The sequence below is a fragment of the Solanum verrucosum genome, unplaced genomic scaffold (genome assembly GCF_900185275.1).
Source record: "Solanum verrucosum unplaced genomic scaffold, falcon-dt-bn FXZP01000115.1, whole genome shotgun sequence".
In the NCBI taxonomy this organism is placed as follows: Eukaryota; Viridiplantae; Streptophyta; class Magnoliopsida; order Solanales; family Solanaceae; genus Solanum; species Solanum verrucosum.
Window position 1 is genome coordinate 1799720 of NW_026020680.1, and position 72089 is coordinate 1871808.

The 72089-nt window shown below is 33.3% G+C and overlaps 1 protein-coding gene and 2 pseudogenes across 1 annotated transcript; 1 reads left to right on the top strand and 2 right to left on the bottom strand.

Annotated features, from left to right (window-relative positions):
• Positions 1 to 18022: 18022 nt before the first annotated feature.
• On the bottom strand, positions 18023 to 40125 carry LOC125812261 (putative disease resistance RPP13-like protein 1). The gene is made up of 3 exons (XM_049491779.1): positions 40074 to 40125; positions 37726 to 39568; positions 18023 to 18398 (listed from the first exon to the last, which is right to left on the bottom strand). Exons 1-3 carry the CDS (start codon positions 40123 to 40125, stop codon positions 18023 to 18025), a joined length of 2271 nt encoding a protein of 756 aa, XP_049347736.1.
• Positions 21114 to 24909, bottom strand: LOC125812147 (putative disease resistance RPP13-like protein 1; annotated as a pseudogene).
• Positions 40126 to 61185: 21060 nt separating the features above from the next.
• On the top strand, positions 61186 to 61982 carry LOC125812263 (uncharacterized; annotated as a pseudogene).
• The last annotated feature ends 10107 nt before the right edge of the window (positions 61983 to 72089 follow it).

The following is a 72089-nucleotide window of genomic DNA, read 5'->3' on the forward strand; positions in this document are numbered from 1 at the left end:
TTATGAAGCTCTTTATGGGAGAAGATCCAAATCTCCTATTTGATGGTTTAAAGTTGGTGAAACAGGGTTGATAGGACCAAATTTAGTTCATCAGGCTATGGAGAAAGTGAAAGTGATTCTAGAGAGGTTGAAAACAACGCAGAGTCGTCAGAAATCGTACATTGATGTTAGGAGAAGGGAGTTAGAGTTTGAAGTAGATGATTGGGTATACTTGAAAGTTTCACCCATGAAGGGTGTTATGAGATTTGGTAAGAAGGGGAATCTTAGTCCCCGGTATATTGGACCTTATCGAATAGCCAAAAGGATTGGCAAAGTAGCTTATGAGTTGGAGCTACTACAAGAGTTAACATCGGTTCCTTCGGTATTTCACGTCTCCATGTTGAGGACGTGCATGGACGATCCTTTATTGATCATACCAACTGAAGATATTAGCATCAAGGATAGCTTATCTTATGAGGAGATTCATGTTCAGATTCTAGATCGCCAAGTTCGCAAGTTGAGGACTAAGGAAGAAGCATCAGTCAAAGTCCTTTGGAGGAACCAATTTGTTGAGGAAGCAACTTGGGAAGCTGAGGAGGATATGAATAGGAGATATCCACATCTCTTCGAATTCGGAGAAGTTCCAAATTAAGGTACTTATCCTTTTCTTGGCTTTTATTTATAAGATTAGCATGTTGTAATTGCATTGCTTGTTGGGTGTTTGAGCTGATTGTTAATGTTACACCCTTAGTCTACTGAGAGTAAACTCATTCTAGGACGAATGTTCCCAAGGATAAGATATTGTAACACCCTGTAACTAGAAAGAACTAGAAAGGAATTAAAAAGAGGAAATAGTCATTTTTGGAAAGAATATAAAAATCTGGAAATTTGTTAAGTGTGCTAAAGTTGAATTTTTGGTCAACTTCAAACAACCATAACTTCTAGCTCAGGATGATTTATGTGTGTTTCCAGATATTATAGGAAAGATCTTGGAATAATCTTTCCAACGCTGCTGAGTTTGCACAATTCCGAGTTCGTATGAGTGAGTTATGCCCATTGGAAGTTGGGCTATTCAAATAAGGAAATGTCCAACCCGGATTTTTAAAGGGTGTTTTGGTCTTTTCCGTACCCTATTATTTTAATTCGTTTTAGTGGATTAATTAAGGGTCAAAACTGAATTGGTTCAGTTTGTGCAAATTGGAAAACGAGTTAAGGTTTTGAGAGAAGAGAAAAGAAGAGGAAAAGGAGCAAGAATCGTCAAGATCTTCAAAAATCACTTGTGGATTTCGTCAAGGGGTGATCCCTACGAGGTATGTGAGTTCACACAGCGCTGGGTTCGTTCACCCTCACGCCAAACATGTTTTATTCAGTGTAATTTCATCCTAAAAAGATTGAGAATTTGATGTTCTTGATGTGTGTTCTTTGCTTGCTTTCGTTCTTGAATTTGGGATGAGATTGAGGAGTTCTTGAGAGTTTAAGATCGATTATTAGAGTTGTTTTGAGTTAGATTCTTGTGTATATGTTGTGGGCACCTGAATCTAAAGAGATACGGAGAAAAAGAATCGAATGTAGGCGAATTGGGGCTGGAAAACGAAGAAACAAATTAGTCGGGTAAATCTGGACACTGGCTCCGCGTCGCGGACCTGCTCCCCAGATTTGGGAAAAATCATTTCGCGTCGCAGAGCGGTCACGGACCGTTCTACCTCAAAAAGTATTTTTGTGACCAAAATTTAAATACATCTCCATGTCGCAGATCAACTTTCAGACAGTGAGCTCTTGATATTTTCTCATGTTTAGCTATCTAAAAACACTTCTAAACATCATGAGATCTTTCATATCACAAATCTCAATCCTTGAAATCCATAATTCAATTCAAGGAAAGTTAAGAGTCAAGTCAATGAAGTTAAGAGTCAAGTCAAGAGAAGTTAAGAGCCAAGTTAAGAGAAGTTCCTAGAGTCTCCCAAAAGTCTTTTACAAATGATTTAACTTTGTTTCAAGACTTGAGTTTTGAGTTCAGTAAAGAGTAAAGTTGAAGTTTATTTCTTCAAAAGTATATGGGGACTATGTACTCCCAAAGAGTTTAAAATGTTTTCACATTTAAACAAGGAAACTTTGATTTCCAAAGAGCCTTTGAGCTAGTTTTCAGAAAAGAGTAAATGCTTTCACAATTAAACAAGAAGGGAAACTGAGATTTCCAATATAGCATTTGAGCTAAGTTCTGAGCAATTATCTCAAACCACAGAAAGAAGTTATGTTTTTAAAACATAAAGATCTAGTATATTTTGGGAGTAGTATTGAACATCGATATGAGAGAGAGTTCAGAGAACTCCGAGCTGCCATAAACCATGTAGCCATCATGGGTAGAAAATGGTCATACTTTTTAGATGATTCCTTTAGTGCTTTTTAGCATAGACTAGTGGATCCACTTAGTAGTTCAGGTTCTATACCCTAGGCAAGGTATAGGACGGCCCTGACAGCATGAGGCAAAACACTGTATCATCACAATAGCTCTTACATGATGGTTGTCGGTTAGAGAAACTCCCACAGAAGAAATTGTATTTTTATATACACAGTTATTTGTATTTCTACATACATTTCAGAGCTATATGTATATTTGCATACACACAGAGTTGACATCATGTTGTAAACAACTTCTCTTTATATTGCACTTGTTTTTAAACTGCTTTATATTGAAATAAGTTTAGTTATGTTGAGTTGAGTTGAGACATGTAAGTTCTTCTATTCCTTTCAAGCTTATGTCTTGTTTTAGAATTCCCTTCGCATACTCGTACATTCAATGTATAGATGTCATTTGGTCTGCATCTTACTATGATGCAGACTCAGGTAACCAAGATCAGCATCCAGCGCCTCGTTGATCAGGTTGAGCACTCAGAGTCAGTTGGTGAGCCTCCTTGCATTCCAAAGGACTCTTTTATCTTTTGCTTTCTAGTTTTCAGCTGTTAGGATGATTGGGGGTCCTGTCCCAACATCCCTCTTTGTTTTAGAGGCTTCATAGACAGTTAGTAGTTAGTTGTCTTTACATTATCATTTCATATGTTAAGACTTGGGTTGCCATTTTGGCCAAGTTGAATGTTTGACTTTTTAAGCATTCTCAGTATTTTATTACTCAAGTGAGTATAGTGTTTTTGATCATTATAAGTATGCATAGAGTCTTCTGCTGAGTAAGTAAGCCAGGTCAAGGGTTCACTTGGGACCAACAATGGTTCTCGAGTGCCAATCTTGCCCAGGATATAGGCTCGGGGCGTGACAGGAAGAGAGGATAACAAAACAGGAAGTGAGATGAGAGGGACGACAAAATGGAATGGGGAAGCGACATGAATGAGCATATGAAAGGGCAAGATAGACAAAATAAAAGGTCATTTTCTATAAAGTTTTACCAATTTACTCTCTAACAATTTCTTTTTGGTTAGAATTGGCAAATATATGATATAATTGCCACCTAATGGACACATTCACTTTGACTTCAATTTTCTTACTTCACATGATTCATTTACTCTATCCCTCGGGTACCATCATCTTTCATTTATTTATTTAAAAGTGTTCATTGTTGTTTTATTAGATTTAGAAGCTACAATGTCTTAAAGTGCAGTAAATTAGGTACATCAATTACTGACTTTTTTACTAGGTAAAATAAAATACAAAACAAAGTATATGATCTTTAGCATCAATTGTTGATACACTTTTTCCAATAATTTGCAAGAACGACAGAATAATAATTTATGGGCACTGAAAAACAAATATGTACAAAAAGTTGAAGAGTTGATGGTCCCTGTGAAAGCTGTGACACCACTAGAATTGACTGATAGACGGTAAAATTTTAATGTTCTTTCACCCCCTTGATTAATCTTCTTTTCTTTCTTTCTTTTGAAGTTGTTTAATTTGTGTCAACATTTCATGTCTTTTTCTTTATTGATGGTTTGGTATGGTGTATAGTTTGCAGATGCTTGAATGAATAAACTTTGTTTTTTAATTTTTCAGATCACATCTTTTATTAGAACAAACACATAACTTGAATTAGTTAATACTCGCAATTGGTCACTTATATAAGTGAATAGTTTCCAACAATGCTTTGCCTATATTGAGAATAATAGACTAATTATGTTTATGTTGGGCCCGTGCTAAGCACGGGCCATGCCCCTCTAGTATATATATATAACTAAAAACAAATAGTCAGCTAACGATTGAATCATTCATGAACAAATCAAAGTAGCAAGAAATGTATATTTCAATAGTCAACTTCAAATATTAATTTTCAAGAGGGATCAAAACATATTTTTATCAATGTACGTTATGTAAAAGGAACTTGTCTTCGTCCTTGTTTTTCTTGAGAAATAGCTGGAGGCACAATGTTCTTGACAAGGATAAATATAGTCTTTTAGTTAGCACAATAAGTGTTCTATGGCGAGACAACTCCTCGCAGAAATTCCAGATCATTGAAGAGGAATTAAAAATTCCTATCAAGTATGTCCCTCAAGAGAATAAAGAGAGAACCTTCCTCTACTGGAGAAAATAAAAAAGAGAATCTCAAATTGGAAAAGAAAAGTGTTGTCCTCCGGAGGTCGACTAAGGCTTATTCTACTGGTTGGCTTACCTTGTATTTCTAGAGTAAATACCGCAGTGAGGAATAGCGGTTCCTCTGTTTGTTTGGTAGACACATCATTCCTTAATATACTTTTAAATTTTTAAGTATTTTATACTTTGATTTTGTCCTCATTTTATTTTTCATTTACATCGAAAAATCGATTGGAAAACACTGAACTAAACTGAATCGAAGTAGAAAAAACTGAACCGAACCGAATTAGTTTGGTTTGATATACGGTGCACACTTTTCTAAAATCAAAAATCGAAAACCAAACCGAAGTTTGATAAAACGAAACCAAAGAACCGAACGGCCACCGCTAGTGCTAACCAAATCATTTGATATAATGATCTTTATTAATATTTTAAAAATAGTTTAAGTTCGGAAAAATTTCCACAAAAAATATATTTTAAGAGTTTAAAATTATGAAACAAAAGACACCCACAAAAACTTACCTAACATCTTAATCCTCTATCTTTTTTTTATAATTGACATTGTTTTTTTACTCTAGTTGTTTTAACCTCTTTTTTTTTTGTTGTCAATACTTTATTCCTCTTCAATTTTTGTCCAACATAGTTTTCAGCCTTAACGTTTGGTAGAATGAATAAGAATAATGTTAAATAAAGTGTATTAGTAATGCTTATATTAGCAATGCATAAATTATACTATATAAATAATTTATTATGCATTATTTAATTTGATGCATTAAAAATAGTATGCATCGCATAAAAAAAAGTTATTTATAAAGATATATACTCTCCACTGTTATTGGTGGAAAAGATGTAAATTTTTTTTTGAGGATCATTTAAGTCTTTAATCATACTAACACATACATTTCAAGTGTGCTTTTTTTTTTCGAGCCAAGCATCTTATCGAAAATAATTTTTTTATTTTGCCTAAATAGGGATAAGATTAATGTACGTCTTATTTTCCCAAACTTTATTTATGAAATTACACTAGATATACTATTATTATATAATATTCATAAATATATGAATATAAAATTTGTATATACTTATCCTGTTTGTATATTCGCAAGGGCAAGCAAGAATACAATTTGTGGCCTCCATTTATATATACTTACTCTATTTGTAAATTGCAAGCAAAATTTACAAACCGCAGCCTATAGTAAACATGAATATAGCTATGAAGCACGATTACCAAATCCAAAATTATAGATGTAGCATTATTATATCTACTATCTTTGTTATTTCTGAAATTTTCTCTTTTTAATTTATACAAGATTTATTATTTTGTAGAATGACATAGTAATGCTTTAAATTTTATTTAATTTTCAAGTTTTTTTTGTTTCATATATTTAGGTGTCCCTTGTCTACTAGCCACTAGGAGTCTAGGAGGCTCCGGACTTTGCAACGTAACCGGTTGGAGATTTTTAGAGATAATTAATTGTCAATAAATATATTTTTTTGGAGGCAATTAACATTTTTTGTAAATGTTTTTAAAGTTTATAGCGATATTGAATCTAGTGACAATAACTAATGTTGACACTCTTTATTAATGTGTATATTTATTGCCACTAATAATTATTTTTATTATACTGATATGTGAAGACTGGAGTCTGGACTTTGCATTAAAAATTGATTCTCCGTGGGATGCCTTTCTCAACCATGAAAAAATTACCACCTTTATCAAAAGTTACAACTTACCATCACTATTTTAAAACTCATTATTATTTCCTATTATTCACTGTTTGACTTCTCAATTAATTAAAAAATTACACTATGTCCTTGTATGAAAATATTTAGAGCGTCGTAATATTTTTTTTATATGCGGCGTGAATTCGGATTTAGTTGGACTTTAATGTGGATATCGGACACTGAATAAGAAATAAAAAAAATAAAATGAAATTATCCAACTTTTTTTTTAATTATTCAAGATTTTGACAATAGAATATTTTAGAACCTTAAATTAAATTATTAAAATTTTGTATTAATAAATAAAATTGTCTACAATAAGATCAAATGTAATGTTTGCAAACAAATGACTAATTTTTATCTTTAATTAATTCTCATCAATGTATAAATAATTAAATATTATTATCCTAGTTGACTCAATTTAATTAGGACCCTAAAAATAAGCTTTTATGTCGTTTTATAAATGAACATTAAGAAGATTCATCCTCGTCTACCTATCCATCATATCAAAAAATTCTTTAGCAAACACTTTTATTAACTTTTATTTGTAAATTGAGTCGTCTTCTTCCTTGCTAGATTCAATTCCTAGCTACGTGTCAAAGGGGTTATGTTATAAATTAAGAGGGAAAATATGTATCAAGTATACTAATATTTTAGTAATACAATGATACAGAAAACATCAACTAAAGAAGTGGTTAGTTTCATGATGATTTAACTGATTATGCTTTTCGAGTTTTTCTATCTTATATTATGTCAGATCATTGTCCTTCAGTTCATTAATCTGAAAATTTGAGATAGTTATTAATTGTGCTTTTGTTACCCAGTCATGCGCCAAACTTGATACCCAGAACCCTAAATTTTAAAAAAAAAATACAACAGAGATTGGGTTATTTTAAGTCAACAGAAAACAGAGAACAGAGAGCTAAGTGAAAATAAGTTAAAAAAACTACACTGGAATATGAAAGTAAAATCTCTCACAAATTTTAGGGAAGTCTGCAGAGGATTTGAAGAGCACTCAGAAACGAGAGTAGAGTTGCCAAAATGAAAAGCAGAAAAGAGGGTTTCTGAAATATTCCTAAGACGATAGATGTATAGCACCAAAAAGGTACCACATTTGGGCCGAATAAAAACCCAAATTTTATTGAATTTGAATTTTAAAACCCAAATTATTGTTTTCTCCTAAAAAAAAATAGTGTTATTTTCAGTTTTGAAACCTTGATTGATTTTCATTATACTGTGATTTTAAAATTAAAACTTCAAAGAATAATATGATTTGCCAAACTATGGCTATGAATAACAGGATAATTAAGCACTTGATAAATTGAACATCTCTACATTGCAAAGGCAGAAATTCACAAAGTTTTAATTAGTTGGGATAAGTGTATTGCTTAGTGTATAGACATTGACAACAACATATCAAGTAAAAAAAAAAAATCCATTTTAAATGATGTGATGGTATAATATCTATGATATGTGAAAATATGCGGGATGTTTTGTATACCGAACTTCCAAAATAAAAGGCGTTTTAATCACAAATATTATGTCATTCATTAAGAAAGAACGAACACTTTATGGAACCTGTAATTTCTAAAAAAAATAAAAAATTAAGTAAAAATATTTGAGGTAACAAACATTTGTAATTAAACTAATGAGAAAAATCTCAAGTCAATGCACAAGTCATTACACAAAAGTCCAAATGTAATAATACAAAAATTTGGAACTGTTTTAGGAATTTGAATGTGCTTTCTACTGTTATTTCAAACTTTTTGCTCTACTGGTGTTTCCCTTTTGATCCCTTTGCATTTTATGAACTTGTTTTTTCCTCATAATTGAAAATGCTGAATTTATTTCTACATACTACAGATAAATGAGATCAAATTTTGTTGAGTTGCAACAGAATTAACAAACTATGAAAGAAAGTAAAAATAAAATGGACTATTCCAAATTGTAACAAATATAATTCAGTAAAACATTAGTATATCTATTACAAATAATAATCCACCTTTTCATAATAATGATAGTGCAATGTCTTCTGACCAAACAAACCCATAACATGCTAATGTCACGTATCCTTATCCAATTTGATACCAAGACTGCTATATCCCCTATTATTGGGCCACAAATTATGTAGAAACAATATTGAAACCAACTACATTTTACAGAAGCACTATTATTGGTAGTGCTCAAGGTGAACTACACCAAATATGAAATTTGGGACCTTTGAAACTTGTTAGAACACTATGTTTTAAGCTAAATAATTACAGTTTCAAGATACAATAAACCTAGCTCAACCACGAAAAAAATAGAGTATACTACTACTAATATTAAATTATATAAGTTTAATTTCACACTGAAAAGAGCAAAAGGAAAAAATTAAGATAAGATAAAACAAAACTAAGAGTGTGTTTGGTATAATGGAAAACATTATCCAAAAAATTCAATTATTTTGACAAGATTTCTCATGAATTAATTTGAGCTATGTGTCAAGTTAATGTTTAGATAATCTGAATTAGGGTGGTAAAAATGCATCGATCTGCCCAAACTTGCACGAGTTGGGCGGATCATATCTTCATGCGCTAATTATTGATCCGACCAAAGATGTATGTATGCGATGGTTGGGCGATCGAGCTATATTTTTATGGATTAATTTTGTCTTGATAAATGTATTTGTTAATTAGTGATCCATTATGTAGTTTCTATTTAAAATAGAGAATCTGAATCATCAAAGAATTAATAATCAGTTTGAGAAGTATTTCAAGTGAAATAATGAATTTTACTCACGAAACTTCATCATTATTTTTTTTTTTTAGTGAAATTCATGTACAAACAATATAACGTTTCACTCTCAAATATCATTTTTTAACGTTAATTTCAAATACTTTTTTTCCTATTAAATTTCAACCAAATCAATATTCAAACATCGATATTAGTAATGTTCAAGTGGAAAATACGTTTTTGATCCATTTATAATGAGGCGTATGTTATAAATAAGAGTTTAAAATTCTGAATAAATTGAACATATATATTATTTATATTTAGACTCATTTTAACATCGCTATTTATATTGCATGTTAAACTACTCCTAAAGTAATAATATGATCTTTAAAAGTGATATTTGTCACTTTGATTCATCATACTATAGTCTCATTAACCAAACAAAACAATGCAATTATATATCCAAAGGGAAAAAAGGTCATGTTTGTCACTTCACTATAGAAAATAGTTTTGAATATTATTTCTTTATTATATTGTTGGTCTATACATATCGTTTATGTATATACTATCGGTCCATATGTGTTCTTAACGCTATGTTTAACATTTTGATAATAATTGATGGATTATTAGAGGAATGACGAATTTAAGTCATTTTTATGATATCGTGAATATATATGAACTGATAATACAATATTAAAGACATATATAAATCAATAATATAACGAAAGACAATATTAAACCTTTTTCGATAGCAAAGGGACAAATTATCCTTTCACCTAACTAAAATGATCAATAGACCCTGCCCATCACCATGAAATTGATTATTTTTTATTTAAACAATTTATTTTGCTAATTCAAAATTTATTTTTGAAAAAAAAAAGGAAAATATGAATAGGCTGCAGACTCATTTAATATAGCATTAACATATGGTCTTAATTACTTCAATATTCTTGCATTGACCAAATTAAATGAATTCAATTTTCTTCATTTACTAGTTGTATGTACTATATACTATAATTATTGTGTTATTTGCTAAATTATCTTGAAGTATATTAAACGTGGAAAATGGAGAAGAATTTTGTGTAGGACATTGGGCTAAGACCAAACATTCTTGACTATATAGTCATTATTATCACCATCAAATAGCTCAATTTTACCTAAGTTTTGTACCTAGTTAAATGCTGTATAGAGAGACTAATAAACATTCCATCATCATTATATTTGAAGAATATATTTTATATGAGTTAGTTTGACTTAACACAGAATTTAAGAAAGAATGAAAAAAACTTTTAAAATTTGTGGTGTAAAATAAGTGATACACGTTTGTGTAGGTATAAATTATTTTATTAAGAGTAAAATATACATTTTAAAGTTAAATTATTACTTAATAAGAAATATGTGATTGTGATTCTTTTTTAGATTGGCGAAAAAGGAAAGTGGGTTGGTCATCTAAACTGGAACAAAGAGAGTAGTAGCTTTTTCCTTCATTTTCAACTATCGTTTTAGCTCAAAATTTATTACAAAATTATTTTCAAATTCAAAGTTAAAAATTGATAATTATTTTCAATTATACCTTCAATATTAACACCTATGCATATCATTTAATAGAAAAAAAATCAATGGATCTTTATTAAATATAGTTAACTTAATAAAATATATCTTATATTTATGATTTTCGTAATTAGCGTGAAAAAGCTAAAGCAATAATTAAAATGAGACGGAGAAAGTACTAGTTAGGTCATTGGGTTTCTAGAGCTTTCTTTCATGTCAAATACTTGTGCACTTGTCTAAGTTCTACTCATTATTGTACTTGACCTCAAATACAAGTAGGGTGATAAAGTCATAAACGGTTTGGATTATGACTCGATTTTTAATTTATTTTTGTCCAATTTAACTTAAATAACTCACCTATTTATAAATTCATTCCAATTTAACATTTTCAAATTCAGGTTAACCCGTTCACTCAACATTTCTAAATACAAGTATAATATATGAAAGAATTGATTAAAATTAATAGTGATCCAATATAAAAGTTAGCATTTTTTTATGATTACTATTGACTTATAACGATCAAATTAAGGCTTTTATCGATCATATTTCCCCTAACTCACTATAGTCCTTTTTTCTTGTACTTGTGTACACATTTTCTCTTATTTTTTCCAAAAGGAAAGAAAAAAAAAATAGAGTCCAAGTTGTCAACTTGGCAGGGTTAATTAGCTGAGGATGTATAACATATATATATAATTTCATTTTTAGTCGTTTGAAATCAGTAGCGGAATCAATTTTTTTAATTATGAAATCTAAAATACGAAGTAGTATCCACATAAAGAAGTAAAAAAGGATTCGACATATACTACATATATGTAAAAAATAATTTTGATTATTTTTTTATCGAAAGGGGTTTCTTTCATTCTATCTGACTCCGACCCTATATGAAATAATTTAATTAAAAAAAAGTGATGAAAAAAGAAAAGAAAAAAAAAGGTCCACACGGCTTTGAATTTAATTTTAAGCCAGTTTCCCATAGAGACCTCCGGCTTATATAGTCTTTAGCGATAGATTATAAAAAATATTATTAATTTCGAACAATTTAAAGATGAAGTTGATAGCTATATTTAATTTTTTTAAAATAGCAAATTAAGTGTTAGCTTAGGGTCATGTTAATTTGTAGTATCTTTTTCTTCTTTGAAATTTTAATGATTTCATATTGTGTACGTTGACAGTATGAATTTATTTTATATTAACAAATTAAGTTAAATTATAATAATAAATTAAGATGCAATAATTATATGGAGTGTCAAAAAAAGAGATAGATATCTTCATATGCTTTTTGAATATTTTTCAATCATGATTGTATAAATTTTACATAAAAAAACTAAAAAAATCTATGTTCGAAGTAACACTAAAAAAATTGACAGTTCAACTTTCATATATCGTTTTACATAAAAAAAAATGCAATGGAGAGAATATTATTTAATGGTTCATGTGAAACATCTCTACTACTCAAAATTAAAATTAATTTGAAATCATGAAACACAATTCTTTTATATAAATAAAATAAAATTGTCATGGTGGTGAAATGTGTAACCAAATAATCCTAAAACATGAGTACTTTATTAGTATAAGAAGTGTTAGTTGTGAAACATACTTTTTTTCTTTTAAAGCAAAGACATGGTCATGTAATGTGTATTCAAACTTGGTCCTAAAATAAGACTACCTTATTATAAGAATATTTGACTAAAGTATTGGTTCTAGAAGTTTCTTTGTGGTAATTGAAGGATCATTTTATTTTCAATTGGCATTTTTTTTTCTCCTTTTTTAAGTCTAGTCATTCCCTAAGAATATTGATTTTGAGTCTATTGGTAAGATTGGGAATGATAGCCTAAATTGAATACAATATAGTCAATACTCAATAACCAACCCTTCATTTCTAGCTTGCAACTAGTAGTACTGGTTAGTGTCATATTCATACAAACAAAATAAAGAAAATAAATTGGGTGGGGGAGTGGATTTTACATTGTTTTGAGAATCTCCACCAAAGAAAGACTTGCCAAATTCTAAATGACCCCACCCTAATCAATTTTATGAAATTAAATAATGATGTGAGCGAGATTCGTCATGTATTTCCATATCAGAGTTTTAATTAAGTGGGATGATAATTATGAGAGAGATCAGAGTTTAAATTTGAGGTATGCATGCACAACATGAGATGATTTATTCACGGAACGCTAGCAAATATTCAGTTTGAGATCGACTATACTTTGTGATCGTCACATGGGCAGAGTTAACTGTGTGTTGATGAATATACATGTTACCTTTTTCGGAAAAAAAAAGTCACATCGATCATTAGCCATATTGTAACATCCGACAATTTGAAATAGCTATGAAGAGGCTTAGAATTGGAATTAACTATTTTTGGAAGGAATTCAAAAATCTGTAAATTTGGTTAAGTGTGGGAAATCAGTGAGTTTTGTCCAACTTTGATCAGTCATAACTTCTAGCTCAGGATGAGTTAGGTGTAGTTCCAGTTATGGTTGCAAATTTTGTGGAATGATCTTTCCAACGCCACTGAGTTTTCTTGATTCAGAGTTCATATGAGTGAGTTATCCCCTTTGGAAGTTGGGCAGTTGGCAGGGTATCCGTCCGGAAATTTTAAGGGCATTTTGGTCTTTTCTAAAATCAATTCTTTTGGTTATATAAATGTGTTAGACTGATATTTTTATCAATTTTTACCATTTTAAAAGAGTGAGAGTGAGGGTTTTGAGTGAAGAAGAGAAGAAGAAGAGAAGAAGAGGAGAAGAAGAGAAGAAAGAGAAGATCAAGCAAGGAGATCGTCGTGGTATCGTCGGGGGTGATTCCTATTAAGGTATGTGAGTTCATAGTGTTGGGTTGATCCTTTCCCCCACACGCCAAGCTCGTTTTATTTTCGAGAAAAGATTGGTTATGTTGTTGAAGTTGTTGGGTTGTGTTGTTGATGTTGTTGATTGTGTTGTTGAAGTCCCTTGTTGATTTGAGACATATTTCCGGTTGTGTTTTTGAGTTGAATCTATTGTATGTTGAGGGTTTTAATGATTCTAAGTGATTTGGGGAAGAAACCATTCGATTTTAGGCGAAATAAGGTGAGAAAACGAGAAAATAAACTTGCTGAAATTTCTGGGTTGGGGGCCTGGCGCGATGCGCCTGCCAGAGCGCCCCAAACCTACCTCCAAAGTTTAGGGGCTGGCGCCCCGCGCCACCCATAGCGCCAGGGTCACCTGCCCCATCCAGTTTGTCGTCGGTTGCCCCGTTTGAGTTCATTTAAAGTGCACATTCACTCCTTTCGATTCTAACTACTCCAAGCTACTTCTAAACACCTAAAAGTCACTCCTAACATGATCATAATCTTGAATTCATAATTCAAATTCAAGGTAGAGTTGAGAGTTATGTTTTGAGAATTCTTTCGAATATTCTAAGGAAATCCCTTTGAGTCTTTTTGAGGAGTCGTCTACAATTTCTCGTAACTTGTTTCAAGACTCGAGCAAGTGAGTAAGAGAATGAGAAGTGTCATAAACATGAGATCATTACCCTTGAATCCATAATCCAATTCAAGGTGAGTTAGGATCAAAGTCAAGTGAAGTTAGAAGTCAAGCTTAGAAATTAAGCAAGTCAAAGCAAGTCTTTAAAGTTATTCAAGAGTCTTTATTGAACGTTTTAACTTCATTTTAAGGCTCAAGTTCCAAGTTAAGTATAGAGTTCCAAGTTAAGTATAGAGTTTCAAGTCAAGTAAGGAGTATATAGAGTTTCAAGTTAAGTAAAGAGTCTCAAGTTTCAAGTTAAGTCAAGAGCATAAAGTGGAGTTCATTTCTCAAAAGCTAATAGGGAACTAAGTATTCCCAAAGAAGTTTATAAATGTTTTCACATTTAAGACGAGAGGAAACTGAGATTTCCAAAAGAGTTTCGAGAAGTTTGAGTACTATCTCTTTTTGAGAAAAGATGAGTTTTGCGAAAGAGTTTCTAAAACATGATTAGTATGACAAATCGAGTATGTCATCAATGTTTAAACAGTATGGTCTCTAGATATACCATCAATGTTTAAGCAATATGAATATCCCGAGTCATCAATGATCATATTAAAATATGGTTTTGAGATGTTCTTTTTAGAAAGAGTTTTCAAGAGCCTTTGGGCTAAGTTTTGAGTAATTATCTCAATTAAAGAAAGTCGAGTTTAAAACACTTATGAGCTAAAGTATATTTTTGGGAGTAGTCTTGAGCACTGAGTTGGGGACACGAGTTCATATTAACTCAACTCTCCATAAGAACCATGCGGCCAACATGGAATTTAATGGGTTATACTTTTTAGATGATCACGTAAAAAATTAAGCTAGTGTATCCACTTAGTAAAGTTAGCTTCCTATATCACGGCAAGGTATAGGATGGTCCTTGGGCAACGTGAGGTAAAACGTTGTACCACTACTTAAGCATGTAGTGGTGACTGTCGGTTAGAGAACTCTCACAGTAGAAATTGCATGATTCCTCGAGGGGTTCTGCTTAGTATGGATGGGGGTATGGGACTTCATTCATGCATTGCACAAGTAGACTTTGAGAGGAAGCATGGTTGTTGCTCCCAATTGCACACGCAAGTGTACGCGGTCGCGCAAGTAATATAGTGGCTCTTAAAAGAACCAGATTATCGAACCCAAAGGACTTGTCAATTAACTATTTTTACTAAATTATACTGATCTAATTTATTTAGTTAAGAGAACCAAAAGAGAAGAATGCAAGAACAAATAATAAAATTACTTACAATAGTTGGAAAATCCCAGGGCTGCAGCATGTATAGGATTTCATGTATCATATTTTTGGCTTAGAATTAATTTCAATTGTCAAGTTACTGGTTTATAGGGTTGATAGTATGGTCCGGGTGGTTCGCCTCTCGCCGCCTACCCCAATTAGCCATCTAACTACATCGTTGAGCGGGGATAGATAAACTAACTGACGAGCATTTATATTTTATCCTATTCCATAACCAAGCAAGGTGTTCGTCTGGGCATCACTCCTGAACACTAATCACCTCAATCTAATGGGTGGACCGAGCTCTCTATATCCTCTGATCTATCTAATCCCTCCTCGTTCGATTTTAAGATTAGACAATATATTTATCTCATGGTGATCAAGCACAAAATACTAAAACAAGAATATAGAAGTAACTTATAATGACAACCAAGAATTAATTCGAAAACCTTAAATAATCAACATTGAATCCGTAGCTACAGCCCTAGAACAAGGGCTTTAGCTACTAATCTCTAAGAAAATAAGAAGAAGAAGAAGAAAAGAACCCTAAAACGTATTGACGATTTTTTCTTCAAAAGTGCCTCCTCCTTACTCTATATTGGTCTTCTATTGTTCATTCCTCTCTATAATTATTTCTATGGACTATTTATAGAGATAAGAAACCCTAAATAAAATAATTGAGTCCAAAACAAATTAGGAATCCAAATCCAATCGGAATAAGAATTCCTGTACGCGTAATCCGTGCTCTGCCGAGTTTCCTGCCCATCTTCGTTCTTCATATGATGCCACGTGGAATTTTCAATTCCAATTCCAATTCTACTTCCACCAAAATATATATTATTTTATAAAGTATAATTCATTAAGCTGCCTGCTTGATTTCCTTCTTCAATTTTCCATATTTAATTCATTTTAGCTCCAAACTTCTTCAGCTTTACACCAATTTACTCCTACAAATAAAATACACTATTTAGCACAATTCATAAAATTCATGCTCAAAAAGGACAAATATAAATAATAAATGTGAGGCAAATAATGATTAAAATATATATTTTTGGCCTCACATCAATGGTATTTTCATGATATTATAAATATGATTTTCACGTCATATTTTAAATAGTTTTACAAGCTTTATACATATTGCATGCGTTTCATTGCTTTATATTGAGTTCAGTTATTCATGAGTCGAACAGAGCCAAGGTAAGTTCTCTTTTGTATCCCTTTCAAGCTTAAGTTGTTGTTTAGCGGTCCAGCTCACATACTCGTTCATTCCATGTACTGATGTCAGTTGGCCTGCATCGTTTTATGATGCAGACGCAGGTAACCAGGATCAACATCCAGCACGCCGTTGATCCAGTTGAGCACTCCAGAGTCCGTGGTGAGCCACTTTGCATTCCGGAGGACTCGGATACTTTGTGTTCCTAGTTTTGTTTTATTAGGATGTTGCGGGGTCTATCCCAACATCCATCTCAGTATTTTAGAGGCTTCATAGACAGTCAATCAGTTAGTTTTGAGTCTCTCATCTATGTATATATGTAAATATTCTATTTTGAGACTCGAGTTGCTTTTTGGCCAGATTTTTATCAGTTAGGTTGTCTTATGACCTTTCATTGCTTGAAGTTATTCTATTGAGTTAGGTTTCCGCTGAGTTAAGTAAGTCAGGCCAAGGGTTCGCTTGGGGGCCAGCGATGGTCTTCGAGTGCCGGCCACGTCCAGGGTGTAGGCTCGGGGCATGACATTACTGCTCTTTTGTGAATTCCTATTATAATCAGGAAATGATATAGGTTGATAAAATTGGATTCTGAACTCGTAAAATGGTTTAATTAAAAAAAATGATGAACCTTGAAGCTGGAGTGTTTGAATAGATCGTATCATTTGTTGTAATTGTATAACCTTTTTATTGTTTGGTTTTACGGTATCCGTTACAACATTTCAATATGTTAGAACTCACAAGAGAATTGTAGAAAACGTTAATAAGTAACAGACCGTTTCTATTGATTATTAAACAACTGCAAAATGTATATTCCAATTCCTGCCTATACCAGATTTTGTCTATAGTGTTCTTGTTTACCTTCTTTTTTTTCATACTAAAGGGATACCAGCATACTGGTGATTTAAGGTTGAATTGGAAGCTACGCTGTGAATAAAAATTTCAATTGAGCTCGCATAAGGTCTAACTTCAAACAACTTATTTAAACATACACGTCTCTTTAGAGAAGTTTTAGCTCATAAAATGATTTTCCTAATATCACCAGTGAAGCACATATTAACAATTGGATGACCAATCATTGAATAGACAAGGAACTGTTTGTGCTATGTCGGGGTTCACCTCGAGCAAGAAACATCAGCAGAAGCAGTAATGGCAAACTTGACAAGTCTTGTGCCTACAAACATTGGACTTTTCACTGATTACACAGTCCACAACTGAAACTCTTTTGGTGGAATATGCTAATTAGCTGAGTTGCCTGAATGTAAACCAGCCCTCAATATTACCATGTGAATCAACAACATACACTGTCAACATCAATGGCATCAGTTAAGTATTTGTTAAATCAAGATAGGATACTTAGGATTCACCTCAATGCATCTTCAAACATCACCATCCGTTTTTCCTCATAAATTAACATTATATATATAACATGGTCGGATCATATGACCCATCAGTTTCATGTGCTCTTATCAGAATCATATTACGAAAAAAAGTACCTGAAAAAACATTAACACAAATCTTTGAAGATTTGGCTCAATTTATATTACAATTCAGTTTCGTTTCACCGAGAGCATTTTGAGTTTTGATCTTTAATCGTCATGTCCATAGGGCCTCCCACTCCGGCATCTCTCCAAATTCAAGTTTCTCAAGAGAGTTAAATGGCTTTGTGGAGGACGAACTACCATAGAACTCTTCAGTCACCTTTGTTATTTGATGCATCCCTCTAATGGTAAGGAATTTTAAACAAGGAAGCTGTCCTAGCGCTGGCAAGGAATCACAGTCTTTGCCGTTGCTAAGAGACAAGTTTATTAGCTTATGAAATGAATGATCACCAAGCCAATTTGGAAATTTTGTCCCTCTATATCCAGTGATTTCGACTTCTTTTATGTTTGTATTTGGTTGTAGCTCATCAAGTATGTCTCTTTCAGTTTGTGAATTGTCAGCAAAACTTCCGCTCCACTCCAAAGATAACCTTTCAACATGTTTCTTTTCCCTCATGTTTGCCTTCAGAGATTCCCTTCTATCTACCACATGTTGCAACTCTAGAATTGATAGAGATCCATACAAGTTATGCAGTTCACCCAAATCTTCCATTCTCGAACCACTACGACCACTTAGAAGAAACTTGGCTCCCACTAGAACATCGAGACTTTTCAACTTGCTTAGATGTAGCAGTGTCTCCAAACGACCTTCGCTAATGTCAAGGTGACGCAAGTTGATCAATTTTTCCATATGCAGAGGTAGCTCCATAAGAAAAATACAATGTGACAACAGAAGTGTCTCTAAGTTGTACAGTACACAAATAGAATCTGGCAACTTTTTTATAAATGTCCAAGAAAGGTCCAAAAATCTTAGGTGCTTTAATTTGATAAACAAGCCATTTGGCAACTCATCATTCTGATAATGAGACAGTGATAGTGCCCTTATGGATATTAATCTTGGAAATATGTCATGCAGCATTCTCTTGTTAAGATGGCATGGACGCCGCTGGATATTGATGGAAAGCAATGTCCTCAATTGCTCCAATTTGTTGAGGGTTTTCAGTTTACCGAAATCACGATCACCCATTGAATACGACAAATGTCGAGTTCGTTCCAACATATGAGATGCGTTGATGTCTTCCAACCTCATACACAAATTTGAAGTTGCAACTTGGGCCAAATCGTTGACAAGGTCATGCATTAAGAATATCCCCCAATTCCATTATATATGTATATGGACGTATCTAGACATATCTGGATGCACCAAAATCTGGTAAAATACGTAATATTACAAACTTTAGTGTTTTGGTATATATATATATATATATATATATATATATATAAAATTGCATTATGGAAGGTGAATGATGTCTATCGTATATTCATAATTTCCCAACAACTCGTTATCTAGATAGTATACATAAACTTTCTACGTATTAAAATATTTAATATGAATTAGTTTTAAAAGAAATAGTATGTGGTTTAGATAGTTTAATTCTTTGTAGGTACAATACAACTAGTTTCAAGTATAATTTGTTTTCTTCAGCAACATAAAAGAAGTTGGAGAAAAATCACTTCTTGCCTATTTCTTTTATAAAAAATAACCGTCAAATAAGATCAACGTCAAATGTTATTATGGTGTGTAACAATAACAATCATTCGCTATAGCAGCCAAAAATATGTCCGTCATTATAAAGAGGTCCAACTTTATCTTTCGTAATTACACTTATAATCTCAATCCTCAACATTCTTAAGGACAAAATAGCAATATTTGCTGCTTCACCTTAACTAAGATCTTATGCATAACTTGAAATAACATCATACATACAAAATAAAATTCCATCTGATGCTTCAAACTCGCGCACAACCGAGTAATATTGAGGATGGCAGTATTACCAAACTCGTGGATGACACCATCTGGACATATCAACTTGACCTTGTAACACTGCTGGTCTAAATGCAGGTTCAGCATTTCCAGCGTAGTCATTCTTTGAACCAGAGAAGCACATTTTAGACATACTGCTGGAAAGGAAATCTCGCGGTAAACATGTTTACCTGTTAAAGGCACAAAATGATACAATGGGAATTTGAGCAATTACAGTTTCTCAATTTCGAAGTGCAGCTGGAGCAGTGAAAAACCATCAGAGTTTCATACAAGAAAAACTCCTTCTCAGACTGATGAAAGAAAAGAGAAGGTACCTTTCTTCACCTACACTCTGCGGACAGATCACTGTTGAGCTGATATTTGTCTATGCAATAAAGAATTTCAGCACAACTGACTAAAGAAGCTGGAATAGCTTATAACATGTTACCAAAAACCTGACAAAGAAAGAAAAAAGATGGTTAGGTTTAGATCAGATAATAAAGTCTAAACCACCTCTTCCTTCCTCAACCCATGGGAAAAAGAAGCAATACATTTCTTTGATAAGTTAGAAGAAAACCTAGATGTAGTCCATTCAAGTGAACGTTTTTAAGCCGGTGAACTTGGTAGAGCAATTGAATGTTAATCAAGGTTGAACTGCACAATACAAGCCAAGCTAATAGAAAAAAAAAGAAGGAGATATGAAAAGAAGACTCAGAGCAAATTTAAAGATTACAATAGTTGCAACATATCACCTTTTTGTCATCTAAAATTAGAATGAAAATGCTTCACTCCACACAGTGGCAATAGATGATCCACACTGTTCAACACTACTATTAGAGCTATGCATTTATGAGTGAACATGTGCATTACTTTGTGTCTTATATACATCTGAATTCTATTAGAGCTATGCATTTATGAGTGAACATGTGCATTACTTTGTGTCTTATATACCTCTGAATTCTATTAGAGCTATGCATTTATGAGTGAACATGTGCATTACTCTAAACCTCCATTCTCCTTAGTCCTTTGATCAACTAACTCACTGAAAAACGGAAAGAACAAGAATACATGAAGTGCTATCAACTTTCCGAAGCAAATAATTTCAATTCCTACATATACCAGCTTTCATTTTATCACCTTTTTTGCTGTCATCTAAAATTAAATTCATCCCGATCCAAAGATAAATCCTCAGCCTCACAGTGGCAATAGACGCTTTGTGCTGCTCAAGGATTTAACAAAGGAAAAGAATTAACAAGCAAGAAAAGGGAAGTAAACAAAAAATTAAATGAAAAAATAGAGAATTATAACTTACAATTTATCAGAGCACCAATTTTTTTAATCATTACTGGTATTCCCCATCAATATCTATGGTGGGAATATGAGCAATTTTCGGCCAGTACTCCCCCTTGTTAAATTCTAGGATTGGTTTGAGCAATGGGCATCCGGAAATACACAGCACAGAGAGGGAGGAGGGCAACCCCGATTCGGGAAGAGATTGGAGATTAGAGCAATTCCAAATGCACAGCACAGAGAGGGAGGAGGGCAACCCCAATTCGGGAAGAGATTGGAGATTAGGGCACTCCCAAATCTCTAGACGTTGAAGCCACGTGAGGCGCTGAAGACCTTCGATCGGTAGTGAATGGAGATCATGATTGCTAAATAATTTTAGCTCAGAAAGAGAGGAAGGAAGCCCTTCTTCCAACAGTGACTGAATTTGAGGTAACTTTCTAGCATATAGAAACTCAAGAGAGGTGAGGCATTTGAGAAGTTGGCTGCTCAATGTTTTCAGATTGGATATAGCAAGACTTCGAATAGAGCAAGGCAACTCCCATTTTTCACCAGAAAGATTGGTACCATCATGGTAGATGGTTAAATTTCTGAGACAGGGGAGTCTCTGTAAATGCCACTCCTTTCGGCCATTCACCAGTTTCTTGCAATAGTCGATCTGAAGTCGTTGTAAGTTGAAGGGCAATCCTCCTTCAGGAAAGGACTCTATTTCTGGACAATTTCGAATATCCAGTACCTTAAGAGATGGAAGGAGTTCCTGCATATGCTCTGGCAGTGACTTTAGCTTCTTGCAGTTGTAAATATGCAATGATGTCATCTGAGTCCCACATGCCACTGAAAGTATTTCAAGATTCTCACAATCTCTAATACTGAGTGTTTCAGTGGCAATAGGAACCAAAAGCCTATTAAGGTTGTGGCAACTACTTACATTCAAATCGCGTGCTCTTGGGAACAACTCAGGTGAATCACATCCTACTAGAGACAATTCTCCGAGAAACATAGTATTCATTGATGACTCCAATTTCAGTTCCCCGCAACCAGATATTCTTGTTCTCTTCAAGGTACTCGGCAGAATGCTAATTGGTAAGGAGGTAAGAGACTTACAATCAGTAATTACTAATTCAACAATCTGTTTCATTCCTTCAAGTTGAATAGGTGTCTCCAAACTGAGTTCAGGGCATTTTGATATCCTCAAACTTCTCAGAGAAGAAAGATTTTCTGGCAACTTCCCAATCAACTTTGGGCAACCATCAATCAAAAGTTCCTCAAGTACAGGGAACTCTCCCTTCCCCAGTACATGCCACTGCTTCCACTCCGGCATCAGTGCGAATTGAAGCTTCTCAAGAGAATTAAATGGCTTTGTGGAAGACAAACTACCATAGAACTCTTCAGTCACCTCTGTTATTTGACGCATCCCTCTAATGGTAAGGAATTTTAAACAAGGAAGCTGTCCTAGCGCTGGCAAGGAATCACAGTCTTTGCCGTTGCTAAGAGACAAGTTTATTAGCTTATGAAATGAATGATCACCAAGCCAATTTGGAAATTTTGTCCCTCTATATCCAGTGATTTCGACTTCTTTTATGTTTGTATTTGGTTGTAGCTCATCAAGTATCTCTCTTTCAGTTTGTGAATTGTCAGCAAAACTTCCGCTCCACTCCAAAGATAACCTTTCAACATGTTTCTTTTCCCTCATGTTTGCCTTCAGAGATTCCCTTCTATCTACCACATGTTGCAACTCTAGAATTGATAGAGATCCATACAAGTTATGCAGTTCACCCAAATCTTCCATTCTCGAACCACTACGACCACTTAGAAGAAACTTGGCTCCCACTAGAACATCGAGACTTTTCAACTTGCTTAGATGTAGCAGTGTCTCCAAACGACCTTCGCTAATGTCAAGGTGACGCAAGTTGATCAATTTTTCCATATGCAGAGGTAGCTCCTTAAGAAAAATACAATGTGACAACAGAAGTGTCTCTAAGTTGTACAGTACACAAATAGAATCTGGCAACTTTTTTATAAATGTCCAAGAAAGGTCCAAAAATCTTAGGTGGTTTAATTTGATAAACAAGTCATTTGGCAACTCCTTATTCTGATACTGAGACAGTGATAGTGCCCTTAGGGATGTTAGTCTTGGCAATATGTCATGCAGCACCCTCTTGCTTAGATGGGATGAATACCACCGGATATTGATGGTAAGCAATGTCCTCAATTGCTCCAATTTCTTGAGGATTTTCAGTTTACCAAAATCACGATCATCCATTGAATATGACAAGTGTCGAGTTCGTTCCAACATATGAGATGCTTCGATGTCTTCCAACCTGATACACCGATTGGAAGATGCAATTTGGGCCAAATCATTGACAAGGTCATGCATTAAGAATTCCTTCGAAGTCCATTTAGAAGACTTTCGGACCCTTTCAAACAATGATCTCGATCTCAACTCGAGAAAGTATTGGTTAGCTGAATGCAACTGCTGTACAAGACCATTAGCAATCCACAGGTGAATAACTTGTTCTTTGCAAAATAGATAATCTTTCGGATATATTGCACAAAAAGCAAAACACCGCTTCAAATGTGGAGGAAGATCATTGTAGCTCAACATCAAAGCTGGTAAGATTCCATTCGGATGATGTGGCAGCTCCCATATTTCACTTCTTAAAATGTCTGTCCACTCATTCACCTCGAATTTGGAGCGTAAAATTCCAGCAAGTGCCTTTAGAGCTAATGGCAATCCTTTGCATTTATGTGAAATTTGTTTTCCAACCTCTTCAAGTTCTGGATGTTCCTCAGGATCACCTATTTTCTAATGAATGCTTTTTGAATAGATCCCAAGAGACTTCACTAGACAGAGTCCCCACATTGATTGCCCCACTACCCATCATCAAGGCAACACTCTCCTTACGTGTCGTCACAATGATCTTACTTCCTACATCTCCTTGTACAAAAATATTTCTCAAGTCATCCCACTCTTTATAGTCGTCACTCCACACATCATCTAGGACAATAAGAAACTTTTTTCCCTTTAAGCTTTCCTTCAATTTGACTTGAAGTTGATTCAGATTGTTGTCAACCGTTAAACCAATTTCTTGAAGTAACTCCTTTGTTATTCTGAGAATATCATACGGTTCAGACACACAGATCCAAGCTTTCAAACCAAAATGGTTTTTTACCTTCTCATAGTTGTAAACAGCTTTAGCAAGTGTTGTCTTGCCCACGCCCCCCATTCCAACAACAGGAATTACTGTCGGATATTTTCCATTTCCATTCTCAGACAACAAACGGTCAATCAATTCCTCTATTTCATTCTTCCTGCCTAAGATTTCAGACTCAACAGCTACAGAAGTTGAAGATTCCCTTTTTTCTTGTCTACCCGAATCAAGATACTTTGTTAGATCAAGGCGACCAATTTGTTTTCCCAACTCCTCCAATGTTTCAATGGTTTCTTCTAACTTCTCCTTTATGTTAAGAAAAAAATCATCACTCATGCACAGGTTGCAGTCACTTACCTGTTGATTGCTTGTTTCTCCAAGATTTTGATGCTGACTTTCCACCTTTAGTCTCAAAACCTCATAATTGACTTCTTCTATTAAGTTTTCAGCGCCGTCCACAGAATCTTGAAGCTCATTAAGCCACTGGCTCACGTATGGATTTGATGCTTGCTTATTCTCTGCATCACTTAACACAGCCTGAAGGCCAAGCAGAGTAATCCTCAGCTTGTTTAAGAGCCGAACATCACGCTTGTCCCTCTTAAACATCTTCAGCAGATTACCATTTGGAGTAAGCCTATCAAAGAGAACATTCAAAGCTGAAGAGAGAAATGCACCACCAACTGCTAAGCCAATCTCCATTTCTGAAATCTGCAAAGCAAAACAAAGAATCACAAGATGGTTTTCTATTATTACTATTAAGAGATTGAATTTACCTGTTGAATGCTAGAGCAATATGCAAACAATATACTGACTGTCTGCTGATTAATTTGCAATTGTTATACCTACTTTGGAGGATGACTTCTCTCTCTTAAACGCTTTGTTTGGATGATTGTTACGTATTGTTTCATACTACATCGTATTGTATTGTATTGTACTTTATTGTTTTAATGAATACAATGTTTAGATAGATTGTATCGTTCTCCATCGTGCATGTCACAAATCCATAATTTGAATGATAAACCTACAAAAAAGAAGAAGTAGGGCACACGATAAAGCTATTATGAAAGGTATGATAAAAGATGAAATATGATTATTAAATAATAAATAAAGACAAAATGAGAAGAAAATATTAAGATAAGGACGCTATCACACCAAATCAGTCGTTACAAAAATACAAATATAGTTTTTCGATTACAATTGATGTAAAATATCTTCTCATTTGAAAGCGGCAGAGACCCGCTTCTTCATCTTTTTTTTTAAAAAAAAAAATTATTTTAAAAAATCGAACTTCAGGACAAGAAACTGTTTTTTAAATAATTGTTCATAGAATCTGCCGGCCTCTGTGAAGTTGAAATCTAACCACTACATTGTCTTATTTTCAACATTTAAATTTATTTTTAAAAGAAAAAGTCATCATTTCATATAATTCAAATTTCCCATTAGTTTAATTCAACGACCTAACTACTATTCAATCAACTAAATAATTTTAAAATTAACCAGAAACTTCCCACTAATTGTTTTCTCTGCGTTAGTTGTTTTTTCTTGAAATTAATGTTTAATTATTCCTTTTATAGTTTTCTCTTTATTTAATGAAATCAAATAAAGATTGCCCAAGCAGAAAGGGACCCTCTGTTGCTCTAGGAAAATAATTTAAGTGTATATTCGACTTTTCGGAACAAGTTCAAGAGATTCTATGCCGTTTCTCTTTGAAGTATTTTGTTTTCTTCTCTAACATAAGAAGCAAAGAGGAAAATGAATGACTTGCAGATTTCTTTTGTCAAGAACTGCCAAATAAGATCGAAATGTCAAATATTATGGTGTGTAACAATAACAATCATTCGCTATAACAGCCAAAAAACTGTCTGTCATAATAAAGAGGTTCAACTTTGTCTTTTGTAATTACACTTATAATCTCAATCCTGAACATTCTTAAGGACAATATAGCAGTATTTGATGCTTCAAACTCGCATACAACAGAGCAATATCGAGGATGGAAGTATTACCAAACTCATGGACGCACCATCTGCCATCTGGACATACCAACTTGACCTTGTAACACTGCTGGTCTAAATGCAGGTTCAGCATTTCAAGCCAAACGTTTTAGCAGTCATTCTTTGAGTCCGAGGAGCACATTTTAGACATACAGCTGGAAGGAAATCTTGCGGTCAACCTGTTTACACAATTTTGAAGTGCAGCTCGAGCAGTGAACAACAACCATCAGAGTTTCAAACACAAAAATATCCTTTTTTCTGAGAATGAAATGCCTACCATTCTTTCGAGAGATGGAAGGAATTCTAGCATATGTTCTGGTGGCAAACTTCAGCTATTACTGAATGAATCGTGACAAGGAAATGACATTGTATCTTGCCAAATCATTCTCAAAATGGAGCAGAGAAACTGATCAATAGAACCTTGTAATTTGTTGAACTGCTGACAGAAGAGAAAAAAATAGAAACGATCTTAACGTGCTATAGAAGAAACTCCTTCTCAGTCTGATAAAAGAAAGTAATAGTGTCAAATTCCAGCGAAAAGAGAAAGTACCTTTCTTCACCTACACTCTGCTGACTGATCGTAGTTGAGCTGATATTTGCCTAGTCAAAAGTTAACATATGCATTACTCTAAACCCTGTCCTCCTTCCACAACTTAATTGTCCAATCAAGTGAAAACTATTAAGCTGACGAACTTGGTAGAATAATTGAATATTAATACAGCCAAGCATCAAATCTATAGGCTGACTAATCCTTCTACTGCAAGCAATTACTCGGAGCAAATCAAGGTTGAACTGTACAATACACAGAGCTTGTGTCAGCCTCAGCTATAACAAAATCAGGCGTATATTAATTTTCACAAATATCAGTTCTGATAGTTGATAGCACTGGATGATTTCACTGAGAATAGAAAATGACTAGTCCTTTTAATGAATGATGATTGAAATTTGACATGCTGTTTTGTTGCCTAACCTGAAATAAATTTCTGATGCAAATTCCAAGACAAGACAAGATTGAAAAACTCCTACAACGACAATGGATCAACGAGCAAGTCAAGCTTCTGGATTAAAAAAGGAGAATTACAAAAAATACATTATCTGGACAGTAAATTGCAGCAAGCGCGTTAAGACAACGCCATATTTTGAACAGCTTATATGCGTGAGCTAAAAGTAAAAGAACTATTAAGAGATGCCTCTTTCGTAGTTAATTCTAACAAAGTAAACTACAACTACCACTACAATATAAACATCTTGGTAACTGAAACACGTGTAAATCGTTTTTTGTTACCTAACCTTGAATTCATTCCGAGTAGGATACACTTCCTTGCCTTTCACCTAGTTCTGAGGTCCCACTCGAGATTGAGTAATGATAATCTATTGAAGGAAACTTCATGATCTCCAAAGTTATCAGCTTACTGTTTATATCTTCAGTTCAAATCTCTGAATATCCAAGTACTGACAAAAGTTTAGTATATGCTATCAAATGCAATCGCATAAAACTCAAAATCAATGTGATATAACAGGCTTAAATATGGAAGCAGATATTGGAAGTCTTTTAAAGATTAATGCAACTCTTTTAAAGGTTTTGCTACCTGACTGCAGGGGCGGCTCTAAGGCTTGGCCAGTGAGGCCACTGCCTTAGGCCTCAAAAATTTGAAGGCCCCAAATTATTTAAATTATTGTTATTGATTTTATTATTTATTAATATAATTTATATAAATAAAATTGTTATGGTATATTTTTTATTATTATTTGTTTGGGAGTATTTTTTACCAATAAATTCATAAAATTTCATAATCTTTTCACCTCATTATTTGATATCTTTGTTTTAACTTCCAATTTTAAATTTTACCCTTTTTATATAGGAACTAAGTTATATGTGTGATAACATAATGAATTTTTGTTTCAATCTTTTCTTAAACGGCGTGAACACAAAAAACATTCATACACAAGTTTCCTTTCCATTTTAATTTAATATATTATATGAAAATTTTATAATTTATTTTAGATATTCACCAATGAGTGCTACTTAATGGAATGAATTATATCATTTAAAAAGAATTATATCATTTAAATTGATCAGAAACTTGATAAGGAGGTGTATATATTTTTGTTATTACTATCCATACTCAAAACCTTAACCATTAACTTTAATTTAATTTATTATATGAAAGTTTTATAATTTATTTTAGATATTCACCAATGAGTGCTACTTAAAGGAATGAATTATATCATTTAAATTGATCATAAATTTGATAAGAAGGTGTATATATTTTTCTTACTATCCATACTCAAAACCTTAACTATTAAGTTAATGTTCACTACAACAAAAATAACTTTTAGCGACGATAAATAGACACATTAATAAAGAATGCTAAAGTTTTTATCTACATTAGTTAAGTGTCATTAGATTCAATGTCGCTAAAGGCTTTATGGACATATACAAAGAGTGTTAATTGCCGCTAAAAATATATTTAGCGGCAATTGAGCTATTGTCGTTAATTAATTGCCGCTAAAGATCTGTAGTGATTTTTCTTTTTCTTATTTGTGATGATAGCCAAATTAAAATTTCAATTTGAGGTTTGAAGCTTAACATCGATAATCCATCACTTTATTTTTTTTACTCTTCTTCCCTTTTCTTTTTTTTTGTGTGTGAAATTTGTTATTTTTTGTCTTATATGATTAATCTATTGTGTAGAAAATAAATTTTCTTGTTGTTTTATTTAAAAAGATATATACAAGGAAAATGACTAATTTTTGAAAAATCGATTAAACTTATGATTTAAGAGGAATCGAAGTTCCAAAAGAACAGAGTTGCCACTTAATTTTTAGTAAAATCAAGAAAAACTTATAAAATTTTCAAAAGATTTAAATAGATAAAATCAATTGAAAATAAAAGGGTTCGAGTTCAATGTACATTCCGAGAAGGTGTTAGGCCCTCGAAATGCCCACTAACTTGCGATTGACCGGCGATTTGACTAAAAATGACTTTGACTAATTTTTGAAAGTTTAACCAAGTAAAAGGAAACTCATTTTTTATTATTATCATTTATTTTTATTTTTATTATTATGATTATTATCATTTTAATTATCTTAAGGAAAGTAGGACTAAAGGGGGGTTTTTCTAAGGGGAAAATAACTTAAGTGACAAGACAAATAATAAAATTAAAGCTAAGTATAAAACATAAATACTTTAATTTAAATATATATATATATATATATATATATATATATAATAAGTGAAATGACTATCTTGGGGAATTTAATCAAATTAAACCATGAACCAAATAAAAGCGTTAGTCAAATATAAATAAAAAGCTAAGGAAGGAAATATTAAATTCGGGCCTTTGGCCCAAATTCTCAAATCTTGGACATGTCCTATTCTAAATTTTACCCTAAAAATAAGGGACTTTGGCCCATTTTCGTGTCCAAAAACAGCGTATACACTGATTGTATACCGTCGTATATGGGCTGTATACTGGACTGTTTTCTTGTATACCAGCCCATACACTAAATGCATACACTCTATTTCATCTCCCGAACACCTTTCGTTTTTAACCATGTATACGCTGTCCTTTGACCTGTATATCATGTGTACTGCTGTATACAAGTGTATACTACTGTATACAACCCCTTTTCGAGCTTTCCCAGACTGTTATTTCGCTTCCGAGACCTGTACGCTAGCTTCCTGTTCACCGCAAAGATGAGGATGACTTGAAAGACTCAAAGATATGCAAAGGTGGAGTCTGAATAGACTCGAGTTGGTGTCATATGTAACAAAAGAAAGGGAGAAAATTAGTAGAATAACCCGAAAATAAAAGAAGAAACCATTGAGCACCATTTACAACAAAATATTGAACTTAACTTAAATGATCCTTAACTAACCAACTGGGATAGGAAATTACAAATATGATCAATTTGATAAGCTAGAGACAAGTGAAAACAAATCACATAACTCCTTAAGGACTCATAAATGACCAGCTATTAAGAGAAGATAATCACACTTAAGGATTTCATTAAATTTATTTATATGCTACAGGGAATAATATGCTACTGCATAACTCACGGCATTTTAGATTATAACACATCACACTTACTCGAATGCTAAGCAGATAGCACAACTTATATTGTTTAAAGCAGATAGTAGAACAACAGCGAAAAAATAAAAATAAAATCAAGAGCCAACAAAATTATGAATTCAAATAAATTTAAACCGAAATCTTTAACAGACACCTATGAGATACACAAACAACGAATAATAAATCAAGATTAGTACTGGTAGCTTTTCAATCCGGCTAAAATAGCAACGGAAATTGGGTTTGAAACCAAATATACACAATAAACAAGCAAACGGGCATGGGCAAAAAGGCAATGTTCATCTGTAAAAAAAATAAAATCAAACCAACAGAATTCACAATAGTGTATGATGATGAATTATTTTTGAAAGAATTAAACATTGAAAGCATCTTAAAATCCATTACTACATAAGAAGAGAAATACCATTAAATTAAATACATAAGCAAAGCCATGTATAAATCAAGATTTGGATAGAATATCACCTTTTTGAGAGCAGCGAACTGAGACAAACGGGAAGAGCACAACTCCCACCACAATTAATGAGCTTAACTTCGCCGGAAACGAAATCAATATGAACAATAATTTTCAACTGTATCTTCTAGTTCTCAAAATTTAGGGGAGAGCCTTTTAATTTCTCAAGCGAAAATCGAAAATCACTTATGATGAACAGTTTGTATATTTTCCAATGGTAAAAAAAATCCCCCTTAACGTTAAAGGAAGAGGAGTATATATAGGAGGAGAAAAGGACTGATTTTGGGGGGAGATCGAGAGGAATTTTCGGATGAACTTTTTATTTGAATTTCGAAACTCCTCTGGATAAGGCTGCCAGCTCCAATCCGGTACAATTCGTCAACGGAAATAAAAGGGGAGACGTCCGATTTGAGGAGCAAGGATGAAGGAGGTGTAAGATTTTGACACCTAAGAATTCTCCAACGTTCTTCGTACGAACGATAAGAAGGGCGAGGGAGAGGGACGCATTTCGGGTCGATTTTCTGGGCTACTGGACGCGATTCACAGCTTGAAAGGGTTATACCTTAGAGTTTGAGAAATAGTCAAATTGAGTTAAGTTAACAAATTCGGCTAATAATTAAATATGACAAATTAATATAATTAGTTAATGAACTTCTTAATCTTAACGAAATAAAATAATTAACTTAAAAATTAATTAATTCAAAAAATATTAACTACAATTTAAACTAAGCTAATTTAATTAAATACTTACCAAAATTAAAATCTTTTTGAGATGATTTTCGAAATATTTATTAAGTATACTAATTATATACAAAATTACATAAAACATATATATTACTTAAAAATTATAAAAATGATAAAATCAATTAAAGTAACTTGAATTTTATTTTTTTTTGAATTTTATAAAGTCAATTATTTCAAATCGTTTGGAATTTAAGAAGTTTGAAAATTAATTTATATCGGGGAGGATCAAAATTGGGTGTCAACACTTGTTAGTGTATAAATTTTATAAAATAAATTTAATGGCCTCTTAATATGATTTTGCCTTAGGCCACGAGATCTGTTCAACCGCCCCTGTTTTAAACAAACAACTTATTCTTAGATAAAAACTAATCTCAGCATAACTTGTATTCAAATCAAACCAACCCTTGGGGTATAAAGTTAGCACATTAGCAGTTTTAGTATGTTATATGTATGTGTTTTTGCATGAATTACTTTATCCACAATTAAGCTTTATTTTAGCCATTAATTGCTAGAGTAATAAACACAAGCAGTGGCGGACCCCGGATTTTCGTTCAGGGGGTTCGGAAAATAAAAGTATAAACGTGTAAATAAGCCAACGAAATAAAATTTCAAGAAAGTAGTAGTATATAATTTTAGTGGTAGACCCTTGAATTTTTTTGGGTTTAAAACCACACTTTTAGCATATTTTATAAAATAATTTTTTTTAAAAAAGGGTGAAAAACGGAACTGAAATTTAAAAAAAAAAAAAAAACTGAAACTAATAGAGAGAAAAATAAAACGATAATAAAGGGATTTGAACCCTTGATATGGAGCTTAATTTCAAGGAGACTTGTCACTGGACTATCAATTTCTCTTTGTCAATGAGAGAGTTCAAAATATATATATCCACATAAATACCAAAAATTTACCTTATATATACCGTGTAATTTTTTGCCGATGGGTTTGGGTGAACCCCCTGGAACCCATGTGGGTCCACCCCTGAACACAAGTATGATATATGAAAGATGTTTTAGCAGAAATTATCAATGTCTACTTATATTTTAACTCAGTACAATTATTAAGTAAATATTGAACAAAATAAATATGTAGAACTTATATACATCAGTTCTCTCCAACCAAGTGCTCTATTGTGTTATTGAAGGGAAAAGGACTATAGCTAGGGCCACATAATCAAGACACAACACAAGTTGTGCCAAAAGTAATTAATTATTGTGTTATTGAAGTGGAAAGGACTATAGCTAGGGCCAAATAAGACACAGCACAAGTTGTGCCAAAAGTAAATGATATGTTCAATTCTTTTATATTTTTTAACCCCTCCCTACCAGGAGCTTCTATCTTTTATATATCATCATATCATATCATCATCATATCATCATATATTATTATAAGTAGGAAGAGTTTAACCCAAAAATTGATTTACCGTTTTAACCCTACAGTTTTCATAAATATTAATTTATTATAAATTAGCTCATAATAAATATTAATTTATAATAAATTAGCTGATAATACCTAATTTAATTCTCCAGAAACCAAACGTTGCCTCAGCCTCATCGTTCAACGTAACAGAAACGTAGAGTTTCTGCTCAAACTCCTCGATCAGTGCGACAGACCTTTTTCGACGCTCAGGTTCAGCTGATCAAAAGCCTTTACAGATACTTCAGGCATCTATATAAATGTCTCCAACAAGTTGTTATTGCCAATTAGCTGTTACTCTTTTCTGTGCCTCAATCAAATACAACATTGTCAGGTAAAAAAAATTTCTCCTCATATTGTTGTTTAATCAATAAGTATGGTCAGTAAAGTAAAATTTCTATCTTTTACTTCTTGATTCTGCTTGAAAGCATGCATTTTAAGTCGTTAGCAATTTTTTTTCTTTGTGATCCGCATGTCTGGGATCTGTATCAAGTACGAAAGTTGTTAGCAATGTTGTGCCTAATGGTTCTCTTTCATATGCAGCTTCTAACAGCAGTTTATTGGAAACTTTTGCATGAATCTGATCCTGCAGCGGTTCAGGTAGTCCTAAAAACTCCATTATGATTTTAATGCAGGAACTCTTTTTTTTTGTTCCAGAAGGACCTTGTCATTTGTTTATCTTCCTCCCATTTTTACTGATTGAATATAAGTTTTATGTGTTGAAATAGTTGACATTGTGAGTGTTCTAATAAAAGAAATTTGATTGCAATTTTGCTCTATGATAAGTTGAATATCTACCCTAAATCCCACTTGTGGAACTACACTACGTATGTTGTTGTTGATTGGTTAGATATGTAGATGATCCATCATTTAATCCCACTTGTGGAATATTTTCCTTTTATGATGAGTTGAACGATCATTTTATCTGAGTTGTTGTTTAGCCATCTGGATCCTCTTCTCCCATTTTAATTGTCCTTGAGAGTATTTTCCAGATTTGCCAGTGTGTCCTTTTCTGTAGTTAGCTAATCATTGCCTTCAAGAATCGCCATGAAAAAATATAACTTTACTCCTCTTTTACTACTGAACGAGTAGTTGCAGTGCTTCACAAGCTCCTTAGTTTGACTATGGAAAAGAGGTTGACATCTGCTCAAATAGATGCATTTCATTCCGAGTTACAGTTACCAGCTAGACTTTTGCTTTGCTTAATCAAACAACATAGTATATTCTGCATCACTAATAAAGGTGTCAGGAGTACCGTGATACTTAAAGAACAGTTACCAGCTAGACTTTTGCTTTGCTTAATCAAACAACATGGTGTATTCTACATCACTAATAAAGGTGTCAGGAGTACCGTGATACTTAAAGAGGCTTATGATGGGTCTAATTTGATCTGTAAATGCCCTATGTTATTATTTAAAGACAAGTTTATATCACTTACAGTAGGAAATGATATTGATTCATGTATCAGTGCTCCGACTTAGTTTATTTAATGAAAACAGTGGTTTGACATTGTAGTTTGTTCTTTTTACCCTGTTTCTCAAGGGTGTTGATCAGTATTGTTGCAGTGTTGTTCTTGTCAAGAAGGATATTTTGTGGCTTAATGTCGCAATGAATGATCTGGTTGTCGCACTCTTCATGAAAGTATAACAGACCTCTGGCAATGTCAAGTTCTGTGTCATTTCTTAGCTTATAGCTTGGTCTTTGTCCATCGCAAAAGATCAAATTTGACAGCCCCATTTTTCAATAATTCATAAACAACAAGCCTGTTGCTTTTTTCATTGCAGAAGCCTAACAAATGAACTAGATTTTTCTAATGTGTTAGGCCTATCACCCTTACTTCTGCCAAAAATTCTTTATCATCACCTTGTTCAATTCCATTCCTAATTTCTTCACAGCAACTTCAACTTCTTCATCCTCTAACTTGAGAATTCCGCTATAAACACCACCAGAAGCTCCTTGGCCTAATTTATTCTTGATACAGCTGGTGGCTTCGTGCAGCTGCTGGATTGAAAATGCCCTTAAATACATTGCAATTGCCTTTCTTTTTGGAGGGGTTTTGGCATCTCTGTAATTCTTCATAAAAGTGTGCTAATATATAGCAATTGCTGCAAAAAATTGAGTTCTGAGTCAAAGTCTGGACGAGTGTGCTGAAAATCTTTATCATTTTTAATAAAGTATGTTGACAAAGGCACTTGGTGATTTCTTCCTAATTGGCCAAAGTTTCGGTCGATAGAGTTACCTGGTGCACACACTCATAACAACACTGCTTTACAAATGTCTATCGAGAGAATGAGACAACTTAGCATGGCTCACAGGTGCAACGCACGTGTCCATGACTAGTCTCAAATACATGCGAATCCACTTAAATACAAATATTCAATTACACCTAATTTTGATCTCATTTATATCGAGATGAGATAAGTTTCAAAAACACACCTAAACTATATCTCTTTTTTGAGTTTCATACCTAAACTACTAGAGAGTGTGAGTTTCATACGTAAATTATCACTTGTTAGTTTGAGAAACACATCTCTCTCTTTTATACCACTCTCACCATGGTGAGTGTAATACACTCTCTCTTTTATTTTAAAAATTGTCACATCACACTCCACATGGACAAAATATTTCACTTTGACAAAAATTAAATAAATTATTAGTATTAGTTAAAATTAAAGATTAAAATTATTATCCAAAAAAAATAATATTTTATTTGTAAAATAAAAAAGTAATATAAATATTTTTTTTTACTTCATCCCCCTTCCAATTCTAATTTAGATATTATTTTATTTTCTTAAAAATAATTCTATTCACTAGTCACATAACCCTCTGCTTCCAATTTCTTTTCTCATTTTGTGTGTATATATATATATATATATATATCAAAAATATTTGTTACTTGCCGCCGCAAGACTTTTTTAAAATAATTTTTCTATTTATGTTATATACGGTACACAAGTAAAAAAAAATCCTAGAAATATATGTACATATATAACACAAAACAAAAAAAATGTAAAATAAATAAATAAATTAGAAGTGGAGGGTTAAATAGGATGGGTAGATTTTTTTTTAAAAATAAAAATAATATAATTTTTTTGGGGGAATGAGTGAGTGGTTTTGTTCTAAAAAAAAAAGGACGGGGATTGTGGGGGTGGGGGGGGGGGGGTACGGGAGGAGGTGGTGGAATGGGGTAAGATAAATAATTTAATTTAAAATTTTATATATATATATTTATTATTTATTTATTTTTTATTTTTTTGGGGGATAGTAATACTTTAATTTTTTTATTAATATTAATAATTTATTTTTTTATTATTTGTCAAGGTGGAATATTTTATCTATGTGGAATGCCATGTGTTGAGGTTTTTTCAAATAAAAGAGAGAGTGCATTACACACACCTCATAGGTGTGTTTCTCAAACTAAAAAGTGATAATTTAGGTATGAAACTCACACTCTCAATAGTTTAAGTATGAAACTCAAAAAAATGGAATAGTTTAGGTGTGTTTTTGACACTTATCTCTATCGAGATACATGTATTTGAATGTATCTAAACATATCGGAATGCCCTAAAATCTAGTAAAATACGTAATATTACAAATTAGAGTATATCTTAGTGATTAGCTCCTAAATTAGTGAGATTTATGGAAAAAAAATTGCAGTATGAAAGGTGAATGATGTCTATCGTGTATTCATAATTTCCCAACAACTCGTTATCTAGATAGTATACATAAACTTTCTACATATTAAAATATTTAATTTTAATTAGTTTTAAAAGAAATACTATGTGGTTTAAATAGTTTAATTCTTTGTAGGTACAATACAACTAGGTTCAAGTATAATTTGTTTTCTTTAGTAAAACATAAGAAGTTTGTGTCTTGTATACCTCTGAATTCTATTAGAGCTATGCATTTACGAGTGAGCATGTTCATTACTCTAAACCTCTATTCTCCTACAGCCTTGATCAACTAACTCACTGAAAAACGGAAAGAACAAGAATACATGAAATGCTATCAACTGTCCGAAGTAAATAATTTCCATTCCTACATATACCAGCTTCCGTTTTATCACCTTTTTTGCTGTCATCTAAAATTAAATTCATCCTGATCCAAAGATGATTCCTCAGCTTCACAGTGGCAATAGACGCTTTGTGCTGCTCAAGGATTTAACAAAGGAAAAGAATTACAAGCAAGAAAAGGGAAGTAAACAAAAAAATAAAGAATTTTAACTTACAATTAATCAGAGCACCCTTTTTTGTAATCATTACTGGTATTCCCCATCAATATATATGGTGGGAATATGAGCAATTTTTGGCCAGTAATCCCCCTTGTCAAATTGTAGGAGTGGTTTGAGCAATGGGCATTTGGAAATATATAGATTAGAGATGGAAGGGGGCATCCCTGATTCGGGAAGAGGTTGGAGATTAGAGCAATTCCAAATGCACAGCTCAGAGAGGGAGGAGGGAAACCCCGATTCGGGAAGAAATTGGAGATTAGGGCAATCCTCAATCTCTAGACGTCGAAGCCACGTGAGACGCTGAAGACCTTCGGTCGGTAGTGAATTATTTGATGCATCCCTCTAATGGTAAGGAATTTTAAACAAGGAAGCTGTCCTAGTGCTGGCAAGGAATCACAGTCCTTGCAGTAGCTAAGAGACATTTCTATTAGCTTATGAAATGAATGATCAGCTAGCCAATTTGGAAATTTTGTCCCTCTATATCCGATGATTTGGACTTCTTTTATGTTTGTATTTGGTTGTAGCTCATCAAGTATCTCTCTTTCAGTTTGTGAATTGTCAGCATTACTTCCACTCCACTCCAAAGATAACCTTTCAACATGTTTCTTTTCCCTCATGTTTGCCTTCAGAGATTCCCTTCTATCAACCACATTTTGCAACTCTAGAATTGATAGAGATCCATACAAATTATGTACTTCACCCAAATCTTCCATTCTAAAACCACCGCGACCACTTAGAATAAAATTGGCTCCCACTAGCACATCGAGACTTTTCAACTTGCTTAGATGTAGTGGTGTCCTCAAATGAGCTTTGCTAATGTCAAGGTGCCGCAAGTTGATCAATTTTTCCATATGCAGAGGTAGCTCCTTAAGATAACTACAATGTGACAAGAGAAGTGTCTCTAAGTTGTACAGTACACAAATTGAATCTGGCAACTTTTTTATGAATGTCCCAGAGAGGTCCAAAAACCTTAGGTGCTTTAACTTGATAAACAAGTCATTTGGCAACTCCCTATTCAGATAATGAGACAGTGATAGTGCCCTTAGGGATGTTAGTCTTGGAAATATGTCATGCAGAACCCTCTTACTTTGAGGGAATGAATACTGCTGGATATTGAGGGGAAGCAATGTCCTCAGCTGCTCCAAATTGTACAAGGGTTTCAACTTTTCTAAGTTACCTTTTTCCATTGAATAGGATATGTGCCTACTTTGTTCCAACATATGAGATGCTTCGATCTCTTCCAACCTAATACACAGATTGGAAGATGCAATTTTGGCCAAATCATTGACAAGGTCATGCATTAAGAACTCCCCCAAATTCCATTCAGAAGACTCTCGGACCTTTTCAAACAATGATCTCGATCTCAACTCGAGAAAGTAATGGTTAGCTGAATGCAACTGTTGTACAAGACCATTAGCAATCCACAGGTGAATAACTTGTTCTTTGCAAAATAGATAATCTTTCGGATATATTGCACAAAAAGCAAAACACCGCTTCAATTGTGGACGAAGATCATTGTAGCTCAACATCAACGCTGGTAAGATTCCATTCGCACAACTTTGCAGCTCCCATATTTCACTTCTTAAAATGTCTCTCCACTCATCCACCTCTGATTTGGAGCGTAAAATACCAGCAAGTACCTTTAGAGCTAAAGGCAATCCTTTGCACTTGTGTGCAATTTGTATTCCAACCTCTTCAAGTTCTGGATGTTCCTCAGGATCCCTATTTTCAAATGAATGTCGCTTGAATAGATCCCAAGAGACTTCACTAGACAGAGTCCCCACGTTGATTGCCCCACAACCCATCATCAAGGCAACACTCTCCTTACGTGTCGTCACAATGATCTTACTTCCTACATCTCCTTGTACAAAAAGATTTCTCAAGTCATCCCACTCTTTATAGTTTTCATTCCACACATCATCTAGGACGATAAGAAATGTTTTTCCCTTTAAGCCTTCCTTCAATTTGACTTGAAGTTGATTCAGATTGTTATCAACCGTTAAACCAATTTCTTGAAGTAACTCCTTTGTTATTCTGAGAATATCATATGGTTCAGACACACAAACCCAAGATTTCAAATCAAAATGTTTTTTCACATTCTCATCATTGTAAACAACTTTAGCAAGTGTTGTCTTGCCCACGCCCCCCATTCCAACAACAGGAACTACAGTCAGATTCTTTCCATCCTCAGACAACAAACGATCAATCAATCCCTCTATTTCTTTCTGCCTACCTAAGATATCAGATTCATCAACAACAGAAGTTGAAGATTCCCTTGTTTCTTGTTTACCCGAATCAAGATACTTGGTTAGATCAAGGCGACCGATTTGCTTTTCCAACTCCTCCAATGTTTCAATGGTGTTTTCCAATTTCTTTATGTTAATAAAAAATGACTTCTTGCCTATTTGTTTTGTCAATAACGGCCAAATAATATCTGAACGTCAAATGTTATTATGGTGTGTAACAATAACAATCATTCACTATAGCAGCCAAAAATATGTCCGTCACTATAAAGAGGTCCAACTTTGTCTTTCGTAATTACACTTATAATCTCAATCCTCAACATTCTTGAGGAAAAAATAGCAATATTTGCTTCTGCACCTTAACTAAGATCATATGCATAACTTGAAATAACATCACTTACTATATATACATACAAAATAAAATTCCATCTGATGCTTCAAACACTCGCACAACAGAGCAATCTAGAGAATGGAAATATTACCAAAATCGAGCACAACACCATCTGGACATATCAACTTGACCTTGTAACACTTCTGGTCTAAATGCAGGTTCAGCATTTCAAGCCAAACATTTTAACTTGTCATTCATTGAGCCAGAGGAGAACATTTTAGACATACAGGTGGAAGGAAATCTCGCGGTAAACATGTTTACCTGTTAAAGACACAAAATGATACAATGGGAATTTGAGCAATTACAGTTTCTCAATTCTGGAAAGGACTCATTTTCTGAGAATGAAATGCCTACCATTCTTTCGAGAGATGGAAGGAATGCATGCATTGGTTCTGGTGGCAAACTTCAGCAATAACTGAAAGAATCTCGATGAGGAAATGACATTGTATCTTGGCAGAGCAACTGATCAATCAAACCTTGCACTTTGTTGAACTGCTAACAGGAGAGAAGAAAATAGGAACGATCTTAACGTGCTATAGGAGAAACTCCTTGTACAAAAGTTAGCTCAATAGTGCCAGATTCAGCGAAAAGAGAAAGTACCTTTCTACACTTACACTCTGCTGACTGATCGCAGTTTAGCTGATATTTGTCTATTCAAAAAAGTAAACATGTGCATTACTCTAAACCACTTCCTCCTTCCACAACTTACTCGAAAAAGGGAAATAACTTCTCTGGAAATAGTCCAATCAAAGTGAACACTATTAAGCTGACGAACTTGGTAAAAGAATTGATGTTAACACAGCCAAGCATTAAACTAGTAGCGTCAAATCTATAGGCTGACTAATCCTTCTACTGCAAGTAATTACTCAGACCAAATCAAGGTTGAACAGTACAATACACAGAGCTTGTGTCAGCCTCAGCTATAACAAAATCAGACGTATATTAATTTTCACAAATATCAGTTCTGATAGTTGATAGCACTGGATGATTTCACCGAGAATAGAAAATGACTAGTCCTTTTATCGAATGATGATTGAAATTTGACATGCTGTTTTGTTGCCTAACCTTAAATAAATTTCTGATGTAAATTCCAAGACAAGACAAGATTGAAAAACTCCTACAATGACAATGGATCAACAAACAAGTCAAGCTTATAGACTAAAAAAAGGAGCATTCCACAAAATTAAATTATCTGGATAGTAAATTGCAACAAACGGCATTAAGACAACGTCATATTTTGAACAGCTTATATGCATCAGCTAAAACTAGAGGAATTTATTAAGAGAAGATGCTTTCTTGGTTATGTTGTTAATTCTAACAAAGTAAACTACAACTACTACCACTACAATGTAAACATATTGGTAACTGAAACATGTGTAAATAGTTTTTTGTTACCTAACCTTGAATTGATTCCGAGTAGGATACACTTCCTTGCCTTTCACTTAGTTCTGAGGTCCCACTCGAGGTTGAGTAATGAAAATCATTTGAAGGGAACTTATAATCTCCACAGTTATCAGCTTACTGTTTATATCTTTAGTCCAAATCTCTGAATATCCAAATACTGACAAAAGCTTAGTATATGCTATCAAATGCAGTCATATAATAAAACATGAAATCAATGAGATATAACAAGGAATTAATATGGAAGCAGATATTGGAAGTCTTTTCGAATTTCTTTAAATTTCAAGATTGATGCAACTCTTTTCAAGGTTTTGGCTACCTGACTGAAAAATGAGGTTGTGTTCCTTTGGACCCCTTATCTCTGTGGGAGAGACAAGAAATGGGGAACAAAGCTGAACAGCTTTTCATGATGGCAAAAATTTTCCCAGTCTGCGAGATTTGAGGGAGAACATAGGTTAAAATACATCCTAGAGATGATCATTCTCATAACATACAAACAAAACTAATCAAAACTATCATCCTTTAAAAAATGGTTTATTGACATGCATACAAAACTAGTAAAGGCTAAGCTATGGAAGTAAAAATATCTTTTTGTGCTTATCAAATTTCAAATGATTACAGAAGAAATTAGCATCACGTGACTGCTGAAAAAGGACTCATGTTTTTGCTATCATTTTGGAAAAACTACACTTACATTAGTGATAAGGAGCAATCTAGTTGAGACAACAATTGAATGCTGTATTGCTGTCAAAATCCTAACAAATCTGAACAGCTTTCATAATGGTGATTAATTTTGCATTCTGCAAGATTCGGGGGAGAAAATATATTCATAAGAGGCAAGTAAGATAAATAATTGCTTGTATTAATATTCATTAGTATGTGACAGAGAGAAACTGCAAAAAAAAAAAGAAGAAGATATCATAGGCATACCAGATGAAGTGACCATCAATCCAAAAGCTGAGGTTAGATCGATCCAACACGATCTGAGTATGGGTGAGGGATTAGCACCAAATTTGGTCAATTTACCAAGTATGCATAGACTACATCAATTACAAACAAGTATATTTATTTTCAGTTTTTTGGTATATATACACACAAAACAAAAGCTATTGTGCTAAAAATCCATATACTGGCAAAAGCTCAGTATATGCTATCAAATGCAGTCGCATCAAACTTGAAACCAATATGATACAACATGCCTAAAATAAAAGAAGCAGATATTGGAAGTCTTTTCCAATTTCTTTAAATTCCAAGGTTTGGGCTACCTGACTGATAAAGTGAATTCCTTTGGACCCTTTATCTCCGTGGAAGAGACAAGAAATGGGTAACAAAGCCGAACAACTTTCATGATTTCCAGTCTGCAAGTTGAGGGAGAAAATATGTTAATAGACAAGCAAAGAGAGTCTTACTAGTACATTAATATTACATTAAGACAATTGAGTCTGTGGAAGAGTCTTAACGAGAATACGTGTGTTGCTACTGAGATGAATTTCCAAAGGCAATAATTAACATATATGTGCATTGTAAAAGATTTCTAGTTCATTAAGATTTCGTCTACAGTGTTCCCATCACCTTTTTGTTTTTTTGTTTTTCAGCTAAAATTAAATGCATCCCGATCTGAAGATGATTCCTTGGCTTCACAGTGGCAATAGAGGTTTTGCACTGCTCAAAGATTTAACAAGGGAAAAGAATTAACAAGAAAGCAAAGGGAAGTAAACAAAAACAAAAAAAAAGAATTCTTGAATTGCAATTGAAAATGAATTTCCAAGACAATAAACATCCTACTGACATATATGTGCATGGTAAAAGATTACTAGTTCATTAATATTACATTGAGCTATCAACTTTCCGAAGCGGATTATTTCAATTCCATACCAGCTTTCTTTTTCTTACCTTTTTGCTGTCATCTAAAATTAAACTTATCCCGATCCAAGATTAATCCCCAGCTTCACAGTGGCAATAGACGCTTTGCGCTGCTTAAAGATTTAACAGAGGAAAAGAATTAACTAACAAGCAAGGAGAAGTTAATATAAATAAATAAATAATGAAAAAAGAAAGAATTATAATTACATATACCAGAGCACCATTTCTCTAAATCATTACTTGTATCCCTATCAACAATTATGGTGGAAAAATGAGCAATTCAAAATGGAGATAATGGCAGTCCCAGATAGCTAGATATCGAAGCAACATGAGGCCTCGAAGTTGACAGACTGCTAATAGGCATGAGAACAAAGCTCCACATTGGTAACTGAAAAGATTGGGAAGCTACATATCAGGTGTAGGATTTCTTAATGGTGTGAGGTCTTTTGGGGAAAGTTGTGCGAGCTTACACCTTGTTAGGAGTATCATTAATAGATAATTCATTTACCATTTGTGTTGTACAGGAAGTGACTGGGACTAGAAACAGCCAGGGGAATAAAGAGACATATAACTTTTGTGATAGAAAATCAATTGATAAACAAACAAAGAGAAGTCTTGAAAATTATTTGGAGAATCACTTACCAATGATCTTGCTCGCTATATAAGTTCACTATTGATTGCTTAAATATATTGAAGACCTTTCTGTAGAAAAACAAGCTCAAAAAATAACTTCTTAGGAAAACAAGTTTCATAAGCGAAATTCCACCCCTCCCCAACGACACCACCCAACATACTAGGGTTGTTCATTCCCAAACCAAGACCAATAACCCAAACCAATAGGTTATTGATTTTTAGCAATATCATTAATGGTTTTGATTTTTTATAATATTGGGTTATCAATACTCAACGGTTCGAGTTTTTTTCTTAACGAGTTAACCAATGACCCCATAGTAAATTGACAAATTATATTTATACCATTCAGTTTATAAAATCCTTGACTTAGGGTTTAATTTAATACTTTCTTTCTACTGTCTCAAGTTCTTGGTTATTTCACAAGGTGTAAGTGTTTGTTGTTGAGCAAGATGCATGTTTGTCAACTAATGTGCATGGTTCATTTGGTTTGTCACCTTGTTTCTATATGATTTCCAATGATTCTTTTTTTGTGTGAAATCTTAATGCATAAGCACATAAACAAACTAATAACAATAAATAACCGATAATCAATATCTTAATGTTCTATAACAATTGAACATGTCTACAAATCAATAACCAATACACAGTTGTACAACATACCCAATTTCATCACTTTGACCATCCCACCCCTACAACCCCAAATCCCTCACTCCACACCCCCATCCCGCCCACCTAAATAATTATACTTTTCGGCTTTTCATACGTTATATTATGTTAAATCATTGTCCTTTCAGTTAGTTAATCTGAAGATTTGAGATAGTTATTAGCGGTACTTTTGTTACCCAGTCATGCGCCAAATTTGATGCCGGAAGGAGTGTCTGTGAGAGTGGTAGATCCTAAACTTGATGCCGGAAGGAGTGTCTGTGAGAGTGGTAGATCTTCCGTCTCGAGAGTCTTGTTTGAAAGGATATTCCTTCTGCGGATATTTACTTCATTGAATGTGTGGTCTGGCCTTTACCCAGAATTGTGAATGTCTTTTTAATAACAAAGTTTTGCATGTCTTTTTGTGTTTTTAATAACTAAGCTTTGCATGTCTTTTTAATAAGAAAGTTTTGCATGATTTATTAAGAGAAAAAGATAACAATGATAAAAGTCGATGCCCTGTGATCAAGAGGTCATGACTTTAAGTCGCGATCAGCCTCTTGCAGACATGCAACGTAAGTCTGTATTTTATGACCCACTGTGGTCTGACCCTTTCTCAAACCCAGCTCATAGAGGTAGCTTAGTCTGTCACCATTTATAAGATGCACTATGATTATCAATACTGCTGTTTATTTCTGTTCTTTTTATCCAATCATCACTGCTGCTCCCTTTTGCTTTTTAACTTCATATTTTCTGTTTGTTTCATCACATAAATTGTACTACAGAATCTTGAATAGCCTTTTGTGTTTTACATGATAAGCACAATGACATGTGGATCCAAGTATGGGTTAGTGATTTTATCCATTACTACTTGTAATGAACTCAATTTGAATGTAATAATATGCAACTTCTCAACTATTATAATAAGACTAGAGTTCAATTACAAATCCAAAAACTAAATGCAACAACTCAATTAGCAAAAGCCCAAATAGAAATATAGAAATATTGAAAGTAAGAATTAGGGATCAATAGACGCTAGAAGGGAGATGAGAAGCTTAGACTCTAGAAAGAGATGAGAGTAGCAAACAACTTCTTTCACAATATGCATAAACCCTTCTTTCCAACTCATTTACCCTTTTAAACAAATGCTAACTGGGCCGGGATCCCAAATAGAACACTCCAACATTTTACTCGGCCCAATAATCCCAACTAAATTAGTTTCCACCAATTCTAGTCCATAGGCCCTTAAAATATCCAACTCGGTTCACAACAATACTCCCGCACTCAATGAGAACCTTGTCCTCAAGGTTCAAGTAGAACAATGTCAACAATAACAGAATATCGCTCTCATAAGGTGAAACATACTTCTTCCCATCAATTCCATTAAAAGGTACTGTGATAACAATTTCATAACTAAGAGGCAGCCACATATGTTCTGTTTTGTTTTTCAGTCGATAGCGTTGACCGGAGATCATTGTTAGTTGTTTGGTCCAACTCCTTAAAGAATGCAGTACCATAAATGTATTGTGCAAATTCACCATGTGACAGCTTCTTAGAGTAGTTGTAAATACTAGATTGGTTGATGATATTTCCTCATGAACAAGGAGAAGAGTAGTGTACCAAGGAATAAACAAAGAACAAGTTCCAGCCATCCAAACAACAATCAAAGGGACAATTATTTTTCGCATCTGTTGAATTTCTTGTTGGCAGGTCATTGCCTGCTCCAGTATCGAAAATGCCCACTCCAATGGTTAACACCACAACGACTTGAATGGAATATGTAGCGCAATTTTGTTTTCCCAAACCTATCGAGAAAACTAGCCGAGTTAAAATAAGGAAAGTCGATCTAGAGACAAGAGGCTTGGTAGTGTCCAGTCCTTCAGATTTGCAACGATGGAAGTAAGCCAAGATTAGCATAATGCTAGCAGACCAAAAGCTATAGAGCTATTTGGAAACAGGGGCGAGGCCAAAATTATCCTTCCAAAGTAGGAGCATGCCAAGACTTGCGAAAATATTAACCTTGAGCAAACAGGTCTCTAAAATACGCATGTCCATGTATCGTGCCTTATTTTCAGCATGCCATGCTGAAAGGAAAACAAGAACATTTCTTCTCCAAGTCAATCCAGTCACCTTTGATGTTAGGTAGAAAGAAAGGCTTCTTTCAACAATATAAAAGTAAGTATAATTTGATGAAAGAGAAACTGCTAGTGCTGAATCAGACTGCAAAAATGAAGGAATTCGCACACCAAGATTGTCCGGGATCCCACACTCTAGTCATAGAGTTTGAATAAGCAAATAAGCAACACCTCCCAGAACAACCTTGCAATTGTAATGCCTCCTCGTTAATTGTGTAACCCGTCCGAGCCATGAAAGTGAAACTTATTTTCAAATTCCATACACCAAGATCCGTTGCAGTTAAACAAATGGATACAATAACACATTTAGCACTAGGATCAAATGGAAATTGACTCGAATTAAGTTGATCACTTCCACGTTCTTATGGCCTCATTATCGGAGCCAACCAAGTGACACCTCCAAGAGAAAAATCCAGAACGTCAAAGGTCTTGTACGCACAGATATCAGACGAGAGGTCCAAAAGAGTGCACTCCTGCGCAGTATCAACCTAATTGCATTTGCGTAAGTGAAAGTCAAGGCAAAACGTCGATCTGTTTTGGTTACCCCCATGATATTCTTCAGAGAATCATGTCAACAAGAAATTGTGTGAAGCCATAAGGCAACAATAAATGAATAATCGATTTCAGCAAGTAGCGAACTTGCACTCGACATCACAGTTTCTTGACAAGCAAAAGCAACCGAAAAATCAGATGTATTCAGTGGAGGAAACAACACCATATTATCATGTGAATTTTCCTCCTCGCCATTATTAGATGTGTATGTATCATGTAACATGACAAGAGATACTTTGCACAAGTTATCACTGTATACCTTAGCTACTGTAGATACAGAGTGTTCAAAATCATGGCCAATAGCTTTCATAACATGAATGTTGGAACTCACTATTGTGTGTGGAATTTTGTCAAACATGAGATCTTCAGTGATTGAAGAAGGTTCATTTACCGAATTCGCTTCCACTGAATTGATATTCCCAATTTTTGGTGTCGTTGTGTCTTCAATAGATTCAATATCTGTATTGTTTTTAGAAATCAGTGCCACAAACTCTACATATTGATACTTCATAGACAATTTATTGAACACCTGGTCTGCCTGTAAGCTACCAGTGTTGTAGGTTGTAGGTTGATGCAATGGCAGAGGACTTTGAAAAATGACTGGAAGTAGGAAAGGGAGACATCACAACTGATTGTGAAACTATAGGGACAGAATTAACGTGGTCATAATAAACCTGCGAGGAATTAGCTAGACGCCCCAGCCCATTTATGTTGGTTTGTTGTTGAACCGAGATGTTGCCCTGTTCAGAAACATGACATAACTTGGTCTATGGTAACACCATAGTTTCATCTCTAAAGCAGTTAGTTTCCCCATCTGACATCTCCTTGAACAATGTGTGTGTTAGGCTTGGTTTGTTGCGGTTTGAGGTGAGTATGAGTTAGTAATATAATTCTCCACTGCCTCATGTTGCTTGGGAATGGGTACTAACTCGCTATAAAATATTGTGGAATGTGAAATACTTTCTGCCTGAAGAACCCATACTGCCGGATTATCACCACTAAGTCGCGGAAGGAAAACTGAATCCGGTATACAACGAGGAGTTGAATGGGGCAGAACATGGGATGACTGGAGGAAATCAAACCATTGGAGGAATGCACAAATAGATCATTAAGGGAGGTGAGCGAAGTGTCCACCATGGTAGGCAAATCAATGTCACAGGGCCGTCTTCACCATAAGGCCTTGGGGGCCCCAATGTTTTTGGAAAAATCACACCATATACACATTTAAGGGACAATATTACAAGTTTTAAACATATTCTTAAAAAATTCTTCTTTATAACAGTTTATTTACGGGTTATAACATATTACTTAAATTTAACTTTATTTAAAAATTAATTACAGGTTTATTTAAAAATGATTAATCTCTTTATATTTTTATATTATTAATTATTAATAGCTAGCTAATATAATTGCAGTTCCTTTTTTAAAATCGAAATTATCAACTACACGAATTTAGGGATTTACATTGATTAGACTTCCTTTTTTACTGTTACACTCCAAATACCTCATACACCAATCACAATTCCCGCCCACCCACGCGTATCAGTTTCTACACGCCACCACCCCACTACCCCATATTCACAATTTTCACTCCCATCTTCCTCACCACTCCACCATCACATTCACAACCGTCCATCCAATCTTTCTTACAACCACAATCGTCACTCTCGTTACGTTTCTCATCATCAGCATGTCTAAGAAACACACTGAAACTCCTCGAGTGTCAGATCTGTTGAAGGAACTTATATTCATGAAGCTCATGTTCCAACTTCCAATATATTAACTCAAACCCCCCCCCCCCCCCCCCCCCCCCCCGCGCCTAAAAGGGCTGAAATTCCGGCGGCGTGTGGTTCATATCGGTTGAAAGGTAAAAAAGAGAATAAAAATGAAGCAAAGAAAAGGCCGATTTCGACAAATCAAAAGGGGAAGAAGAGGAAGGGGAAAATTGGTGAAACCCCTTCTGAATCTGATTCTGATTTTGTTAGTGAAACAAAAAAGAAAAAAAACAACAAATGTAGAAGTTGCTCAATCTTCAAAACCATCAACAAGAAGTACAACAAAAAAAAAGGAATCAAAAATACCAACATCCAAAAAACACAAAAAAGTTGTTAGGGTATGTACTTTATTTAATTTATTTCCACATTAGCCAAAATAGTGATTTTTTATATCACATTATGCGTATTGTTTTTTTCGAAACATTTGTATGTGTGAAAATAGTTCGAAATATGAATAAAATGTGTATGGATATGAGGTTAATGTTTGATTGTTGGATTTTGTATGTACTTTGATACAATATTGGCATGCGAATGGTATGAATTGTGTGTTAACATTGGTGAGATTGTCTATTAATGTTGTATATGGTATGAGTTATTTAATTACTCTGTTTTGTATAAATTTAGAATAATATTAATATGAAATTGAGATTTTTCCTATTAAGAAGGTTTATTATTCAATTTATCCATTAATGTATTAAAATTGTTAAATTATTGTTAGCGTATTTCGATAAATTTATGAAAACAGATTGATGAATGCAACAGTGCAAATGAAGTTGGTACGATGTTTGAATAAAATTGGTGTGAATATTTTTATAAATATTGCATAAGGCAGTACTAAAATTTATGTATATGCATGTGTATGAAACATGAATAATATTTGTATCCACATAATTTTATATTATTTTTTATCAATGTTTATATGATTTTGATTTATTTTTTATTTAATTTATATGATATAATTTAATTATAAACATTTTAAAACTATAGTTATTGATGGAATGAAACTTGAATAACATTTGTATGAAGTGTGTTTTAATTTAGTATAAACAATTTTATTTTATAGGCAAGGAAGATATACACACACTGGTCTTCATGTACAAACATGAATGTTTTTGCTGATCTATTGGATTTCCTCAGGCAAGAAAGGTTTCAACAATTTCTTGAACAAACACATTTTGGTGTATTTTATGACATACACCATATAAAGATTCAATGTCAACTATTGCGACATTTGATGATTCTTGAATCTAAAAATGTCAGAGACGACATGTTTGTTGTGAAAATAAACGGTACAGAATTACGTTTAAGGAATTATATACAGAATGGATATTAATTGGATACAGAAAGGAAACCAAATGGATATTGGGAATTCAATATGTAAACAAACTGCATGCCAGATTGTTGCATTGTTAAAATTCACACCAATTCAGTCGGTAATATAAAATACAAAATTTAGTTCTAAAAAAAACCTGGAAGTTTGGCATATGATTCGGCTGGATCTCCACGCACCAATTTAGTTCATGCACTTTCAAAACATCTTCCGCTATATCTTTTAGAGTGTATACAGTCGATGGATCAATAAATTTATCCATTATTAAAACAGCTACAACGTCAGTTATTCCCTGACGCCTTGCATACACTCTATCTCTAACGGAACAAGTGTGTTCCGCACAATACTTTCTAATTTTAAATAGCTTTGATTGATTCAAACATGATGAGTTCATCATCCAGGAACAATTATCAGCAGGACACTTCAGGTAATAACTGTTTAAAAAACAAAAAAAATCCATCAAAAACTGATATACCAAACACACTACAAAATAAATATACATTCAAACAATAAATAAAATCCTTACCAAGATGAACTAGAACGAGTCACTAGAAATCTGAATTTTTCCACAACTCCATAATGTCGCATAACCTCCATAAGTGTTTCTTTATCATTGTAAATCTGATTTTCAGTTATAAATAAATTAGAAAGGTCACTGATTACTCCATTTCCTTCATCAGTATTTTCATCGACAACTCCATCTAAATTCACTCCTATCAAGCGGATGGAGTTGCTGGAGTATAAATCAAAGTTAGTTAGTGTTCTACTAACATCAGAATGTCTCCTATCCACAACAACTACAGAATCCTGATTATCTATTGCTATATTCTTCAAAGTTATGCACAATGGATATTTCGTAAAGAAATCTACATTAGCTTTCTTTTGATCTAAAAAAACCCGCACACCTACATCATTGTGGATACTAACAGGGGGACATCTATCACTAACTATATATTTTATCTCTATATTGTGAATATTAGCATCTATCATTAGTTGCGATGTTATCGCACTTACTAGACCACTATAAAGACTAGAATACTCATATATAATCTCCTCCATCTGAAAATCAACATATTTCCCTGTTTCATTAAAAAAACTAACAATTAGTCTTACATAATACAAAAAAAATAAAATTATACACACTTGTCATTATTTTTTCATACAAGAATCATTCAGACAGTAAACTACAAACATATTCCATTTTAAAAAATAAAACAGATTTCATACCTACTTAATATAAAATTCATACATCCAATCATCATTTATACCAAATTTATACATTTCTCATACCAAATAGTTCATTCCTTTCGCACATATTTATACATAATTGACAAAACTTATATAAATAATAACATTTCACATTTCATACCAACTTAAAACATTTTTAATACACTTATTCAAACTTCAAAATAACTTTTTTTACTAACTAGTTAACACACTTTCATATTAACATAAAACAACTGTCATATAATTCTTCAAAATTCTAAATAACCTTTTTTTCACATTACTGAATACACTTTCATACCAAATTAATTATAATTACACTAACAAATTCATTCAAAACTATACATTCTAATTTATTTTTTCACGAAAAAACCAGTAATCAATAATATTACAGAAACTTACCAAGAAAAAAGCCATTTATCAATAATATGATGTCACTAAACCACTGCCAAAAAATAGAAACTTACCAAGAAAATCACTAATATTACAATTTCACAACAACTAATAAGTATTATGAACAAAACGTATTGTTTATACAAAAAAAAATATCACATTCAATATAGTGGCGCTTTACAGTTTCATTTTTTTTCTATTTCATTGAAATCCAAATAAAAATAGTAAACAATTAAAAATACTCACCTGAAGCAATCCATCTTCCGCCATGTTTAATTAATATTGATATGTAGTTGTCCATCACAAAAAAAAACACGTTTTTTCAACAACAAAAAAAAATCAATTTGTCACCAGTGACAATTTTTGGAAGAAAAACGAAGAGGGAGAAACATAAAAGAAAAAATGGATAAAATCTGATTTTTAAATTAATTTTAACAAATTGGAGTGAATTAAGGAAACTAAATATTCTTAATTAGTTTGAAATTCCTTAATTCATGCTAATTAATAATTATCTTAATTTAATTCAAATTTAAAAGCCATCCCTATTTCCGTTTTTTTCATTTTTTCCTTCAGAAACGTTTTATTTTAATTTCTTTTTATCAGTTTATTCTTTTCAAATCAAATGTTTTTAATTATTAAAAATAACTTTTTTTTTTAATAATATGTTACAACCTGAAATTTTTAATGTTATAACTTGAAAGTCTAAATCTACTGCTATAACTCGAAAATATTAGTATAATATATGTCATATTAGAAATTTTCAGAATTTTTTTTAGGCCCCCCCATTATTCATCCAAAGATATATATATATATATATATATATACACACATGTGGATATAAATTGTTAAAAAAATTTCATGTATTGATAAATTTGAAAAGATTTTTTGGTATAAAAAATATAATTGAGAAATTGAATATTGTTTAGTTGATTATAGTATCTTTTCTAGATTCTTATGTGGCTAGTCAATTATAGTATCCTTTCTAGTTTCACATGTGGCTATCTATTTTGTTGACTAGCTCATTTATATATGACGATTATCATGAACCAACCGTATTGGGTTCTTATACTTACTTTTCTTTATTCTCCTTTCACTATTTTTATTCTTTTATTATTGAATATTCTAAAATCTCAAACGTTCAAACCTTCTACATTATGTAAAATCTATTGTTGTGTGTTTATAGAAAGATCAAATTTGTTTTTGGTGTCTTGTTCAAATTTCAAGTACCAAAACTAATCAACACTATTTAAATATTATTATATCTACTTATCAAATTCATCAAAACACTATTTTAATATCATCATATTTTTTTTTAATATGAGTCATGTTTTATTATTCTAACTTTATATTATATAATTTTCATTGAAAATTTACTTTATTTGCATTCTTACTTCATAATGTATGTATATATCCTGCCTCTCTAGACCTCATTTGTAGGATTACACTGATTATGGTATAGTTATTCAATTTATATTTGTCAACTAAAAGAATAGGGTCTCTTTATGAAATTTGGCTTTAGGCTCCAAACTTGTTGAGACGACCCTGATCAATGAAAACACTAATGTAATGAACTCAATTTCAATGTAACAATATCCAACTTCTCAACTATTATAATAAGACTAGAGTTCAATTACAAATCCAGAAACTAAATGCAACAACTCAATTAACAAAAGCCCAAACAGAAAAATAGAAATATTGAAAGTAAGAATTAGGGATCAATAGACGCTAGAAGGGAGATGTGAAGCTTAGACTCTAGAAAGAGATGAGAGTAACAGACAACTTCTTTCAAAATATGCATAAACCCTTCTTTCCAACTCATTTTCCCTTTTAATCAAATGCTAATAGGGCAGGGATCCCAAATAGAACACTCCAACATTTTACTCAGACCAATAATCCCAACTAAATTAGTCTCCACCAATTCTAGTTCATAGGCCCTTACATACCCAACTTGATTCACAACACTACTATTTTTCTTTACATCATTACTTTTTTACTCCCATTTGAATACTTGTTGGTTCAAGTGTGCTACAGAATCTTGAATACCTTTTTCAATTTTACATTATTCTTTTAAGTTACATACTGTACTCACTAATTTGTTGTTTTGTACTCAACAACGGCATATAATTAAGACATTCAATAATTGGATTCCATGATTACTTTGAATTGTCTCACTAAACAATAATAAGAAAGGTGAAAGATTTTGTTAAAAGGACACAGTTCCCAGATTTTTCTAGAGGATATCATATATCCTTTAGCAATAATTATGTTTTTCTTTAATAAGTATGTCATTTCTTTTCTGTTGTAATGTAATTAGCAGTTCGGCACATTTTTATTCCTTGATTGAGTTACCTTACTATGGCTTAAAAAAGTAATGAGGATGGTGGAACATCTCAAAGATGTAGTTGGGGAAATTTTCAGCCTAAATAAAGTATCTCTAATGTAGTCATTGATTATGGGCGTTCGAGATGGAGAGGGTATGTGTTGCTTAAGTCGTAAATCTACAGCAATGGGTGGTTTGGTTGGGCGAATTCGACCTTCACCAGGAAGTCCCACATTGGGGTAAAACATTCCCTAATAAAGGCGACTTTGTACTCCGGAAAACTCGAACCCGAGAGCTCCAGTTAAGGATAAAGGAGTATTTACCCAAAAATGATTTTTTTGGGGTTTATTATCGGTTTTCAATTTTCATATCCTCAATTCTCTAGTAATTGTTAGGGGTATACAAAATGGCTTTAACCGATAAAAGTCGAATTGAAAATATTTATCCATGTTGAGTTATTGATTTAATGGTTTTAAAGCAATTTTATACTTTTTTTTTAATTGGAATATCGATTTGTTTACTGTTCTTAAGTTTTAGTTAATGATTAGATAAAATTATATTTTTATCCCTAGTTATGAGGTTGATAAGAAACAAGTTCTACTTGTCAGTTTCAGTAGCATGGATCACCCTCAATATTTTTCACATCTCATCAATAAAGTTTGGAGGGTCTTCTTCCACCTTGGATATTGTATACTCTAGCAGATTCATCTTGAGAAATTCTTGAATCCTTGTTGAGTTGTTGAAATGGATCATTGAAGGATTGAAGAATTGAAGCAGACATCAATAATACCATAATAATATATACATAATCTGATGGTATCATTACGGATTGAAGCAAATCATAATGATACCATGTCAGTATATAAATATATTGTGATGGTATTATGGATGTCTCACTGAAGTGTTTGAAGCAGACTTCAACGATATCATGATAGTATATATCGTGTCAATATTTTTCATATCTCATCAATAAAGTTTGGAGGGTCTTCTTCCACCTTGGATGGTGTCATAAAGGTTTTACTAAAGAGCTGAAGGATCGAACATGCATCAATGATACCATGACAATAAGTAGATATAGTGTGACAGTGTTATGAAAGTCTCATTGAAGGATTGAAGCAACGGTCAATGATACATAACACTTTATATGAAATTAAATTATGGCAAAAAAATAGAGAATATTACGATTTGGGAAAAAATGAATCGAAAAGATAGAAAAATAATAAAGAATAAAGAAAAAGAAATTAAAAATACAAAAATAAAAGGAACAAAAAGAGGAGAAAAGAATTGGAAAAAAAAAGAAAAAACAGAGAAAAATAAATAAATAAATAAATAATGACAAAAAAGGAAGATTAAAAAGAAGAAATGGAGTATATTAAATGTATTTTTTTATTAATTTTGATTTTAATAAATAAGTCAATAATTTTAGTAGTTTTTTTATAATTACTTCTTGTAGTAGTCTAATTATTTAATTTTCTTATATTTTATTAGTCTAAAAAAGGTTAGCTATTATATTTATTTTTGAATTTCATTGTATTTTTAAAAGGAAAAATAAAAAAGACAAAAAAGAATGGAAACAACCATTCACGTGATTGCACTTGAAATCTCCCAATACGATCTCACCGATTATTCATCATTGTTTTGTTTATCCCTCTCCCCTTATCCCCTCTTTCTGTCGGTTTCTTAATCACATAAATTATACTACTAAATTCTTTATTGGTTCCTATTGGAGATAGTAATGAGTTAGTTGATTAGTTAGTGAGTTAGTTGAATAGTTAGTTAATTCTAATTTTCTGTTAAGTTAGTTACATGATAGCTACAGTAGATAGTTGCACAGTAGATAATTGCACCATGTTAGTTGGTTAGTTGTGTATATATATAGCCTTCATCATTCTCATTGTACTCAATTCAGTTGAATAATATTTTCCAAATTCTCTCTCAGAAATTGTTCATGATATCAAAGCTACCGAATCAATAATTATTTGATTCTACACTAATAAGTCGATTCTGGAGATTGATTCACTAATAACAATGGAGACGAATGTTGTACCAGTAGCTTCAACTGCAGTGCCAGAAACGATTGAAGCAATTGAGTCAACGAGGAACCATCCCCTGTATCTTCATCCATCAGACACTCCTGGGAGTGTTTTAACCACTGTTCAACTCACCGGAGCAGAAAACTATTCGCTATGGAGTAGATCCATGATGATCAATCTCAGGGCAAAGAGTGAGCTGGGTTTTGTCCTTGGAACATGTGAACGGAGCAATTATGGGCCAGATCTAGAAGAACAGTGGGAGAAGTGCAATGCTTTTGTTTTAGCATGGATTATGAACACAATTTCAAAGGAGCTGTTGAGTGGGATCGTTTATGCTTCAATCGTGTGGGCAGATTTGAAAGAGAGATTTGATAAGGTTGATGGATCAACGATTTACCAGCTTGATCAGGAAATCTGTACAATTCATCAAGGTAGTTCATCAGTTTCAGCTTATTTTACCAAATTAAGATTGATGTGGGATGAGTTTGATGCAATCGTACCACCACCATCATGTAATTGTGATAGATCTGGGTCCTATGTGGATCATATCCAATATTTGCGTCTATTCTCTTTTCTAATGGGGCTGAATGACATGTATCGACATGCACAAAGCCAAATACTAATGATGAGCCCTTTGCCAAGTGTTGGCAAAGTGTATGCTATAATAATCTCAAACGAGAGCCAGAGAGTTACTTCAAGGATGCGCACTGGTGGAGATATGATAGAAGCCACAACATTATATGCAGGAAGGGGAAATTATTCTAGAGACACAAAAGTTGAGTATAATTCTAGAGGAAATGATGCAGGCATAGTTGAGTATAATGCTGGGAGAGGAAAGAAGAAAGTGAATTGGAATTTGTTCTGTGACCACTATAAAATGTATGGACACACACATAATAATTGTTTTCGATTGATTGGATATCCTGATGACTGGAAGTTCAAGAAGAAAATATCAGGACAGGGTGGAGAATAAGGGTACAATAACCAATTTAGAGGAGTGAATTCGAGCAAGGGAAAAAATGTTGCTAACAATGTGCATTTGGATAAGTTTTCTGAAGAATCAAGAGATGATGCATTTGGGGAAGTCAATGCAGGAAAAACAGGTGTACAAGGAAATGCTTATGATTTCAATTATGTTCGTGCTAACTTACATGCCTTTGTTGCACGATCTGACTACAACCCTAATCAATACCAAAAGATAATGAAGTTGCTGAATGAGGAGGAAAAAACTGAAGAAATTGTGAACATGGCAGGTAACTTCAATACTATGGAAGTATACTCTTTATTTGCTAAAAATGAAGATTGTGTGGCTGTACTGGGTGCTAGGAATGATGCTTTTAAAAGAAGGAATAACTGGATAGGCAACATGCCATATGAGTTAAATATTGACAATTTAAGCAATGTGAATGATCTAAATAAAAATGTAGGCAGGAGAGTGCACTTGCCTAATGGTCAAACTACCCTAGTAACACATTCATGAAACTATGGAGTATTAGATAATGTCTTGGTGGTGCCTGATTTCAAATATAATATACTATCAGTGTCTCAATTGACTAGACAATTGCAATGTTCTGTGTGTTTCTATCCTGAATTCTGCATTTTTTAGGACCTCTCCAATGGAGAGGTGAAGGGGATCGGTAAGGAGATAGGAGGTTTGTATTACTTTTCAAGTCAATTTTCTTCTGGAGAGTCAGCTAATAGGGACAATAAGGTACTGATGACAAAGACAAGAGACACAGATTGCATGCTTTGGCACAACAGTATGGGCCATCCTTTTATCAAGGTGTTGAAACTATTAGCCTTAGTAAATACAGAATTTGATGTAACAGAATGTGGTAGTTGTTCAGTCTGTCCTTTGGCAAAATAGACTAGACTTTCTTTTCCAGTTATTATGTCTATGACAATTGATGTATTTGATCTTTTTCATCTTGATGTATAGGGACCATATAGAATTGGTACACATGATGGTTTTAGATTCTTTTTGACAATTGTTGATGATAAGTCAAGGATGACTTGGCTGTTTTTACTGAAATTCAAGAGTGATGTATTTGTTGTGATGAAATCTTTTCTTGCACTGGTTGATACTCAATTTAAAAGACAAGTGAAGAAGGTAAGGTCTGATAATGGGACTCCGTTTTTTAACAAAGAATGCAACACATTATTTTCATCCTTAGGGATTATTCATGAAAGTAGTTTCCCACACACTCCACAACAAAATAGAGTGGTGGAAAGAAAGCATAGACATATACTAGAGGTTGCAAGGGCACTCAGGTTTCAAAGGTCTATTCTTATAAGATTTTGGGGGAAATGTGTTATAGCTGCTGTGTACTTGATAAACAGGATGCCTACTAATGTTTTAAAAAGACAGTCTCCTTATCAAAATTTTCACAAAACCAGACCCAAGCTTGACCATTTGAGAACAATAGGTTGTTTGTGCTATGCCACTAAGCTGATCAAGGATGATAAGTTTGCCCCTAGACCTGATACTTGTGTCATGATGGGATATTCATCTACTCAGAAAGGGTATGTGCTATACAATTTGAGCCTCAAGAAGTTTGTAGTGGGCAGGGATGTCACTTTCAAGGAACAAGACAGACTGGTTGATGATGATGATATGTTAAATGCCACACTTGAGTTTACTGATTCTCATATTCCTAACAATGATGTCGACCATGCAGCTCAACAACCAAACTTTGAACATGTTCCATTAGTGGTTCCAAAGAACACTTGTGTTGATGTTTAAGCTATGGACCATGGTGAACAAGGTATTCAGAATGTTGCAATACACAAAACTTTTACTAGAGTGTCTCATCCACCTGTTTGGATGAAGGATTATGTTGCTCATATGACTGATTCCCCACATCCATATTCACTGGCTAACTACATGACTTATGATAAATTGTCTTCTACATATCAAGCTTACTTAAGTGATTTATCTGCTGACACAGAACCTCGAACCTCTTAAGAGGTTGTTAAAGACCTTAGATGGGTGGAGGCCATGAAACAAGAAATTAGTGCATTGAAGGATAATGGGACTTGGACTGTCATGCAACTGCCACCAAGTAAAAAGGCTATAGGCTGTAGGTGGGTGTTCAAGATCAAGTACAAAGCAGATGGACAGGTTGACAGGTTCAAGGCTAGGCTTGTAGCTAAAGGCTATAGCCAAACTGAAGGAATTGACTATCAGGAGACTTTCTCTCCTGTAGTCAAAATGGTAACTGTGAGATTTATTATTACTATTGTTGCAGCTGGAAATTGGATAATAAACCAGATGGATGTCTTTAATGCTTTCTTATATGGAGATTTAATTTAAGAAGTGTACATGGAATTGCCCAAAGGTTTTACTAGACAGGGGGAGCACCAAGTTTGCAGACTTATTAGGTCCCTATATGGACTCAAGCAGGCTTCCAGGCAATGGAATGCCAAGCTTATTGATGCACTAACCAACTAAGGATACTTGTAGAGTCCACTGGATCATTCTCTATTCACTAAAATGAGAGGCTCAGCACTGGTGATTGTGCTAGTTTATGTCGATGATCTATTGATCACACGGAATGACTATAAGCTGATACAGAAGACTAAGCAAGTTCTACATCACCATTTCAAGATTAAGGATTTGGGTAAGCTGAAGTATTTCCTAGGGATAGAGTTTTGCAGATCAGCCAAAGGAATTGTTATGAACCAGAGGAAATATGCATTAGAGTTAATTAGTGATGCAGGGCTAGTTGGAGCTAAACCTTCTTCAACACCATTAGAGTGTAATATAAAACTCACAAGTGTAGAGTTTGATGCTACTGATGATAAGTTATTTGTAGGCATAGGCATATACCAAAGAATGATTGGGAAGCTGCTCTATCTCAGCAACACTCGACCTGATATAGCTTTCTCAGTCCAATGCCTAAGTCAGTTTATGCAAAAACCAAAACTGTCTAACTGGAATGCAGCCTTGAGAGTGGTTAGATATATCAAAGCTGAGCCAAGGTTAGGACTGCTTATGAGTTCAAAAAAACACTCACATCTCACTGGATTTTGTGATGCAGATTGGGCTGCTTGCCCTAGTACCAGAAGGTCTGTTACTGGTTACTTGTTGAAGTATGGAGAGTCACTGATTTCCTGGAAATCCAAGAAGCAGAACACTGTTTCCAGAAGCTCTGCAGAGTCAGAGTACATAACCACACTGACTGCTGAGGTAATTTGGGTAACTAATTCGTTCAAGGAACTGGGGTTCAAAATGGATGGTCCTGTCAACATTCATTGTGATAGCAAAGCTGCTATACAAATAGTAGCAAATCCTGTATTTCATGAATGAACAAAACATATCGAGATCGATTGTCATTTTATCCGAGATAGAATACAACAAGGTCTGATTAGAACAATATATGTCAATACCAAAGATCAACAAGCTGATTTACTGACAAAAGCTTTGGGAAGGTCACAACATGATTTTTTGCTTGCCAACCTAGGTGTCTTGAATGTGTTCAATACATCTAGCTTGAGGGGGACTATTGGAGATAGTAATGAGTTAGTTGATTAGTTAGTGAGTTAGTTGAGTAATTCTAATTTTCGGTTAAGTTAGTTACGTGATAGCTACAATAGATAGTTGCACAATAGATAATTGCACCATGTTATTTGGTTAGCTGTGTATATATATAGCCTTCATCATTCTCATTGTAATCAATTCAGTTGAATAATATTTTCCAGATTCTCTCTCAGAAATTCCACGATTACTCTGAACTATCTCACATTCAAAAATTTAGGAAGTATTTGACAAGTAAATAAGAACGCAACGAGTATATGTTTATGGATATTTGGGGAAAGTTGGGAAAGAAAGAAATTAGGTAACAGGAATTCAGAGTTCGAATAGTATTGGGAATAAGCTTATGTTAAATAGGGTTACGAGGGGACAAGTAGTATTATGATTGAGTTTTGTTTAGGATGGCGAACGAAGGAACTAAGATAAGGGGTAAGGTAAGGGTTTTCTTTTGGAACAAGAAGCTAAGTTGGAATCAAATTTCAGAATCAGAAAGGCTATGTGTCATTATTATTCGGAGGAAATACAAGAGGCTTCATCCCTGTCCATGTAAGTTTGCTATCCTCCTGCCTGCCGTTCGTATGATACCTCTTGCTCTACCATCATCCCGTTTGATCTGTCAAGGCTACTCAACAAGGATCCATCCTTATTTTCCATGATTCTATCTGCTACTCTTCAATTTACTCCCAAAGACATCATACAAATATCTAATGAAATCAATTCTGAGCTTTTCACCAAATTTCGTCAGTTTTCTCAACCACGACCTCCCTACGTGATTGCCCTTGAAATCTCCCAATTTGATCTCATCGATTATTCCTCATATTGTTCTGTTCCATCTGTACCACCTTTTCCCCCTATCCCCTCTTTCTCTAGGTTTGAAAAGGACTTGGATGATGAAGAGGAGCTTCAGACTGCCGCCCACAGTCTCTCTACCACTGATTACATCAATGATCCATATCATAAGTACTTGGGTGATGTGCTGGTGTATATATATGCGTTAAGGGAATATACTAGTGAAGGTGGAATTTGCCCAGCCAAATCACCTATTGCAGAAGATTTACCAAAAGGACTTAAGGAAATCAAACGCTCTCCATCACGCCTCTCCATCTCCAACTCCTGTATTGAAGAACTATATCAAAGATTTAATGGATGACACTTATCCTGTTTTCTATGAAGATTTTAAAGACGAGAATAAGGTGATAACAACTAATTGTTTGCACGAATTTCATATTCATTGTCTAATAAAATGGCTATCAATGAATACCACATGTCCAACTTGTAGAGCTGATTATCCTTTGCATTATTCACCCTTTTCCAACTGCCGTAAGCGTCCTCACAACAACATATTGGAGGAGCCTAATTGTAAACGTCAACATGTTTAATTTTTATCATCTTTAAGACAATTTTTGGTATTATATTGTGAAGAAGGAACTTTACATGTCCTAGTTAACATGTTGGAGAATGTGTTTGATATTTTCTGTCATTTTCTTGTATATTGATTGCGCATTATTTGTTCTTGAGAAAATACATAAAATCCCCCTCAAACTTGTCTCCAAAACTTACTTTAACACTGTAACGTGTATTTAAATATCCCCTTAAACAACTTACAAGTGAATTAAATATCACCTTAGAGGTTGACGTGGCAAATAAAAAATTTCTAAGCGCGTAAATAGCATAAAAATGTAAAGGGAAGATAAGTGGGTCCCACTTTGTCTTCTTTCAGCAACCTGTACCATCTCTTCTTTTCTCTCATAATGTTTTACTATCTCTCTTTGTTTCCACCGCCGGCGGTCACCTCCGAAAAATATTCTCGTATTAATAAATTCAACAAAACTCAACCACGCCAAACCTCACCCCAACCCCTTTGTTCCTCGTTCATCACCGTTAAAAGCTAGAGCCGTCAATGTGGGCTAGGCCTGTTGGGCAGGCCTGACCTAACCCGTGATTTGATAGGACTGGGCTACAATTTTTGGAGCCCATTTGAGAAAAAAACTTTTTAGCCTGGCCTGAATAAGCCTGTCAATTTGTGGGGCTTGAGAAATATGGATAGGGCCGTCCCGTGAGCCAAATAAAAATTAATTAAAAAATAAAAATAAAATAGAGTATTAAAAATAACAAAAGTCTACACTCAAAATATGTTTAAAGTTTGAAATATTACAATTTAAATACAACTTATGTTTATAAAATATGTACTACATAAAATAAAGTTCCTACAAATTATCATAGTTTTTGTGTTTTTTTATGATCATTGAAAAACAATTAGCTTAATATTTCTATTTAGATATTTATGTTTTTATTTGAAATCAAACTTAATAAATATTATATAGATAATTTTATTTGTGTATTTGATTAACAAGTAGTAACACTAGTTGATATTTATGATAATATTTTTAAATTATAATTTAATTTAAAAAATCATTAAAAAATATACTTTTAAAAAAAGAGGGTTGACCCGACAAAGCCTGTAGCCCACACACTTGTGGGTTGGGCCAACCATTTTCTAGTCCGCTAGCCCATCAAATTGCAAAGCATGTATGGGTTATCCCGAATGGGGTGGGCCAACCCATATTGACTGCTCTTGCGAGAGATCAGCCGCCGTGAGACCACCAAATCTCACTAAGAAATTTCACCACGCCGACAACCATGGACAAAACTTCGGCCATACCCTATTCCTGGCTTTCTTCCATTCTTCAAGAGAGCCACCATCAGGTCTGCCGGTTTTGAGCCTAATATAACAACAATAACTCCGACGATTGTCATTGAAGCAGTTGTTGGTTGTCCTTAGAACAAGCATGGTTGTTAAGATTTAACTTTCAAAGAACTTGCAAATAAAAATATGGGGAAATAGTAAGTTAAACAACAAAAAATGAAATTGAAAATAAACATTCCCAAGAGTATGAGAAAGAGTAGCACCAACAAACCCAGCTCCAACGATGATGATAATTTTCTAATGTTGTCGTTGCAGTACTTGTCGGCATATAGTCATTTTCACTGTTTCACACAATGTTTGTTAAATTATTAGAAATTATGCTGTGGGTGTTGGATTTTTGCAAAGGATAACAATTACTTTTGTATTGTATTGATTATTGAAATAAGGGAAAAGGGTCTGATATACCCCTCATTATAAAAGTGACTCATAAATACTCCTACTTATACACAAATGGCTCACATATACCCCTTTCCTCTAACAGAAATGAAAAGAATTAATTTTAGATTAATTTTTATTATTTTTTATAGAAAAAAAATATAATCCCATATGAGTATATTTAATTCTCCTCAAACATATTTTTTTTTACTTTTTTTTGTTTCAATGACTAATTTAGATTTATTATTTTGATGGTCAAATTTATTTATGTTTCACTAATATTCTTGTAAAACTTATTATAGATGAGCAAATTTGTTTCTTCAAATACAAAAATTAAATTACAATATAGCCACAAAAAAATAGTTTTAAATTATAATAATATAGCCACAAAAAAATAGTTTTAAATTTTTTTCTTTACACTAAGGAATGAAAGGAAAAAATAAAATAAGAATAAGAAACTCAAATAATTATAATCAAAAAGTCAAAAAATTATTTATGTATGAAAAAGATTAAAATATACCTTGAACTTTGCTAGAAGAATCATATACCCCTAAATAATTTTTAAGAAAATTAAAAGTAAAAAATATAAATTTAAAACTAATTTTTTCACTTCCGTTAAATAAAGGGTATATGTGAGCTCATTTTATAACGGTAGGGATATATGTGAGCCGTTTGTATAACGGTAAGGGTAGATATGAGCCACTTTCATAACAAGGGGCATATTAGCTCCAAATGACAAAGTTGAGGGGTATATATGGCCCTTTTCCCTTGAATTAATGAAGAGGATGGAACAATGAAGAAGATGAGTGAACAGTGAAAATGAGAACAAAAAATGACATGGAAAAGAAAAAGGAAATGAAATTAAATTTGTTCACAATCTGACGTGTTATCAATGTGTCATTGAGATGGCACTTATGTGGCGCGTGTGTACATCACCTTCCAATTATGAAACTGGAATTGTATGTGTAAGGTGGTATTTTATTCACTTGAAAGTTGTTTAAGGGGTATTTAAACACCAGTAAAGTTATGATTCTAAAGTGAGTTTTACAGACAAGTTTAAGGGGGGTTTGATGTATTTTCTCTTTGTTCTTTTGGTATCATCAAATATCAATTCAATTTGAAAACCAAGTAATTCTCATTGAACTCACCGTCAAAAACGCTAAACATACTCTTCAATCCAGTACTACTACTCCCTGCTAGTATTTCTTTTCTTTTAATTTCTTCTTGCATCATTCCATTTACTCTTCTAATTTCTTTACCACTTCAATTTTGTCAAGTTTTACATAATTTCATTCTGTTAAATTATGCACTATGATAGTCCACTGCTGATATTTACTTCAACTCTTGAATGTGTGGTCTGACCCTTCCTCTGAATCTTGAAGAATGTGTGGTCTGACCCTTCCTCAGAATCTTGAATGTCTTTTTAGTAACAAAGTTTTGCATGATTTATTAAGAGAGTGTGATGCACTATGAGAAGGGAAGTGGAATAGTGATAAAAGTCGGTGCGATGTGATCAGTCATGGCTTTAAGTTGTGACCAGCCTCTTGCAGACATGTAACGTAAGTCTGTTTTATGACCCACTGTGGTTTGGCCCTTTCTCAAACCTCGCTCATAGAGGGAGATTAGTGTGCCATGCTGCCACTTATAAGATGCACTACAGTTGTCAGTATTGCTGTTTATTTCTACTTTTTTTATCCAATCATCATTGCTGCTCCCTTTTGCTCTTTAACTTCATATTTTTTGCTGGTTTCTTGATTACATAAATTATGATACAGAATCTTGAATAGCCTTTGTGTTTTACATGATATGCACAATGACATGTGGATCCAAGTATGGGTTAGTGATTTTATCTATTACAACTATTTTTCATTACATCATTACTTTTTAGTCCCATTTGAATACTTGAAGCTTTCTGCTGGTTTCTTTCTTGGTTCAAATGTACTACAGAATCTTGAATACCCTTTTGAATTTTACATGATCCAAGATCGATTATTCTTTTCACGCATTATTTGTTCATCAATCCTTACTAATAGATTTACTAATGTGAGGAATATGATTTAACTGTTTCATGATTATGCTTTTCGGCTTTTCCTACCTTATATTATGTCAGATCGTTGTCTTTTTAGTTCGTTAATCTGAAGATTTGAGATAGTTATTCAATTTTTCAGAGGGATCCAAACATAAACATATGGGTATCATTATGCGCGGACTTCATATTTGAGTGATATAATCAATGGTACCATTATGCTTTTCTTTCTATGATGTTCAATTGTTATCTCCTGTATTCAGATTAGCAAACCAGAAATAATAAAAGATGAAAAGAAAAACACAAAGAACTATCCGAGTCCACAGAACCCACTGTGTGTCCTTAAGAAATTTAATCCCCTCAAGTACCCGAGGTTGCAGATTAATTCCTCCCAAGATAAAACGGATTAACCATTAAAGAGGTAGCGGTACCTCAAACTTCGATAATTTCAACGAACTCAAAATGACAGCAACGAATCATACACACAGACACGATCAATCGATTTTGTTTTGTAAGAAATGTATGCAAAAGAAGGAAGAATTCGATACAGAAAAATGAGAGAAAACCTCTCTATTTATAGCCAACAAAGGGTAAAGGTCACAACCCTTTGGAAAGAAGACAACCTTTCAGAAAGGTCACAACACTTTGGAAAAGGCATAACCTTTCAAACGGTCACAATCCTTTAGAAAGGACACAACCTTTCATAAAGTTCACAACCCTTCGGCATAGTCACAACTCTTCAGGAGAGTCACAACCCTTCATTTCCTGTTCACACCTTTAAAACCCAACAGTTCAATAACATCATATAATTCTCTGTTCCCTTTGCATCTGGGGAAAAAATTGTTTTAGTTATTGAGTTTTGCTATTCTTTTAGAAAGGAGGAAATCGAGAAAAAGCACAAGTGTGGTCTGAAATATTCTCTCTATGCATTATGTTGGTTAAGAAGCCCAAGATTCTTTGAAGGAATTAAGATTTTCCTACATAGCTTGAAATACTATAGTTTACAGTTTCAGGTATCTGGTGCAGCTCAAAAAAACAAATATGATTTAAATGTTTTCTTGGATTCATGGCTCCCTACCCCTTAAAAAGGGACCTGCATCGAGAAGAAGCACAAGTGTGGTCTGAAATTTTTTTTTTTTTTTTTTTTGTTTTGAGAAAGGATCTGAAGGCTGGTTAAGCGTGTCATGGAGGGGTGGAATGCGTATATCATTTGCCTGCAAGAACCAAATTAGAGGGGAGTATGGAAAAAAAGGTTAGACAAATTTGGGCAGGTGATGGATCAAATGTGCAAGAGGTCTGCATACACTCTACCTCCCCAGACCTCACTTGTGGGATTACACTGGGTTTGTTTTTGGGTTATACAGAAGAGAAGCCAAATTTTCTTTGAAGGAATCAAGAATTCCGTGTGTAGCTTCAAACTCTTTAGTTTATAGTTCAGCTTTCTGGTGCACATTAAAAAACGTGCATGACATTCATCCTCCCACTTGGAAGAGGCACCAGCAACACTGCAGAATCAGACGCGTTCCTCTTTGGACTTAGATGGTGTATTAACAATGGTCATAATCTCATCATTACCGAGACTGTTTCTCTACTCATTCGAAACTGTATTAATAACAGTTGGTCTACTCCATGGAGGATTAAGGAATCAGTGGAGGAAATTAGATGTTTGATTCAGAGACATGATGTAATTATTAACCATTGTTTTAGGGAAGCAAATCATGTGGCTGATAAATTGGCTTCAATGAGCCATTTTGTTGAGGAAGTTAAAGTATTTACTCAGCCTAGCACTATTCCCAGGCAGATTAGAGGCCTTCTGAACATTGATAAATGGCAATTTCCCTCCTTCAGAGTCAAACAAAGAAAACCGAGTATGATTTTCTTTGAGCCACCTTGAGGTGCTTCTATGTGTTTGGCATTGTTTGTGCCTCTTTTGCGCGTGTATATTAAGCAAATCTCATTAGGAAGGCAAGGTAAAGTCCTCCTTCCTCTTTGTAATCCACATTAATGGTAAGGAAGGCATCTATTTATATTTTAAAAAAAACGTGCATGACATAAATGTTATTGTTAATTTTGTAGCTTCCTTAGTCTTTGAAAAGGGACCTACTTCTTTGTACATTTTGTAATTTTGAACTCATAACTTTCTTTTGCGAGTTGTTGAAATGGATACTCTTTACTCATTCAGAAAACTGAAGAAAAGTATACTTTGTCGTTAGCTCTTCATTTCATAGCATCAAGCTCTTACAATATCCAACCATGAAGAAAGTTATTTTCCTCTTGTATTATCAATGCATAAATTATATATAAAATTTTTTACTATGCATTGTTTGATTTGATGCATTAAAAATAGAGCAACTATCACATATAGCAAACATAAAGATCATATTTGTATGTTATAGCTATAATTTGCACAATTGCACTCCATAGCAAATTTTATATTTGCTATGGAGCTTTTGATTTGTATAATTCATTACGAACATCCAATTTTATAAAAATTGTTGAGTTTTGTATAAATTCATTTATACATTGTAATTTGTATAATAAGATATGTATTTGTATAATTATAAGTGTATAGGAAGAACATATATGTATTTGTATTTGTATATACATTTTTCTCTCGCTTTATACAAACACAAACGCATTTTATACATTTTATACTGAAATGTATAAAATGGCTAATTGTATACCGAAAATGGCTAGTTGTCTATAGAATCAGATGGCCAAAAAGGGGGATGTTTGCTGTGAATTACAATTAAAATAAATTATGGCTATAGCATTTAATTTGAATTAATAATTTGCTATTTCATACAATTTTCCCTTAAAAATAGTATGCATTCCATAAAAAAGGAGAAGATTATATTTAATAGCAAACTATTAATTCAAATTAAATGTGATAACCACAGTTTGATTTAATTGTACCTCGTAGCAAACTGTTGCTATTTCACCTCTCTCCCGGGTGAATCTCGCTCACCACTCTCGGCAATCTCTCCCTCACCTCTCTCGCTTTTATACAAACGCAAATGTATAAAATATGTTTGTGTTTGTATAAAGCGAGAGAAAATTGTATATATACATATATTTTCGTTCCCCTCTCCCTGTCTACCCTCTCCCAGATCTTGCTCGCCACTCTCCCAAATCTCGCTCGCCAGTCTCTCCCTCGCCTCTCTCTCTTATACAAACATAAATGTATAAATTGTGTTTCTGTTTGTATAAAGCGAGAGAAAATTGTATATACACATGCAAATACATATATCTTCATCCTATACACTTATAATTATACAATACAAATATTCCCTTGCCCAGTTCTCTTTTGTCTTTCTCTCTTTCTCGCTTTATACAAACACAGATTATACAAAATATAATGTATAATTTATGTTTGTATAAAGCGAGAGAGAGATTTTATATACAAACGTTTTATTTCGATTCAATTGTATACAAATTCAAATTTTATGCAGATATACAAACACATAAAATTGAATTGAGAGGCTGCCAGCGATTTAGACAAACAAGAGGCTGACAACGATTTATACAAATGGCCTGCCAGCGAAATTATACAAATCTGAAGAGGAGCCAACGAGTTATACAATCTGATGCTCTATAGCAAATATAAAGTTTGCTATGAAGTGCAATTATACAAACTATAGCTATAGCATACAAATTTGATTTTTATGTTTGCTATATGTGAAAGTTGCTCTAAAAAAGTTATTTACAAAGATACTCTCCATTATTATTGGTGGAAAAGATGTAAAAAAAAATTGAGGGTCATTTAAGTCTTTAATCATACTAACGCATGCATTTCAAGTGTGCTGTTTTTTTACGAGCCAAGTATCTTATCGAAAATAATTTTTTATTTTGCCTAAAATAGGGATAAGATTAATGTACATCTTGTTTTCCCAAACTTTATTTATGTAATTACACTAGATATACTATTATTATATAATATTCATAAATGTATAAATACAAAATTTGTATATACTTACCCTATTTGTATATTCGCAAGCGAAATATACAAACGGGCAAGCAAAATATGCAATTTGTAGCCTCAATTTGTATATACTTACCTTGTTTGTAAATTTGCAAGCGAAATATACAAACCGCAGCCTATAACAAATATAACTATAGCTATAGAGCGCAATTACCGAAAGTCCGAAACTATAACTATAAAGCCTTATTATATTTATTATCTTTGTTATTTCTGAAATTTTCTCTTTTCAATTTATACAAAGATTTATTATTTTGTAGAATGACATAGTAATGCTTTAAATTTTATTTAAGTTTTAAGTTTTTTATTTCATGTATTTAGGTGTTCCCTTGTCTACTAGGAGTCTACGAGGCTTAGGACTTTGCAACGTAAACCGTTGGAGATTTTTAGTGATAACTAATTGATGGTAATAACTTAATTGTCAACAAATATATTCTTTTAGAGGCAATTAACACTTTTTGTAAATGTTTCTAAAGCTTATAGTGACATTGAATCTAATGACAATTAACTAATATTGACACTTTTTATTAATGTGTATATTTACTACCGCTAAGGAGTATGTACTTTGCATTAAAAATTGATTCTCCGGGGATACCTTTCTCAACCATGAAAAAATTACCACCTTTATCAAAAGTTACAACTTACCATCACTATTATTATTTCCTATTATTCACTGTTTGACTTCTCAATTAATTAAAAAATTACACTATGTCCTTGTATGAAAATATTTAGAGCATAGATAATCTTTTTTATATTCGACGTGAATTTGGATTTAGTCGGACTTAAATGTGGGTATCGGACACCAAATGAGAAATCAAAAAAATAAAATAAATTATCCAACTTCCAATTTTTTTAATTATTCAAGTTTTTGACAATAGAATATTTTAGAACCTTAAATTAAACTAATTAAAATTTTATATTAATAAATAAAATTGTCTACAATAAGATCAAATGTAATGTTTGCAAACAAATGACTAATTGAGACCCAGCTCGCCCATTTCCTATTTTGGGCACTTTTTGGGCCTCTTTTGTAATAATTGTCTAAAACTATAAATAGCTAGTTTGGATTCTCATTTTAGATAGACTATTTTTGAATATTGCATTGAGAAACTAATGTATGAGTGTTAGAGCTTGGTATAGGCTTTGGTTGATTATTGTAACGTTGGTTGCGAGGTGAATTCATTTCCCTCTAGGTCATCGTAAAAGGTCGGTGCTCATTGTAGGATTAACGGATTGAGGTCTTAAGGTTTAATATACCTTTTGGTTGCTTTCTATTTCCTCTTTTTGTGTCTATCTATCTATCTTTCTTTCTTGTCTTTTATTTCCGCATTTTCATTCGTAATTCGTAGTGAGAATTACATCAAGCATAGTAACACAGACTGAAATTAATCCAAAACTGATAAACCAACCAAATGTACTCTTTTTTGGTCTTTATGGTAATTGACATATTTGCATTAAAAGTTGTCGCACACCCACAAATTTCAAATCCCATGTCAGTTTCTATCTGTAAGCTTTTGAGCATCTTAATCTCGACATTTCATCTATAGTATTGTACCATTGTGATATGTAGGCTATTTAAATCTATGTTGTTGGATTGAGAGGCATTGTTGCGCCTTACCTTCTGTCACTTGAAAGTGCATATTTTTCAAATACTACTCTTAAGGTGTTATGCTTGAAAAGTAACCAATACTGCTTTTGAACGTATTATTTCATAGGTTGTGATGTCGTAAACAAGTATAAAAGAGTTTCTGAGACCCATGCGGAGATTATTATTGTTGAAATGGTTTCCTTGGATCAACCCTCCAGTTTTTTGTCAAAAGTAGACATAAGAGACCATTCAAAAATGGTACTTTCATCAACAAGAATTCAGGTTCAACAAAGAAAGTTCACGAGTGCCTATCTAAAGAAGCAATGCTTCAGGGTGGGGATATAATTTCGTTTGGAACAGCTGATGCAACTTACCGTAATTGAAGTTATATATTGCAATCTTCCCTCCTATAGAGTACCTCTTGTTAGTGAAGCATCAATCCCACTGAACATCATATTGATGTGATGATATATTTCAAACATATTCTTTTATGTGCCGTTCATATTTTACATTTGCTCCCCAAAGAATTCAAGGAAAACTCAACTTATTACAAAGACATTGTCATCAATAGGTTTGTCTTACTTTCCTTCCGTTTAAATTTGTTCGTCTTACTTGCCTTTGTAGTGTTTTTTTTAAAGTCATCAATAGGTTTGTCTTACTTTCCTTCCGTTTAAATTTGTTTGTCTTACTTGCCTTTGTAGTGTTTTTTTTTAAAGTCTGTCACTTTCTATATTTAATAACCTTTTGCACCTAACATCATACATAGCATATTTAAGACCACAAGATTCAAAAGTCTTTATTTTCTCTTAAA

Bases quoted from the DNA above. Each gene is read 5' to 3' on its own strand.
- LOC125812261 (XM_049491779.1), bottom strand. From the start codon at position 40,125: ATGGTAGGCATTTCATTCTCAGAAAATGAGTCCTTTCCAGAATTGAGA. The intron at 39,569-40,073 runs GTAATTGCTCAA...TTTGACGTTCAG, and splicing joins CTTTCCAGAATTGAGAAACT to ATATTATTTGGCCGTTATTG. The intron at 18,399-37,725 runs GTTATCTTTGGA...ACATGTTGAAAG, and splicing joins GAAAAGAAACATGTTGAAAG to GTTATCTTTGGAGTGGAGCG.